At 39.8% G+C, this 72089-nt stretch overlaps 1 protein-coding gene across 1 annotated transcript; it reads left to right on the forward strand.

The window, feature by feature from the left end:
• Window positions 1–35021: 35021 nt before the first annotated feature.
• LOC308092681 (uncharacterized protein) lies at window positions 35022–41285 on the forward strand. Its single transcript, XM_080438749.1, has 5 exons — window positions 35022–35102; window positions 35629–35692; window positions 39592–40605; window positions 40894–41049; window positions 41137–41285. The coding sequence occupies exons 3-5, from the start codon at window positions 39604–39606 to the stop codon at window positions 41257–41259; spliced, it is 1281 nt and encodes a 426-aa protein (XP_080294875.1). The 5' UTR covers window positions 35022–35102; window positions 35629–35692; window positions 39592–39603; the 3' UTR covers window positions 41260–41285.
• Window positions 41286–72089: the final 30804 nt, after the last annotated feature.

The raw sequence follows: 72089 nt of genomic DNA on the forward strand, positions 1-72089 counted from the left end.
GAGACACCACGTTTACAGTGGTTAATACAAGTGTCACTTTTATAAAATTCTGAAGTAGGTCGAGGTAAAACCCAACTGTAGATAATAATGCAGTTATTGTTATTGATGGTTGTTACTTAAATAACAGCAACATTTTAGATTACATGCCGCAATTATTCAGCATTAAGCATTAATATCTTGCTGGAATACCCCCCCACAAACATGGACCAATTGGAATGAAGTATATAAACCGAAAATTGGAGGCAGACTAAACAAGCAAATCAATTTTGCGAATGCGGACAGATACTTATCTGTTGGTTTCAGTGGAAGTACTGTGATTTTTTTCTTTAGTAAAAGTAGCAAACAAGTTACAAGTAAGAGTACTGTAGTCAAAATGTTACTTAGTACAAAAGTATTGGCATCAAAATATGCTTTTTCTAAAAGTTTTTACAATTGTTCTTTCAAAAGTTGCAGATCTACAAGCTCAAAGTGAATCTTCAAAATAAAGCTTTCAAATAATTGTGGCGGAGTTAAAAGTACAATATTGCCAAACCGGCATGACACACGAGAGACCTGTCTATTCTGTGAGCTGCTATAACCTATAGACACATCACTTAATGACCAAAAGAAAATCTCAAGACAATTCGCCTTACTTACTCTTGAGTAGGATATCCAACAACGGCTGGGTAGAAGAAAGTAACAGCTTCTCAAAATGAAGTTTTGTAGTAATGATAACAGCTCATCCGTTCGATCAAGTCCTCAAGCCTCAATGTCTGAACTGAGGTTCATGATGTGCTTATACTGTAAGTGCTGCTCTCTCTTTCTCTTTGATTCAGTCATTTACAGTTCTTTGATATACAGCCTGATCAAAAACCTTTTCAGCTGATTCGGTCATTTACAGTTCTCTGACAATCAGCTTGATCAAAGGGTTCTCTCTCTCTCTCAATGCAAATCAATTCAATTCAATTCAAATGGGCTTTACTGGCATGAAAACTCTTATGTTTATATTGCCAAAGTAAAAGTGGAACAAAACAAAAAAGAAATAAAATAAAACGTAGGTACAATTAAATAGGAATAGAGAAATGCGTAAACAGAGCTGTGTTACATTGCAACTTATAGAAAGCTACCTTACAAAGCCATTTGTATATTTGCTGTAAAAAGCTATACATCCACACAGGAAAAGTTAGCTTAGGGAAAATATATTTGCCTCTGAGATGTTGTGGAGTAGAAGTAAAAGTATTGGAAATTGGAAATACTCAAGTAAAGTACAAAAATACCTCAAAATTGTACTTGAGTACATGTTACTTATTACACCACTGGTATTTAGACTCTCAGCGAAGAGATAAAAGCGGCAGACGTGAATGCACAGCACAGAATACACCCTCAGTGCCTCCGGCGTAAAAACAATTCAAAGCATAGGAGGAAAAAAAAATGTCTCGGTGGACACAAGCCGCGAATGGTTTACTGCATCCACTAAACTATTATGTGCTTTTCAAATTTCTCTGAAATGACCTTGCCTCGATCATGTTTCTTTTTTCTTATTTTTATGTTCTCCTTAAATGTGTCTGTTTTTAAATCTTTGTAGGTTACCTCTTATTGACATGAAGCCCTGCTCATATTGTGATGCTTTGGGGCCTGAAGTGGTATTTAAAAATGAAATAAAAAGAGAAACCTATTGACTTTTTAATGCAGGATTTGATTTGTTTTTTTTCTACACCAAATCTCTTCGCTGAAAATAGCCAATCTACGAGCTCACAACGCCACGCATTGTGACCTGAGGCTTGTACGCTATTTTTGCAGAATGTTTGCCTATTATATGACATGGGTACGGCAGGGTGGTTATTAAAGTCCCCAAATCCCCCCCAACTGCTCTCTGTGTGCCTTAATATGGGCATATTGAACTGTACAGGAAACGTCATAATTCATAAAGGCTTTTCTCTTCTCAAATGGTTTGTTCTGGTCAATCTCTATGCCCTATACCCTTTTTATAATTGTTTTACACATGTGTCATATCTTTACACCTGGACCAGCCTGATTTATGCAAATTGTAACAAAACAACCAAGATTTTCAACACCCTCTGCAATACAAATTAGGAGATGGAGTGACCTACACGGATGGGCAGACAGACAGACAGACAGACAGACAGACAGACTACAATAGTTTTGCATTGTTCAAGTTAAATGAGTAACTAGTATGAGCTGAGGACATTGCCATTCAGTGTGTGTGTGCGTGCGTCCATGGAAGGGGATACCATCGTTCCTTGCACACACACTGGTGATGATGACACAACATGTCTCTAGTAATTATTTGTTTAATGTAATTTATGTATGGCTGTTTTGTAAATTTCACTCCTATGTCGGTTTTTGTGTCATGAATCTCACACTGTATGCTTCCATCTGCTGGTCATGCGCCGTAACTACAACACACCTTTTATTTCTGCTCAGTTTAGTTTTTCTTGCATCCTGTTCATTTTATTTGTGAATATTATTTGTTGGCTGGCCCAACCCTCATGTTTCATGTTACATGTTTAATTATTGTTAACACTGTATTTCTCATTCCCTGTTTGTTTGTTTTTTGGCACATGTTGTTCCAACATTCCTAAAATACAAAGGAAACCTTTAAGCTGATGCACATTGGAGCATTTCCTTATTTGGGTCTGGGTTGTGATTAAAATTGGCATTTCAGGAGCAAAAATGTACCTAATACGGTGGTCAAATTGTGGCATACTGTAGACCACTGGTTCTCAATGTGACCCCAGTGGTCCGTGATGGGGTTCCAGGGGGTCCCCAGCTAAATGATTGATAGGTAAGAAACAAATGGACCCTTACAGGTCTGTAACTCAGGTCTGCAACTCTGAGAGTGCATCAATTTGATTACAAAACAATTATCATTTGGGTCAACCTTGAAATTGAAAAGGTTGATCACTGGCGTGGGTCAGTGGTTCTCAAAAGTGTTCATGTCAAGGACCCCCAAAATAATATGTATTTGGCCATACAAGACTTGTATTGTTATGATGTTTAAAAAAGATATTCAATGTTTTTTACATTTTGTCAAGATGTTTTCAACCCAGCAGATCTACAAGCTCATAATGCATCATGGTGCGACACGTTGTGAGCTTATAGATCTGCTATCTTAAAATGGAATGCTACATTAGACTGATTTATATGGGGAACCCGGGAACCCCCTCCAGGACCCACTGGGGGTCCCCGCCTAGTCTCGGGTAGCCAGACAACTATTCCACATTGATAACCACTGGCCTAGATGACTTCATAAGTCAGTCAAACTGTGTGAATCTCTTCACAGGAAGCCATGATGTTAGAAACATTTTCCTCACTGGAACTTGTGTGCCAGCCTCATGTGTTGTGGCTCACAAGCTGGGGTCATGACAAAGGGATCGGAGCTTCTCCTGGATTGAGGCTTTCAGATTTTTATTGCAATAATGTACCCTGTCTTTGCTGCTGATGGAATTTTACCATCTGCTTGATATCGTACGTCGATCAACGTGCTCAGGTTTCGGTACTATTACCCAGCACTGACCAGTTTTTTGCGTGGATGAAATATTCTGTCTCACCCTCTCTCTCTCTCTCTTTCTCTCCATCCATTCGAGTCTCTCCCACTCCCTCCCTCTCTTTCTCCCTTCTGCTGTTGGGGAAATGATATAGGAGCATCTAGGCCAGGACGAAAAGGATGGAAAACTGTTTATTTTCCCAGGCAGTCAGACTTTTGTACTCCAATCTCCCTAGTAGGTAGTAGGCCTATATGAACTTGGGGAGGTATGCATTCCTGTGCATTATAGGAGATGAACTCTATAGTTTTTATACTGTTTTTATTATTATTTTTACTGTTAGTTTTTTATGACATGAATTCTTCTAGTTTTTAGGATTTATTTACAGTATTTCTTTTGCACTGCTTATTTATTCTTTTACTATTTTTCTGCTGTGTTTAACCAGGAGAAACATGATCTCGTTTTTTTTCTGAAGTTGCTTGCAGGTGGAAAACAAATGACAAATAAAGCAATCTTGAATCTTAATTTAAGTGAGATCACTCATTATCCGATCATATCAGCTTGATTGTATTTGACAGCAAGTTATGGACCAATCATGTGAAAGACAGCACCCCCTCAAACTGGTGTGGTGATGATGCCAGCCAGAGACAACACCCTGGGGACCTGCTGCAATGACCTTGAACTTGAAGTTCAACTTTGATTGCAGTGTGGTTGCATGCCAGAGCTTTTATTATTTATTTATTTCTATTTATTATAGGAACAAAGGAGCAAACATTGTGAAAATAGGCAATCTACAAGCTCATGACGCCTCGCAGTGAGAGGCGTTGTGAGCTTGTAGATCGGCTATTTTCACAATATTTATCTGTGGAACCGAGTCAAACTAAATGTAATGCCTACAATTCCAAGTGCTTGTCAGGGTGGGGGGTCCCCAGTTCAAATAGGGTTATTTTGCAAATAGGGTTATTTTGGGGGGTCCCAGGAGGTCCCCATGGTTCAAATATGAATATTTTGAGGGGTCCCCGGGGGTCCCCAGTTCAAATATGATTATTTTGGGGGGGGGGGGTCGCGGCCTGAAAGGTTTGGGAACCCTTGCTGTAGTCTACATTAGATCATTTCACATTTCATCATTATATTATGGGGTCATTGGGGTGCACCCACTGTCCAGGTTCATTTACCTCCGCTCCTATAAGCCAATGTTCCAATGTCAGCTTATGTCTCTTATTCTCTCCACTCATGTGGTGAGGGTCCATGCAAAGATCTATTTACAAGTGGTATAAAGTAACTAAGTACATGTACTCAAGTACTGTACTTGCAGTAAGTAAAGTTTTGAGGTATTTTTACTTTACTGGAGTATTTCCAATTTTCAGTATTTTTTACTTCTACTCCACTACATCTCAGAGGCAATTGTACTTTTACTCCACTACAATTATTTGAAAACTTTAGTTACTAGTTACTTTGCAGATATAAATTATTATATTATGAAACACACATTTACCACTTTAGCCCTTTTTATGCATAGGCTATATACTGTAAATATAGCAATAAATAGCCAATGCAACGCGTTGTGAGCTTACAGATCTGCTATTTTCAAACATTTTAGTACTTTTACTTTTGGTACTTAAAGTACATTTTGATGCCAATACTTTTATACTTTTACTCAAGTAACATTTTGAACACAGGCCTTTTACTTGTAACAGAGTGTGATATTGTGGTATTGCTACTTTTACTTAAAGGGATATTTCACTTTCAAAAAAACTTTTGGTCATTTTATCATCTACTCAGGCCTTTGTGAGCCCCCCAGACAGTTTTTAAGTTGCTTGATGCAGTATTTAGATATTTGATATTCATTTTATCAGACACGCCCCCTTCCTATACAAACCCATTGTAACTTCAAACTACATTTTAACCATGTTAGATTCATCGAAAACACCCGTCCTTGGTTCTGGTGACTCACCCTGCCCTCCTAATGCGTGAGGGTGCCGTGGTTTTCCGATATTCTTTTCCTAAAAAAATATTACAAATAAATGAAAAAAGTAATTGAAAAAACACGGCCCCTTCGCGTATTAGGGGGGCGGTATGAGTCACCAGAACCAAGGACGGGTGTTTTTAATGAATCTAACATGGTTAAAATGGAGTTTGAAGTTACAATGGGTTTGTATAGGAAGGGGGCGTGTCTGATAAAATTAATATCAAATATCTAAATACTGAATCGAGCAACTTAAAAACTGTCTGTGGGGCTCACAAAGGCCTGAGTAGACGATAAAATTACAAAAAGTTTTTTTGAAAGTGAAATAACCCTTTAAGTAAAATATCTGAGTACTTTTTCCACCACTGCTACCAATCTCAAATGTGATCAATAGGCCTGCAACAATTTACTTGCTGAATTAAGTCACTGCCAATAATACTGTACGTGATAAATAAATGTAATTGTTTCATTCAAACACATTTCAAATTGTCATTATGATCTTACTCCATAGAATATGCGTTACCGGCGTTTGTTTTGCTCTTATTTTGAAAGGCACAGGTTTGTGCATAGTGCGCACATTCACGCGCGCGTCCTTTCGCGCACCTGCGACTAGATTGGCCGTATGTGTGTCACCTGACTACCTTTCATGAACGAATCACGACCTACTGTCTATAGGTTCTGTCTGTGTGTGGGTATTTACATTTACAGGTTAATAAGTCATAATAAGTAACAGTCATTGTTCAAAGCTCTGAAGACTGACTATTAACGACTCTGACCCAAATTGCGCCTAAACTCCGAGCCAAGATTATTGAAGAGTTTATTACAGCAAGAATTCGGCTACTGGGTGAGTATTGAGTGTGTGTGTGTGTGTGTGTGTGTGTGTGTGTGTGTGTGTGTGTGTGTGTGTGTGTGTGTGTGTGTGTGTGTGTGTGTGTGTGTGTGTGTGTGTGTGCGTGTGTGTGTGTGCGTGTGCGTGCGTGCGTGCGTGGTGAAAGCCCACATGGCTAATTTCATGCTGTTGAAATTGAGACAAAGACAAATGATATGGAAATATGGTAGCATGGAATACATTTTACAGCTAACAGTGTGACAACGATTTGTATTTATTTATTATTATCTTGTTAACATAAGAGTTGAATAGCTCTATGGTCTGATAGTATTCAAATCATTGCTATGACATAGCAATGATTTGATCCTACCATCTGATGTCTCCAGCTCTTTAGTAGATAGAAAATGGAAACCGCCAACGTTTGAATTGTCTCAGGTTCGTTATGTAGATCAGTTGTCAGTCTCAGTGGTCTATTGAGGAGTTAGACAGACAGTCTCTCCCAGGAGGTTTAGGGGTATTCACGTATTTTCTGGACATCTACTCTTTCTCCTATCAGACACTAAACCCTCTGATCCCATCATAGTGAGTGATGCTCCCTGAAGTCAGACTGTCTGAACACCAACCCACCACAAGAGAGCGCCAGCGAGTCATGTCACTGACAATGCATGTCTGAACCCAACCCACCACAAGAGGGCACCAGTGAGTGATGTTCCTGAATAGCCTAGGTATAAATTAGGGCTAAAGTGGTTCATCATTATACAAATTATTACATTATAAAACATACATTAACCGTTAATGTATGTTTTATAATGTAATAATTTATATCTGCAAAGTAACTAGTAACTAAAGAATGTGGTCTGACTAGTCTTGACTCTGAGGTGAAGGCTTATCATCTGTGGCTATTGTTCTTGAGGTGATAATTAATGGCCGCTGGCGAAGGAATTCACACATTAACTCAACGACCTGCCATTCACTTCATTGAACAGCAGGGCACTGAAGTGAGTAGGCCTACTTCATTAGTATTCAAATTGCGCGTCATAGCACAGCAAACAATCTTGAATGTCCAATACTGTTTGTCTTCAATGTCCAGTTACAATTCTGTAATAGATACAGGAATGCTCGCTGTTAACACTGCTATTATATCTGAAGCGTAATCAGCATTTATATATAACAATCCTTGCACTCTTCAGGTAATAATCCATGCTTTGCATTGAAAATGCATCTAAGGCTAAACGCAGCTCCAAGTGGTTGAGTTACAGGGTGATTAACATTAGATACAGTAGAAAATCAGTACAAAGCAATTGTACACAGTGTTACTGCGAAACTGGCCCTGACTGGGCCTGGCAGATGCTGTGCGGGCAGGGGCGGATTAACCCTTCGTGGTGCCCGGTGCTTGGACCCGGTTCGGTGCCCAGCGGCGCCGTTTTGTCAACGGGGGGGGGGGGTGGAGCGCGGTGCCCCCTGGGACCATTTTGTCAACGGGGGGGAGGGGTTCAATGTTGTAGCGCTCCACAGTTTTTCGCCGTTTTTCTTTTTTCTTCACGCCGTTTTGGTGCCCCCCCAGGTTGGTGCCCTGTGCTTCAGCACCTCAAGCCCGTTGGATAAGCCACCACTGTGTGCGGGCCACATACGTGTGTGGAGCGAGCGTGCACATTTTTTACATTAATTATTTATATACGCGCGCATGTGTGTGTGGGAGGGAGGGAATAGTTAGTATACCCTCCAAAAATAATCTAGAACACACCACTGATTTAAACCTATATGCATCGGCTAATTGAAAATAGCAGCTCAGTAGATCTGTTATTTTCAATAACTCTTGCAAATTGCAATAAAATGTGGAATATTTGGAATAATGTTGGAATAATGGAATAATCTCGCAAATGTGCGAGATTATTCTCGCAAATCTGTGAGTTATAAAGTCTGTGAGTTATATTTTTTTTCACCAAGATGACCCTAATACTCTGTCGTATAAAATTGTTAAATACACAAAATGTTTGGATGAAAAAACAAAAAACTAACTAATGATGGCAAACTTGGCATACATGTAATGCATGGATCTATTGTCTTCAGTGTTCTATTCTTTTGGAAGGAAAACATCAATGAGAGTAGCCTACAGTTGCACCGATACAGGTTTTTTTCAATTCCAATCCGATATATTCATTTGAAGATTTCCCGATAAGCGATAATTACATAATACAAAACATATTTTTTTGTTGTAGGTTAGGCTTCAAATGACAAAGTGCAGTCATATTATTAATATTGTTTGTTGTGTAATGTTACACAAGGTATGTAATACACACAGCACCTCTTATTAAATAGCAAATAATGTACAAATGCCTTACATTTACATTCAAGGAAGGGATGTTCGTGGTATTCATTGATTGATTGAATATTTTTATTAGGCAGAAATGTAAAAAACAAGTACAGTCAAAACACTTTGTCTAAAAGGTACGTCCAAAAAAGTACCTTTCTTCGCGGGACGATATCTAGGTACACCCCTAGTTCCTGGTATTCAATTCATAAACATATATAGTAGCACCAAACTGTTCAATATCATCACAAAATACAGAAAAAGCCAGAGTCGGAAAGAACAAATGGGGGTGGGGGGGGGGGGGGTGAGAGTCAAAGGGAAGGGGGGGGGTCGTCTGTCTAATGAGGAGTGGTACTACCTCTCCCTTTGGCCTCCGGAATTCTGAAGTCACACGTGAGTACTCATGGGGATGGGGACGAACCTGTTACTTGTATGGTTTGTGGTAAAGGCTTTGGTTCAACGTGGATTATGAATTGACCCATGATGACTCATATAGGGGGAAAGTATTTTTTCTTGCACAGTTTGTGGAAAAGGTTTTGTTCAGATTGGTTATCCGAAGACCCACATGAGGATTTATTCAGGAGAAAACCCATTTACTTGTACAGTTTGTGGTAAAGGATCACAAGCTGCGACGCATTGTGAGCTTGTAGATCTGCTATTTTCAGCACGCGACCAAGTGTAAGATCAGCCATTATGACACCATCAAGGCATCGCCAAAATACATTTTAGTCGACTAAATCAACTGTAGATTTAGCTACAGTTAACTTAGCTACTATAATCTTATGATATTTAGTCGACTAAAACTAGACTAACAGTAAAACATTTCAGATGACTAAAATATTACTAAAACTAAATAGCATTTGATTAAAAAGACTGACTAAAACTGAATAAAAATTTGCTGTCAAAATCAACACTAATTAGGATTCATACTGGGGGAAAACATTTACTTGCACAGTTTTTGGCAAAAAAAGACTTTAATGACGGAAAGTCTATGCCCTATAACCAGGTCCGCATGTCGTAGAGCTCCGGGCACATGGCCTCCATGGTGGGCGTGCGCTCTAAGCCCTTGGGCGTGCGCCACATGAGGGTCACACCACACAGGTCGATAATCGAGCCGTCCAGCAGTTCCTGAGGCTCATTGTCCACCTGGACGGAAACATGAGAAGATGAGATTAGTTTGTTGAGGTCTTTGTTGACATGAATTCGTATACACGATGAACAAAACAAAACAAAAGAGTCTGAGAGCGTATTTCCATTTTATGGTCCTTGGAGTTCTTGTGCAAATGTGTTTGGTGGAGGGGGGTAGCAAAGAGATACTGTACATAAAAGAATACAAATAAATGTATCAATAATGAATGCATTTATACAATTTCTACGAGACAACTAAAATGGCACAACACAAGTACATGGGTTACAACACAACTAATTGATGGTTAGGCCTAGCTGATATTAACCACATGAACCCTAGCGACCCTATTGTGGGCATGTCATAAGAGGCGAACATTCGATGAAAATAGGCCAAAGGATTTGGTGCACTGCAGCAGTGTTTAACACTTCAAATGGCCATAACTCAGTGACCATTGTGCTGACCAGCGCAATGTAGGGCTGGATTTGAAAATCAGAAAATCTAGTACTGTATATACAGTAGTCCTCACCCTCCGCCCCCGCTGTTCGAGCGTCTCCCGGAGGGTGTAGGTGTCGCCGCGCACCGAGATCTCCCTCCACACGGGGTCCTGAGTGGAGCCATGGAGCGGGTGCATCACCATCACGCCGTTGGTGGTCAGTCCGTCCATCTGTCCAAATTCCGTCTCCCATTTAACTGAATTTTCCTGCGGGGGGGGGGGGGGGGGGGGAGGCAGTGGTTTAAGATTGTTTACTTAAGTAAAAGCAGCAATACCACAAAATACTCTGTAGCAAGTAAAAGTCCTGTATTCAAAATGTTACTTGAGTTAGTATTGGCATCAAAATACCTGTATTTCTAAGTAAAAGGACCAAACTTTAAAATAAAAAAAAGTAGCAGATATATAACACATTGCATTGCGACGCGCTGTGATTGGCTATTTTCAAGGTATTCATTTTTAATGCATTTGTTCATAATGGATTAATCAATTAATCAAACAAGTAATGAATCCCTGTTTTTTTGTTGTTGTTTTTTTCATCTTTATTTACCCAGGGTAGGTATGCTGTAGGTATGCTTTTTCAGCAACGCGGCAAGACATTTCATTTCATTTGACATTTCATAACCTACGCCCAAGATGATGTTCTTGGAGGAGTCCAAGCAGCCGGCGTAGATACGTGCGGTGTAGGGCGGGCTCCTCTGGCAGACGATGCGACAGGCGAAGCGCGAGATTGTGTCCTGAACCGACTTGGGCACTGTGTCCCTCACCGTAAAGTCAATGTGACTCGCTGTGGAACGCCCGATCTGTTATAGACAAACACACAAGGGGTTTCACATTACTCACAGCTTGTTTACATACATTGTATTAACAACTTTATGTCATTATAGTTACTCATTATAGAAGGGTGGCGATAGCTGAATGGGTAGAGAGGCCTCCTGGGAAACAGAAGGTCCCAGGTTTGATTCTTAGCGAGACACCTAATCCCCCTTATATCCCCCAATCAATTCTTCAGCTTCAGTTTGTTTCTGTTTACTAAAGAGCTGGAGAGTCAGAACATGCATTTTCAGAGCAGAGCATGTTTATTTTAATGACCAATCAATCCATTGTGTTTCACCTTGGATCAGTGGTAACTAACGTAGTATACTTTAAGTTCAAATGTATTGGTATATTTATTGGTTAAATTATCAATACAATGTTAGTGTTTTGGCAATTATTTGGGGGCCCACTTGCAAAACATAATGTATGCATTATGGATCCTACAAACCTGAAACATGTCCGTATTTTTGTCAGGAATGTATGACACCACCACTTGACTGACTTGATGAATGACTGTTATTTGGTCCTGGTTGATAGCCTATGAAACACAGAGAAGTTCACTGTTAGAAACCTCCATTTCTGGATAAAGCACTCAACCTCAGTACTTGAGTCAAAGCATAGATACTCCAGGTCAAATATTACTTGCTCTGTCAAATTTGTACGTTGAAGTACTGGATTACTTGCTTTTAAAAATACTAATATTTGTTTGTGTCTGCTTTGAAAAAAATACATACAAAATTAAGTATTCAAAAGAAAAAAATACAAAATTTATTTTTTAATATCAAGGCATTGCTGTATTGAAATTTAGACATTTATATATATATTTTCCAGAAATATAAAAGTAAATACAAGTGAAAATAGTAGACCTACAAGCTCACAAGGTGTCACATCACGACACGTTGTGTGTAATTGATATAGGTCTGTAGTGGTGAATGTACAGTAGTTGTGGAGTGAATTGGAATCAAAAGATACTGGGGATTTAGCAGTGGATTGCAGAATGCAGACAGTGGCGGAAAGTAACCACTTACATTTATTCAAGTTCGATCTTTTCGATACTATTATAATAATCAAATTCGTAATCAGGAATAATCAAAATTCTTCAAAATAGGCAATCTACAAACAAGATATACAAGCCTCAACGAGCATGTGAGCTTTTTGAATATCTGAAGTTTAAAATAGGGCTTAATTTTTAATGATCAATAATTATTGTCCAATAACATTATGAATTGGCCATTCTGCATTTTGATACTATAAGTATTATTTTGATGCTTAAGTAAGTATTTTGACTGCAGGACTTTTACTTGTAACAAAGTATTTTTTACACTGTGGTATTGATACTTTTACTTAAATCTGATTGTACCTGCCAGCCCATTTGCATGCATGGTTTCACACCGTTGGCCTTGAGTCTCTGGCACAAAGCGTAGTGGCTTTTAGACCTCGTCTCGTCCCCGTTGTGCCTGTGAAGAGAAGATGACGCAGTGGTGGGAACACTGTGGTTAATAAAGCAAGCTTGCCACAAGCTTCATTTCTGGTCAGATCTTTAGAGCGGCAAGTAACGCATGGACAGTGCAGTAATATGGAGCTTCACTTTTTGTATAGAAATGCTTTACTCACGAGTTTATGCTATGTGTAACATTCTGTCTTTTACTTGTATTACATGTCACTCTGAACATTGAGAAATAAAAGAGTCCGATGATGACCCTTTGTGTTTGAACTGTGCGGCTATACGTCTGCCAACAGTTCCACAAGTCCCCCTCTGTTTATTTTCACTGACAACACTTCTTTGATATGATTCTGCACACTTTTAACCACTTAAACCCTTGTTAACCAGGGTCCCCCAGGGCTCTATATTAGGCCCACTAGTATTTCCATCCACACCAAATCTTTCCATCAAAAAAATACCTCATATACAAAGCTTTAGGCAGAATCACAAAGTGACAACGGAGATGCCATTTCTTGTATGTAAATTGAGGTAGATCTTTTTTTTGCACACAGGAGCTGGCAGTAAACACAAGCTGAGTTCACTGTTGTTTTACCCACCATGGTGGCTGGTAAACCAAACAAGTTCATTCTGATCCCTGCCTCTTGCCCTTGAACTAGCTATATGTCTCTACACTACACAATTCCTACTCAAACTACAATATTGTCACCGGTGTCGGGTGGCAACCTGATATGTCTGATACTCCAAAACCATTATTTTCCAGTAAATGTGAAAAATAACGTATAGTTATTATCTAGTCACAAGCTCTTGTCAATACACAGTCCCTTTCAAACGTTTTACAAAATAGCAAAAACAGCCGATCAACAAGCTCACAATGCCACATTGCGACACCTTGTGGGCTTGTAGATCAGCTATTTGTCTCTAGTTTTGTGCGACACTGACTTTTGTACAACAACGTAGGGCATTAATTTACACAAAAAAAATTATGCTGAAACAAGGATGATTTCTGCCTGACAGCAATGCATGTAAAACCAACGCCGTCAATGTAAAACATAATTACTGCATTTCTTCAATGAACTTGCTCTGTGTGTGTGTGTGTGTGTGTGTGTGTGTGTGTGTGTGTGTGTGTGTGTGTGTGTGTGTGTGTGTGTGTGTGTGTGTGTGTGTGTGTGTGTGTGTGTGTGTGTGTGTGTGTGTGTGTGTGTGTGTGTGTGTGCACCTGAGTAGTCTACCTTTGATCAAAGCAACACCCCAATTTTCACCTGCAATCAGCAGCATGATTGGAGTCAGTTCACTTTTAGTTTTTTTCTATTCAAAACTTTTTTTTGTGTGTGTTTTAGTTTTCTCTCTTTTCTATCCAATATGGCTGCTGTGCATAGAGCCTATTCAATGAATATTAATACATGAATATTTCTTACCACAGGACAATGAGCTCCCCATATTTGATTGGTCTTTTTGGTTCTGGGACATTGGTGATTCCTTCCATTTAGAGGGAGGGCGGTGCAGGGCTCTCCGATAGTGAAACACTCCTCTGTCACCTGCTTCAAAGTCTAGTGGTTGTTGCTGTCCTTTTATGCCCCACTTAACCTGCAGACATTACAAGAAAAACACATGTGAGGTTTCATTCCAAAATGAGACATTCTCCCCTTTTTCTTATTTCCACACAACAGTTCTAAGGTGTATTAAAGACATAGTTCAATGTTGAGAATGAGTGGTATACCCCTTTAAGCCCTGTGTATACTTCAGTTTACAGTGCATAGTGAAAATAGCCAATCAACGTTTCACATCACGACGCTTGTGAGCTTGTTAATCTAAATATCTTTGAACATGTTGGACATTTTTGAAATATTATGAAAATGTTTGAAAATGTCCCTCTCTACAATGACATGCCCAACATAGAGACACCACGTTTACAGTGGTTAATACAAGTGTCACTTTTATAAAATTCTGAAGTAGGTCGAGGTAAAACCCAACTGTAGATAATAATGCAGTTATTGTTATTGATGGTTGTTACTTAAATAACAGCAACATTTTAGATTACATGCCGCAATTATTCAGCATTAAGCATTAATATCTTGCTGGAATACCCCCCCACAAACATGGACCAATTGGAATGAAGTATATAAACCGAAAATTGGAGGCAGACTAAACAAGCAAATCAATTTTGCGAATGCGGACAGATACTTATCTGTTGGTTTCAGTGGAAGTACTGTGATTTTTTTCTTTAGTAAAAGTAGCAAACAAGTTACAAGTAAAAGTACTGTAGTCAAAATGTTACTTAGTACAAAAGTATTGGCATCAAAATATGCTTTTTCTAAAAGTTTTTACAATTGTTCTTTCAAAAGTTGCAGATCTACAAGCTCAAAGTGAATCTTCAAAATAAAGCTTTCAAATAATTGTGGCGGAGTTAAAAGTACAATATTGCCAAACCGGCATGACACACGAGAGACCTGTCTATTCTGTGAGCTGCTATAACCTATAGACACATCACTTAATGACCAAAAGAAAATCTCAAGACAATTCGCCTTACTTACTCTTGAGTAGGATATCCAACAACGGCTGGGTAGAAGAAAGTAACAGCTTCTCAAAATGAAGTTTTGTAGTAATGATAACAGCTCATCCGTTCGATCAAGTCCTCAAGCCTCAATGTCTGAACTGAGGTTCATGATGTGCTTATACTGTAAGTGCTGCTCTCTCTTTCTCTTTGATTCAGTCATTTACAGTTCTTTGATATACAGCCTGATCAAAAACCTTTTCAGCTGATTCGGTCATTTACAGTTCTCTGACAATCAGCTTGATCAAAGGGTTCTCTCTCTCTCTCAATGCAAATCAATTCAATTCAATTCAAATGGGCTTTACTGGCATGAAAACTCTTATGTTTATATTGCCAAAGTAAAAGTGGAACAAAACAAAAAAGAAATAAAATAAAACGTAGGTACAATTAAATAGGAATAGAGAAATGCGTAAACAGAGCTGTGTTACATTGCAACTTATAGAAAGCTACCTTACAAAGCCATTTGTATATTTGCTGTAAAAAAAAAAAAGCTATACATCCACACAGGAAAAGTTAGCTTAGGGAAAATATATTTGCCTCTGAGATGTTGTGGAGTAGAAGTAAAAGTATTGGAAATTGGAAATACTCAAGTAAAGTACAAAAATACCTCAAAATTGTACTTGAGTACATGTTACTTATTACACCACTGGTATTTAGACTCTCAGCGAAGAGATAAAAGCGGCAGACGTGAATGCACAGCACAGAATACACCCTCAGTGCCTCCGGCGTAAAAACAATTCAAAGCATAGGAGGAAAAAAAAATGTCTCGGTGGACACAAGCCGCGAATGGTTTACTGCATCCACTAAACTATTATGTGCTTTTCAAATTTCTCTGAAATGACCTTGCCTCGATCATGTTTCTTTTTTCTTATTTTTATGTTCTCCTTAAATGTGTCTGTTTTTAAATCTTTGTAGGTTACCTCTTATTGACATGAAGCCCTGCTCATATTGTGATGCTTTGGGGCCTGAAGTGGTATTTAAAAATGAAATAAAAAGAGAAACCTATTGACTTTTTAATGCAGGATTTGATTTGTTTTTTTTCTACACCAAATCTCTTCGCTGAAAATAGCCAATCTACGAGCTCACAACGCCACGCATTGTGACCTGAGGCTTGTACGCTATTTTTGCAGAATGTTTGCCTATTATATGACATGGGTACGGCAGGGTGGTTATTAAAGTCCCCAAATCCCCCCCAACTGCTCTCTGTGTGCCTTAATATGGGCATATTGAACTGTACAGGAAACGTCATAATTCATAAAGGCTTTTCTCTTCTCAAATGGTTTGTTCTGGTCAATCTCTATGCCCTATACCCTTTTTATAATTGTTTTACACATGTGTCATATCTTTACACCTGGACCAGCCTGATTTATGCAAATTGTAACAAAACAACCAAGATTTTCAACACCCTCTGCAATACAAATTAGGAGATGGAGTGACCTACACGGATGGGCAGACAGACAGACAGACAGACAGACAGACAGACAGACAGACAGACAGACTACAATAGTTTTGCATTGTTCAAGTTAAATGAGTAACTAGTATGAGCTGAGGACATTGCCATTCAGTGTGTGTGTGCGTGCGTCCATGGAAGGGGATACCATCGTTCCTTGCACACACACTGGTGATGATGACACAACATGTCTCTAGTAATTATTTGTTTAATGTAATTTATGTATGGCTGTTTTGTAAATTTCACTCCTATGTCGGTTTTTGTGTCATGAATCTCACACTGTATGCTTCCATCTGCTGGTCATGCGCCGTAACTACAACACACCTTTTATTTCTGCTCAGTTTAGTTTTTCTTGCATCCTGTTCATTTTATTTGTGAATATTATTTGTTGGCTGGCCCAACCCTCATGTTTCATGTTACATGTTTAATTATTGTTAACACTGTATTTCTCATTCCCTGTTTGTTTGTTTTTTGGCACATGTTGTTCCAACATTCCTAAAATACAAAGGAAACCTTTAAGCTGATGCACATTGGAGCATTTCCTTATTTGGGTCTGGGTTGTGATTAAAATTGGCATTTCAGGAGCAAAAATGTACCTAATACGGTGGTCAAATTGTGGCATACTGTAGACCACTGGTTCTCAATGTGACCCCAGTGGTCCGTGATGGGGTTCCAGGGGGTCCCCAGCTAAATGATTGATAGGTAAGAAACAAATGGACCCTTACAGGTCTGTAACTCAGGTCTGCAACTCTGAGAGTGCATCAATTTGATTACAAAACAATTATCATTTGGGTCAACCTTGAAATTGAAAAGGTTGATCACTGGCGTGGGTCAGTGGTTCTCAAAAGTGTTCATGTCAAGGACCCCCAAAATAATATGTATTTGGCCATACAAGACTTGTATTGTTATGATGTTTAAAAAAGATATTCAATGTTTTTTACATTTTGTCAAGATGTTTTCAACCCAGCAGATCTACAAGCTCATAATGCATCATGGTGCGACACGTTGTGAGCTTATAGATCTGCTATCTTAAAATGGAATGCTACATTAGACTGATTTATATGGGGAACCCGGGAACCCCCTCCAGGACCCACTGGGGGTCCCCGCCTAGTCTCGGGTAGCCAGACAACTATTCCACATTGATAACCACTGGCCTAGATGACTTCATAAGTCAGTCAAACTGTGTGAATCTCTTCACAGGAAGCCATGATGTTAGAAACATTTTCCTCACTGGAACTTGTGTGCCAGCCTCATGTGTTGTGGCTCACAAGCTGGGGTCATGACAAAGGGATCGGAGCTTCTCCTGGATTGAGGCTTTCAGATTTTTATTGCAATAATGTACCCTGTCTTTGCTGCTGATGGAATTTTACCATCTGCTTGATATCGTACGTCGATCAACGTGCTCAGGTTTCGGTACTATTACCCAGCACTGACCAGTTTTTTGCGTGGATGAAATATTCTGTCTCACCCTCTCTCTCTCTCTCTTTCTCTCCATCCATTCGAGTCTCTCCCACTCCCTCCCTCTCTTTCTCCCTTCTGCTGTTGGGGAAATGATATAGGAGCATCTAGGCCAGGACGAAAAGGATGGAAAACTGTTTATTTTCCCAGGCAGTCAGACTTTTGTACTCCAATCTCCCTAGTAGGTAGTAGGCCTATATGAACTTGGGGAGGTATGCATTCCTGTGCATTATAGGAGATGAACTCTATAGTTTTTATACTGTTTTTATTATTATTTTTACTGTTAGTTTTTTATGACATGAATTCTTCTAGTTTTTAGGATTTATTTACAGTATTTCTTTTGCACTGCTTATTTATTCTTTTACTATTTTTCTGCTGTGTTTAACCAGGAGAAACATGATCTCGTTTTTTTTCTGAAGTTGCTTGCAGGTGGAAAACAAATGACAAATAAAGCAATCTTGAATCTTAATTTAAGTGAGATCACTCATTATCCGATCATATCAGCTTGATTGTATTTGACAGCAAGTTATGGACCAATCATGTGAAAGACAGCACCCCCTCAAACTGGTGTGGTGATGATGCCAGCCAGAGACAACACCCTGGGGACCTGCTGCAATGACCTTGAACTTGAAGTTCAACTTTGATTGCAGTGTGGTTGCATGCCAGAGCTTTTATTATTTATTTATTTCTATTTATTATAGGAACAAAGGAGCAAACATTGTGAAAATAGGCAATCTACAAGCTCATGACGCCTCGCAGTGAGAGGCGTTGTGAGCTTGTAGATCGGCTATTTTCACAATATTTATCTGTGGAACCGAGTCAAACTAAATGTAATGCCTACAATTCCAAGTGCTTGTCAGGGTGGGGGGTCCCCAGTTCAAATAGGGTTATTTTGCAAATAGGGTTATTTTGGGGGGTCCCAGGAGGTCCCCATGGTTCAAATATGAATATTTTGAGGGGTCCCCGGGGGTCCCCAGTTCAAATATGATTATTTTGGGGGGGGGGGGTCGCGGCCTGAAAGGTTTGGGAACCCTTGCTGTAGTCTACATTAGATCATTTCACATTTCATCATTATATTATGGGGTCATTGGGGTGCACCCACTGTCCAGGTTCATTTACCTCCGCTCCTATAAGCCAATGTTCCAATGTCAGCTTATGTCTCTTATTCTCTCCACTCATGTGGTGAGGGTCCATGCAAAGATCTATTTACAAGTGGTATAAAGTAACTAAGTACATGTACTCAAGTACTGTACTTGCAGTAAGTAAAGTTTTTAGGTATTTTTACTTTACTGGAGTATTTCCAATTTTCAGTATTTTTTACTTCTACTCCACTACATCTCAGAGGCAATTGTACTTTTACTCCACTACAATTATTTGAAAACTTTAGTTACTAGTTACTTTGCAGATATAAATTATTATATTATGAAACACACATTTACCACTTTAGCCCTTTTTATGCATAGGCTATATACTGTAAATATAGCAATAAATAGCCAATGCAACGCGTTGTGAGCTTACAGATCTGCTATTTTCAATCATTTTAGTACTTTTACTTTTGGTACTTAAAGTACATTTTGATGCCAATACTTTTATACTTTTACTCAAGTAACATTTTGAACACAGGCCTTTTACTTGTAACAGAGTGTGATATTGTGGTATTGCTACTTTTACTTAAAGGGATATTTCACTTTCAAAAAAACTTTTGGTCATTTTATCATCTACTCAGGCCTTTGTGAGCCCCCCAGACAGTTTTTAAGTTGCTTGATGCAGTATTTAGATATTTGATATTCATTTTATCAGACACGCCCCCTTCCTATACAAACCCATTGTAACTTCAAACTACATTTTAACCATGTTAGATTCATCGAAAACACCCGTCCTTGGTTCTGGTGACTCACCCTGCCCTCCTAATGCGTGAGGGTGCCGTGGTTTTCCGATATTCTTTTCCTAAAAAAATATTACAAATAAATGAAAAAAGTAATTGAAAAAACACGGCCCCTTCGCGTATTAGGGGGGCGGTATGAGTCACCAGAACCAAGGACGGGTGTTTTTAATGAATCTAACATGGTTAAAATGGAGTTTGAAGTTACAATGGGTTTGTATAGGAAGGGGGCGTGTCTGATAAAATTAATATCAAATATCTAAATACTGAATCGAGCAACTTAAAAACTGTCTGTGGGGCTCACAAAGGCCTGAGTAGACGATAAAATTACAAAAAGTTTTTTTGAAAGTGAAATAACCCTTTAAGTAAAATATCTGAGTACTTTTTCCACCACTGCTACCAATCTCAAATGTGATCAATAGGCCTGCAACAATTTACTTGCTGAATTAAGTCACTGCCAATAATACTGTACGTGATAAATAAATGTAATTGTTTCATTCAAACACATTTCAAATTGTCATTATGATCTTACTCCATAGAATATGCGTTACCGGCGTTTGTTTTGCTCTTATTTTGAAAGGCACAGGTTTGTGCATAGTGCGCACATTCACGCGCGCGTCCTTTCGCGCACCTGCGACTAGATTGGCCGTATGTGTGTCACCTGACTACCTTTCATGAACGAATCACGACCTACTGTCTATAGGTTCTGTCTGTGTGTGGGTATTTACATTTACAGGTTAATAAGTCATAATAAGTAACAGTCATTGTTCAAAGCTCTGAAGACTGACTATTAACGACTCTGACCCAAATTGCGCCTAAACTCCGAGCCAAGATTATTGAAGAGTTTATTACAGCAAGAATTCGGCTACTGGGTGAGTATTGAGTGTGTGTGTGTGTGTGTGTGTGTGTGTGTGTGTGTGTGTGTGTGTGTGTGTGTGTGTGTGTGTGTGTGTGTGTGTGTGTGTGTGTGTGTGTGTGTGTGTGTGTGTGTGCGTGTGTGTGTGCGTGTGCGTGCGTGCGTGCGTGGTGAAAGCCCACATGGCTAATTTCATGCTGTTGAAATTGAGACAAAGACAAATGATATGGAAATATGGTAGCATGGAATACATTTTACAGCTAACAGTGTGACAACGATTTGTATTTATTTATTATTATCTTGTTAACATAAGAGTTGAATAGCTCTATGGTCTGATAGTATTCAAATCATTGCTATGACATAGCAATGATTTGATCCTACCATCTGATGTCTCCAGCTCTTTAGTAGATAGAAAATGGAAACCGCCAACGTTTGAATTGTCTCAGGTTCGTTATGTAGATCAGTTGTCAGTCTCAGTGGTCTATTGAGGAGTTAGACAGACAGTCTCTCCCAGGAGGTTTAGGGGTATTCACGTATTTTCTGGACATCTACTCTTTCTCCTATCAGACACTAAACCCTCTGATCCCATCATAGTGAGTGATGCTCCCTGAAGTCAGACTGTCTGAACACCAACCCACCACAAGAGAGCGCCAGCGAGTCATGTCACTGACAATGCATGTCTGAACCCAACCCACCACAAGAGGGCACCAGTGAGTGATGTTCCTGAATAGCCTAGGTATAAATTAGGGCTAAAGTGGTTCATCATTATACAAATTATTACATTATAAAACATACATTAACCGTTAATGTATGTTTTATAATGTAATAATTTATATCTGCAAAGTAACTAGTAACTAAAGAATGTGGTCTGACTAGTCTTGACTCTGAGGTGAAGGCTTATCATCTGTGGCTATTGTTCTTGAGGTGATAATTAATGGCCGCTGGCGAAGGAATTCACACATTAACTCAACGACCTGCCATTCACTTCATTGAACAGCAGGGCACTGAAGTGAGTAGGCCTACTTCATTAGTATTCAAATTGCGCGTCATAGCACAGCAAACAATCTTGAATGTCCAATACTGTTTGTCTTCAATGTCCAGTTACAATTCTGTAATAGATACAGGAATGCTCGCTGTTAACACTGCTATTATATCTGAAGCGTAATCAGCATTTATATATAACAATCCTTGCACTCTTCAGGTAATAATCCATGCTTTGCATTGAAAATGCATCTAAGGCTAAACGCAGCTCCAAGTGGTTGAGTTACAGGGTGATTAACATTAGATACAGTAGAAAATCAGTACAAAGCAATTGTACACAGTGTTACTGCGAAACTGGCCCTGACTGGGCCTGGCAGATGCTGTGCGGGCAGGGGCGGATTAACCCTTCGTGGTGCCCGGTGCTTGGACCCGGTTCGGTGCCCAGCGGCGCCGTTTTGTCAACGGGGGGGGGGGGGTGGAGCGCGGTGCCCCCTGGGACCATTTTGTCAACGGGGGGGAGGGGTTCAATGTTGTAGCGCTCCACAGTTTTTCGCCGTTTTTCTTTTTTCTTCACGCCGTTTTGGTGCCCCCCCAGGTTGGTGCCCTGTGCTTCAGCACCTCAAGCCCGTTGGATAAGCCACCACTGTGTGCGGGCCACATACGTGTGTGGAGCGAGCGTGCACATTTTTTACATTAATTATTTATATACGCGCGCATGTGTGTGTGGGAGGGAGGGAATAGTTAGTATACCCTCCAAAAATAATCTAGAACACACCACTGATTTAAACCTATATGCATCGGCTAATTGAAAATAGCAGCTCAGTAGATCTGTTATTTTCAATAACTCTTGCAAATTGCAATAAAATGTGGAATATTTGGAATAATGTTGGAATAATGGAATAATCTCGCAAATGTGCGAGATTATTCTCGCAAATCTGTGAGTTATAAAGTCTGTGAGTTATATTTTTTTTCACCAAGATGACCCTAATACTCTGTCGTATAAAATTGTTAAATACACAAAATGTTTGGATGAAAAAACAAAAAACTAACTAATGATGGCAAACTTGGCATACATGTAATGCATGGATCTATTGTCTTCAGTGTTCTATTCTTTTGGAAGGAAAACATCAATGAGAGTAGCCTACAGTTGCACCGATACAGGTTTTTTTCAATTCCAATCCGATATATTCATTTGAAGATTTCCCGATAAGCGATAATTACATAATACAAAACATATTTTTTTGTTGTAGGTTAGGCTTCAAATGACAAAGTGCAGTCATATTATTAATATTGTTTGTTGTGTAATGTTACACAAGGTATGTAATACACACAGCACCTCTTATTAAATAGCAAATAATGTACAAATGCCTTACATTTACATTCAAGGAAGGGATGTTCGTGGTATTCATTGATTGATTGAATATTTTTATTAGGCAGAAATGTAAAAAACAAGTACAGTCAAAACACTTTGTCTAAAAGGTACGTCCAAAAAAGTACCTTTCTTCGCGGGACGATATCTAGGTACACCCCTAGTTCCTGGTATTCAATTCATAAACATATATAATAGCACCAAACTGTTCAATATCATCACAAAATACAGAAAAAGCCAGAGTCGGAAAGAACAAATGGGGGTGGGGGGGGGGGGGGGTGAGAGTCAAAGGGAAGGGGGGGGGTCGTCTGTCTAATGAGGAGTGGTACTACCTCTCCCTTTGGCCTCCGGAATTCTGAAGTCACACGTGAGTACTCATGGGGATGGGGACGAACCTGTTACTTGTATGGTTTGTGGTAAAGGCTTTGGTTCAACGTGGATTATGAATTGACCCATGATGACTCATATAGGGGGAAAGTATTTTTTCTTGCACAGTTTGTGGAAAAGGTTTTGTTCAGATTGGTTATCCGAAGACCCACATGAGGATTTATTCAGGAGAAAACCCATTTACTTGTACAGTTTGTGGTAAAGGATCACAAGCTGCGACGCATTGTGAGCTTGTAGATCTGCTATTTTCAGCACGCGACCAAGTGTAAGATCAGCCATTATGACACCATCAAGGCATCGCCAAAATACATTTTAGTCGACTAAATCAACTGTAGATTTAGCTACAGTTAACTTAGCTACTATAATCTTATGATATTTAGTCGACTAAAACTAGACTAACAGTAAAACATTTCAGATGACTAAAATATTACTAAAACTAAATAGCATTTGATTAAAAAGACTGACTAAAACTGAATAAAAATTTGCTGTCAAAATCAACACTAATTAGGATTCATACTGGGGGAAAACATTTACTTGCACAGTTTTTGGCAAAAAAAGACTTTAATGACGGAAAGTCTATGCCCTATAACCAGGTCCGCATGTCGTAGAGCTCCGGGCACATGGCCTCCATGGTGGGCGTGCGCTCTAAGCCCTTGGGCGTGCGCCACATGAGGGTCACACCACACAGGTCGATAATCGAGCCGTCCAGCAGTTCCTGAGGCTCATTGTCCACCTGGACGGAAACATGAGAAGATGAGATTAGTTTGTTGAGGTCTTTGTTGACATGAATTCGTATACACGATGAACAAAACAAAACAAAAGAGTCTGAGAGCGTATTTCCATTTTATGGTCCTTGGAGTTCTTGTGCAAATGTGTTTGGTGGAGGGGGGTAGCAAAGAGATACTGTACATAAAAGAATACAAATAAATGTATCAATAATGAATGCATTTATACAATTTCTACGAGACAACTAAAATGGCACAACACAAGTACATGGGTTACAACACAACTAATTGATGGTTAGGCCTAGCTGATATTAACCACATGAACCCTAGCGACCCTATTGTGGGCATGTCATAAGAGGCGAACATTCGATGAAAATAGGCCAAAGGATTTGGTGCACTGCAGCAGTGTTTAACACTTCAAATGGCCATAACTCAGTGACCATTGTGCTGACCAGCGCAATGTAGGGCTGGATTTGAAAATCAGAAAATCTAGTACTGTATATACAGTAGTCCTCACCCTCCGCCCCCGCTGTTCGAGCGTCTCCCGGAGGGTGTAGGTGTCGCCGCGCACCGAGATCTCCCTCCACACGGGGTCCTGAGTGGAGCCATGGAGCGGGTGCATCACCATCACGCCGTTGGTGGTCAGTCCGTCCATCTGTCCAAATTCCGTCTCCCATTTAACTGAATTTTCCTGCGGGGGGTGGGGGGGGGGGGGGGGAGGCAGTGGTTTAAGATTGTTTACTTAAGTAAAAGCAGCAATACCACAAAATACTCTGTAGCAAGTAAAAGTCCTGTATTCAAAATGTTACTTGAGTTAGTATTGGCATCAAAATACCTGTATTTCTAAGTAAAAGGACCAAACTTTAAAATAAAAAAAAGTAGCAGATATATAACACATTGCATTGCGACGCGCTGTGATTGGCTATTTTCAAGGTATTCATTTTGAATGCATTTGTTCATAATGCATTAATCAATTAATCAAACAAGTAATGAATCCCTGTTTTTTTTGTTTTTGTTTTTTTCATCTTTATTTACCCAGGGTAGGTATGCTGTAGGTATGCTTTTTCAGCAACGCGGCAAGACATTTCATTTCATTTGACATTTCATAACCTACGCCCAAGATGATGTTCTTGGAGGAGTCCAAGCAGCCGGCGTAGATACGTGCGGTGTAAGGCGGGCTCCTCTGGCAGACGATGCGACAGGTGAAGCGCGAGATTGTGTCCTGAACCGACTTGGGCACTGTGTCCCTCACCGTAAAGTCACTCAATGTGGAACGCCCGATCTGTTATAGACAAACACACAAGGGGTTTCACATTACTCACAGCTTGTTTACATACATTGTATTAACAACTTTATGTCATTATAGTTACTCATTATAGAAGGGTGGCGATAGCTGAATGGGTAGAGAGGCCTCCTGGGAAACAGAAGGTCCCAGGTTTGATTCTTAGCGAGACACCTAATCCCCCTTATATCCCCCAATCAATTCTTCAGCTTCAGTTTGTTTCTGTTTACTAAAGAGCTGGAGAGTCAGAACATGCATTTTCAGAGCAGAGCATGTTTATTTTAATGACCAATCAATCCATTGTGTTTCACCTTGGATCAGTGGTAACTAACGTAGTATACTTTAAGTTCAAATGTATTGGTATATTTATTGGTTAAATTATCAATACAATGTTAGTGTTTTGGCAATTATTTGGGGGCCCACTTACAAAACATAATGTATGCATTATGGATCCTACAAACCGTAAACATGTCCGTATTTCTGTCAGGAATGTATGACACCACCACTTGACTGACTTGATGAATGACTGTTATTTGGTCCTGGTTGATAGCCTATGAAACACAGAGAAGTTCACTGTTAGAAACCTCCATTTCTGGATAAAGCACTCAACCTCAGTACTTGAGTCAAAGCATAGATACTCCAGGTCAAATATTACTTGCTCTGTCAAATTTGTACATTGAAGTACTGGATTACTTGCTTTTAAAAATACTAATATTTGTTTGTGTCTGCTTTGAAAAAAATACATACAAAATTAAGTATTCAAAAGAAAAAAATACAAAATTTATTTTTTAATATCAAGGCATTGCTGTATTGAAATTTAGACATTTATATATATATTTTCCAGAAATAAAAAAGTAAATACAAGTGAAAATAGTAGACCTACAAGCTCACAAGGTGTCACATCACGACACGTTGTGTGTAATTGATATAGGTCTGTAGTGGTGAATGTACAGTAGTTGTGGAGTGAATTGGAATCAAAAGATACTGGGGATTTAGCAGTGGATTGCAGAATGCAGACAGTGGCGGAAAGTAACCACTTACATTTATTCAAGTTCGATCTTTTCGATACTATTATAATAATCAAATTCGTAATCAGGAATAATCAAAATTCTTCAAAATAGGCAATCTACAAACAAGATCTACAAGCCTCAACGAGCATGTGAGCTTTTTGAATATCTGAAGTTTAAAATAGGGCTTAATTTTTAATGATCAATAATTATTGTCCAATAACATTATGAATTGGCCATTCTGCATTTTGATACTATAAGTATTATTTTGATGCTTAAGTAAGTATTTTGACTGCAGGACTTTTACTTGTAACAAAGTATTTTTTACACTGTGGTATTGATACTTTTACTTAAATCTGATTGTACCTGTGGACAGCACATTTGCATGCCTGGTTTCACACCGTTGGCCTTGAGTCTCTGGCACAAAGCGAAGTGGCTTTTAGACCTCGTCTCGTCCCCGTTGTGCCTGTGAAGAGAAGATGACACAGTGGTGGGAACACTGTGGTTAATAAAGCAAGCTTGCCACAAGCTTCATTTCTGGTCAGATCTTTAGAGCGGCAAGTAACGCATGGACAGTGCAGTCATATGGAGCTTCACTTTTTGTATAGAAATGCTTTACTCACGAGTTTATGCTATGTGTGACATTCTGTCTTTTACTTGTATTACATGTCACTCTGAACATTGAGAAATAAAAGAGTCCGATGATGACCCTTTGTGTTTGAACTGTGCGGCTATACGTCTGCCAACAGTTCCACAAGTCCCCCTCTGTTTATTTTCACTGACAACACTTCTTTGATATGATTCTGCACACTTTTAACCACTTAAACCCTTGTTAACCAGGGTCCCCCAGGGCTCTATATTAGGCCCACTAGTATTTCCATCCACACCAAATCTTTCCATAAAAAAAATACCTCATATACAAAGCTTTAGGCAGAATCACAAAGTGACAACGGAGATGCCATTTCTTGTATGTAAATTGAAGTAGATCTTTTTTTTGCACACAGGAGCTGGCAGTAAACACAAGCTGAGTTCACTGTTGTTTTACCCACCATGGTGGCTGGTAAACCAAACAAGTTCATTCTGATCCCTGCCTCTTGCCCTTGAACTAGCTATATGTCTCTACACAATTCCTACTCAAACTACAATATTGTCGCCGGTGTCGGGTGGCAACCTGATATGTCTGATACTCCAAAACCATTATTTTTCAGTAAATGTGAAAAAGTTATTATCTAGTCACAAGCTCTTGTCAATACACAGTCCCTTTCAAACGTTTTACAAAATAGCAAAAACAGCCGATCAACAAGCTCACAATGCCACATTGCGACACCTTGTGGGCTTGTAGATCAGCTATTTGTGTGTGTGTGTGTGTGTGTGTGTGTGTGTGTGTGTGTGTGTGTGTGTGTGTGTGTGTGTGTGTGTGTGTGTGTGTGTGTGTGTGTGTGTGTGTGTGTGTGTGTGTGTGTGTGTGTGTGTGTGTGTGCGCACCTGAGTAGTCTACCTTTGATCAAAGCAACACCCCAATTTTCACCTGCAATCAGCAGCATGATTGGAGTCAGTTCACTTTTAGTTTTATTCTACTCAACTTTTTTTTGGGTGTTTTAGTTTTCTCTCTTTTCTATCCAATATGGCTGCTGTGCATAGAGCCTATTCAATGAATATTAATACATGAATATTTCTTACCACAGGACAATGAGCTCCCCATATTTGATTGGTCTTTTTGGTTCTGGGACATTGGTGATTCCTTCCATTTAGAGGGAGGGCGGTGCAGGGCTCTCCGATAGTGAAACACTCCTCTGTCACCTGCTTCAAAGTCTAGTGGCTGTTGCTGTCCTTTTATGCCCCACTTAACCTGCAGACATTACAAGAAAAACACATGTGAGGTTTCATTCCAAAATGAGACATTCTCCCTTTTTTCTTATTTCCACACAACAGTTCTAAGGTGTATTAAAGACATAGTTCAATGTTGAGAATGAGTGGTATACCCCTTTAAGCCCTGTGTATACTTCAGTTTACAGTGCATAGTGAAAATAGCCAATCAACGTTTCACATCACGACGCTTGTGAGCTTGTTAATCTAAATATCTTTGAACATGTTGGACATTTTTGAAATATTATGAAAATGTTTGAAAATGTCCCTCTCTACAATGACATGCCCAACATAGAGACACCACGTTTACAGTGGTTAATACAAGTGTCACTTTTATAAAATTCTGAAGTAAGTCGAGGTAAAACCCAACTGTAGATAATAATGCAGTTATTGTTATTGATGGTTGTTACTTAAATAATAACAATATTTTAGATTACATACCGCAATTATTCAGCATTAAGCATTAATATCTTGCTGGAATTCCCCCCCACAAACATGGACCAATTGGAATGAAGTATATAAACCGAAAATTGGAGGCAGACTAAACAAGCAAATCAATTTTGCGAATGCGGACAGATACTTATCTGTTGGTTTCAGTGGAAGTACTGTGATTTTTTTCTTTAGTAAAAGTAGCAAACAAGTTACAAGTAAAAGTACTGTAGTCAAAATGTTACTTAGTACAAAAGTATTGGCATCAAAATATACTTTTTCTAAAAGTTTTTACAATTGTTCTTTCAAAAGTTGCAGATCTACAAGCTCAAAGTGAATCTTCAAAATAAAGCTTTCAAATAATTGTGGCGGAGTTAAAAGTACAATATTGCCAAACCGGCATGACACACGAGAGACCTGTCTATTCTGTGAGCTACTATAACCTGTAGACACATCACTTAATGACCAAAAGAAAATCTCAAGACAATTCGCCTTACTTACTCTTGAGTAGGATATCCAACAACGGCTGGGTAGAAGAAAGTAACAGCTTCTCAAAATGAAGTTTTGTAGTAATGATAACAGCTCATCCGTTCGATCAAGTCCTCAAGCCTCAATGTCTGAACTGAGGGTCATGATGTGCTATATTTATACTGTAAGTGCTGCTCTCTCTTTCTCTTTGATTCAGTCATTTACAGTTCTTTGATATACAGCCTGATCAAAAACCTTTTCAGCTGATTCAGTCATTTACAGTTCTCTGACAATCAGCTTGATCAAAGGGTTCTCTCTCTCTCAATGCAAATCAATTCAATTCAATTCAAATGGGCTTTACTGGCATGAAAACTCTTATGTTTATATTGCCAAAGTAAAAGTGGAACAAAACAAAAAAGAAATAAAATAAAACGTAGGTACAATTAAATAGGAATAGAGAAATGCGTAAACAGAGCTGTGTTACATTGCAACTTATAGAAAGCTACCTTACAAAGCCATTTGTATATTTGCTGTAAAAAAAAAAGCTATTTATATCTGCAAAGTAACTAGTAACTAAAGTTTTCAAATAATTGTAGTGGAGTAATGGAAGCTCTGGTAAACTGAACCAGAACATTTCATCATGTGATGCAATGCAAATGGACTTAGTCTTCTGCTATAGGCGATCTAAAGGCTGTCAAATTGTAGAGATCGGTGCCAAGCGTAGCCATAAAATTATTATTAATATTATTATTATGACACACTACTCACTTTTTTCAGCATGTTTCAACATTTCAGCACCATATCAACAAAGTAGCCTATAGGCCTAATTAATTAATGGCATTGCACCGACATTAATGCAAGAAGACATTTATTGATGATATCACAAAAGATAACGTGCTACAAGCACTAGCAGAACGCTTATAACATTGTAGATGTTTTTAATATAATTTAGCTAATAATATATTTTTGTCTATTTTACTTGTGGAGGATCCTTCTCGCTCCCTCTCTCTGTCTCTCTTGTTGACTGTCCTTTTCCGCCTCGTCCGAGGCGGCAGGTCCTGACTCCTGGGGTCTTGCTGAGGCTGGAAGATAGAAGCCCCATAGAGCGTCGCAGTTCCCGCCCACTTCCTGTTTTTTTTGGTGCCGGAAGAAAAAACTCAATGCATTTTTCCATTGACATTTCCAAAAATATTTATATCTATTAATTTAAGCCTCGAATCAAGCCATCACGAGATGACATGAATCATGACCATAAAACGTTTTTTTCTGTGATTTTTTTTAATTTTATATTTAATTATATGATATACTATATTTAATAAATACCCTTTGTTTTGCCGTTTTCAAAAAAATAATAATCACAGAATCAAACGTTTATGGTCATGATTCATGTCATGTCATGATGGCTTGATTCGAGGCTTAAATTAATAGATATAAATATTTTTGGAAATGTCAATGGAAAAATGCATTGAGTTTTTTCTTCCGGCACCAAAAAAAACAGGAAGTGGGCGGGAACTGCGACGCAATGAGAGACAGGTTGTCAGCCCAGGTTCTGTGTTGTTTTTATGCTGTCTCTGACTCAGAGACAGCATATCTGATACGCATCTGATACGCTGCACACTGAAAAAAGTGAAGTTGGTCAACCCTTCATGTTAATAGTTTTTTCTGCTTGATCTGACTTACTAAAATTACTTTTCTGTCAATCATTGTTGTAACCTAATATAGTCAGGTTTATTCAACGTAAATCTGTGTTCTTTTGGTTCAAAGTAATTTTATAACTTAACATCAGAGAGATTTTTTTGCGTCCCCTTGCGGTCACGTGATAATGACGTCATCAAATATTAGGTTTCATTTGTTTGTAATATCCGCCATCTTGATTTCTCGTGCGCACTTGCGTTGAGCCTGGACACTGCACCGCATTGAGGAGAAATATCTTCACAAACCACGGTAAGAAATGTGAAAATATGATCCAGTGTGTTATTAAAATCATTTTTATATGTTTAAAATGACCAACCGCTGTCTTTTAAGGTTGCGTTTGTTCGAAAATTACACATTGTGGACAATGCTAACGCTAGCCTATAAGTGCATTGGTGTGGCTAGCTAGCTTGAGAGCTACATAATTCCCGCGTGTAGCACGGTGCCTGTTGTAAACTTGTGAGTAAATGATTAGTTTTGTGAAAAATGAAACGCGAGTTGGGTCGTAACTTATGTGTTGCGATAGTTTTGTGTAGTTTTGATCAGTGCTTCGTTATAACTTTGAATGAACGGTAGCCATGGTTCACGCTGGTGGTTCACAAGCGTCATGGTGCTACTTGTTCCAGTACATCTACATAAACGTTCATATCTCAAATATAAAGTGCTGACCCCACGGCCACAGAGTTTATAAGTTAAAACGGGTGGGTCTAAGTACCCGTATCTTCCGTAATGTTCAATAAAAAGCATTTTAATCCGATTGGTGGCCATTTTCTCAATTTCCTTCATATGCTTTCAACTACGCGACCCTATCGGTTGGAAGATGTACTGCACCCTGATACATTATAACTCTATGAGAAAATGGCCGTCGATTGGATTAAAATGTTTTTTCTTGAACAATACGGAAGATACGGTTACTTATACCCGGGCGTTTTAACTTTTTACATCCGTGGCCGTGGGGTAAACACTTTATATTTGAAATCTGAACATTTATGTAGATGTACGGGTTGTAAATGTAGAAATCTCAAAAACCAGGAACAAGTTGCGCCATGACTGTCATCAGTCATGTTTCAGGGCTAAATACTGCGCTCGGCCAGATTACATTTCCGGTCTATTAACGTCGTCGGAAACGGAACGTGTACACGCATGTATGTGTGTGTGCTGTGTGGAAATGGCCGGATACAGTTCTTGAGTAGGCGGGCTCTAGACCGGATGGCATGCATTAAAAGTTTAATAGACGCCAGGCTATTTTTACACCAACACTTGCTTGCGTTGCAACGTGCGTTATTGCTCGAACTTCTACTTGTTGTTGGTTGAGCTATGAGCTTGTAAATCGGCTCTTTTAGCCCTATATAAGTTATATTATGACAAATGCATGGTATTTATGGATTAATCTGAATGTCCTAATTGCTTACCCCACGGCTGTAACAAGTTAAAACGTTATACAATGTGAAACTGTCACACCGTGTGTGCTTGTAGATGGCTATTTTTCATCCAACTTTTTTTTTTAATTGTAGATCTACAGTGCGTTTTGAGCATATATATGCTTGTAGATCAGCTGTTTGTAATGAAGTAGTCTGTAGGGCTTAAAGTGTTAAACTTCTGATTTTGGTTGTGACAAATACATGAATGCTGCTTTAGATTTGTTTAATCTCATCATAATTTGGTATAATTGATTACATTTGGTTCCCCTGAGTTGGAAATGACACCTTTTCTCTCTGCAGACACACTGGGCCTGCAGACACTCTGGGCCCCTAGACACTCTGATGACAGATACTGTGACTGCTGCTGTGTTGTGATTCTGGTAAGTAATTTGAATCTTATAGAACTTAAATCAAGTCTAGTTTTTTTTTTAAATGGCAGATGTACAGTGTGATGCGTTGTGAGCTGGTAGATGCTTGTAATACAGCTATTTTCACCATTTGTCATGGTAAAGTCTAGGTTTTAAAGCAGGGGTCTTATGTTTTTCAAGCCACGTAATATCATATTCTATAATGCAGGGGTCTTCAACAGGAGGTCTGGGACCCCTAGGGGGTCCTTAGAGTTGCTTCAGGGGGTCCGCCAAATCTTTGTGTAATATTTGTTTTACCGTAACCACTTGAACTTTAGCATTCCTTTTTCTGAGGAGAACTTTAGCCAAAAGTAGCAGATCTACAAGCTCACAACACCTCGCGCTGCGAGGCGTTGTGAGCTTGTAGATCGGCTATTTTTGGCAAAGAGGTATAGGTGTAGAGGGGAAAAAAGAGCAGACCAAGTAAACAAAAAAAGTTTGTACATCTGCTATTTTTGAATAGCCAAAGAAATCTAAAATGACTCCTTTTCTCTCTGCAGACACACTGGGCCTGCAGACACTCTGGGCCCCTAGACACTCTGATGACAGATACTGTGACTGCTGCTGTGTTGTGATTCTGGTAAGTAATTTGAATCTTATAGAACTTAAATCAAGTCTAGTTTTTTTTTTAAATGGCAGATGTACAGTGTGATGCGTTGTGAGCTGGTAGATGCTTGTAATACAGCTATTTTCACCATTTGTCATGGTAAAGTCTAGGTTTTAAAGCAGGGGTCTTATGTTTTTCAAGCCACGTAATATCATATTCTATAATGCAGGGGTCTTCAACAGGAGGTCTGGGACCCCTAGGGGGTCCTTAGAGTTGCTTCAGGGGGTCCGCCAAATCTTTGTGTAATATTTGTTTTACCGTAACCACTTGAACTTTAGCATTCCTTTTTCTGAGGAGAACTTTAGCCAAAAGTAGCAGATCTACAAGCTCACAACACCTCGCGCTGCGAGGCGTTGTGAGCTTGTAGATCGGCTATTTTTGGCAAAGAGGTATAGGTGTAGAGGGGAAAAAAGAGCAGACCAAGTAAACAAAAAAAGTTTGTACATCTGCTATTTTTGAATAGCCAAAGAAATCTAAAATGACTCCTTTTCTCTCTGCAGACACACTGGGCCTGCAGACACTCTGGGCCCCTAGACACTCTGATGACAGATACTGTGACTGCTGCTGTGTTGTGATTCTGGTAAGTAATTTGAATCTTATAGAACTTAAATCAAGTCTAGTTTTTTTTTAAATGGCAGATGTACAGTGTGATGCGTTGTGAGCTGGTAGATGCTTGTAATACAGCTATTTTCACCATTTGTCATGGTAAAGTCTAGGTTTTAAAGCAGGGGTCTTATGTTTTTCAAGCCACGTAATATCATATTCTATAATGCAGGGGTCTTCAACAGGAGGTCTGGGACCCCTAGGGGGTCCTTAGAGTTGCTTCAGGGGGTCCGCCAAATCTTTGTGTAATATTTGTTTTACCGTAACCACTTGAACTTTAGCATTCCTTTTTCTGAGGAGAACTTTAGCCAAAAGTAGCAGATCTACAAGCTCACAACACCTCGCGCTGCGAGGCGTTGTGAGCTTGTAGATCGGCTATTTTTGGCAAAGAGGTATAGGTGTAGAGGGGAAAAAAGAGCAGACCAAGTAAACAAAAAAAGTTTGTACATCTGCTATTTTTGAATAGCCAAAGAAATCTAAAATGACTCCTTTTCTCTCTGCAGACACACTGGGCCTGCAGACACTCTGGGCCCCTAGACACTCTGATGACAGATACTGTGACTGCTGCTGTGTTGTGATTCTGGTAAGTAATTTGAATCTTATAGAACTTAAATCAAGTCTAGTTTTTTTTTTAAATGGCAGATGTACAGTGTGATGCGTTGTGAGCTGGTAGATGCTTGTAATACAGCTATTTTCACCATTTGTCATGGTAAAGTCTAGGTTTTAAAGCAGGGGTCTTATGTTTTTCAAGCCACGTAATATCATATTCTATAATGCAGGGGTCTTCAACAGGAGGTCTGGGACCCCTAGGGGGTCCTTAGAGTTGCTTCAGGGGGTCCGCCAAATCTTTGTGTAATATTTGTTTTACCGTAACCACTTGAACTTTAGCATTCCTTTTTCTGAGGAGAACTTTAGCCAAAAGTAGCAGATCTACAAGCTCACAACACCTCGCGCTGCGAGGCGTTGTGAGCTTGTAGATCGGCTATTTTTGGCAAAGAGGTATAGGTGTAGAGGGGGAAAAAAGAGCAGACCAAGTAAACAAAAAAAGTTTGTACATCTGCTATTTTTGAATAGCCAAAGAAATCTAAAATGACTCCTTTTCTCTCTGCAGACACACTGGGCCTGCAGACACTCTGGGCCCCTAGACACTCTGATGACAGATACTGTGACTGCTGCTGTGTTGTGATTCTGGTAAGTAATTTGAATCTTATAGAACTTAAATCAAGTCTAGTTTTTTTTTTAAATGGCAGATGTACAGTGTGATGCGTTGTGAGCTGGTAGATGCTTGTAATACAGCTATTTTCACCATTTGTCATGGTAAAGTCTAGGTTTTAAAGCAGGGGTCTTATGTTTTTCAAGCCACGTAATATCATATTCTATAATGCAGGGGTCTTCAACAGGAGGTCTGGGACCCCTAGGGGGTCCTTAGAGTTGCTTCAGGGGGTCCGCCAAATCTTTGTGTAATATTTGTTTTACCGTAACCACTTGAACTTTAGCATTCCTTTTTCTGAGGAGAACTTTAGCCAAAAGTAGCAGATCTACAAGCTCACAACACCTCGCGCTGCGAGGCGTTGTGAGCTTGTAGATCGGCTATTTTTGGCAAAGAGGTATAGGTGTAGAGGGAAAAAAGAGCAGACCAAGTAAACAAAAAAAGTTTGTACATCTGCTATTTTTGAATAGCCAAAGAAATCTAAAATGACTCCTTTTCTCTCTGCAGACACTCTGGGCCTGCAGACACTCTGCTCTACAGATACTGTGACTGCTGCTGTGTTGTGATTTTGGTAAGTAATTTGAATCTTATCAATCTTATTTTCACCATTTCTCATGGTGAAGTCTAGGTTTTAAAGCAGGGGTCTTTGTTTTTCAAGCCAAGGTAATATCATAATATATAACGTGTTTCAGATTAAACCGTATGGGAAGGTGCTGGATTGAGATACATTTTATGAGCAAGTAAAGAATCCATACACTTGGATCCATGCAGATCTCATTTTAGTGCTGCAAGCATTAAAGGGATAGTTCACCCCCAAAAATACTTTTTTAATATCGATTAGTCACCCCATGGAAACTTGAATTCAATTCCATGGATTTTGTTTTTGTCACATTCCTAAGCCAATAATTTGATGACTGGCAATGGTTTCTGTAGGAGACACAAAGAGTCTTCTTTGTGTCTCCTGCCTACCTACTTCAACAGTTGCAAAATATTCGGTTGAAGGTCAGCTGGTATAGTAGAGTTGTTTTGATATTTATTTGGTTATTTCAGTATCATCACTTAACTGTCCATGTTGGTTACTTTGTCCCCCCCCACCCCACCCTCTTTTTCAGTAAGTTAACTAATGTGGAAATGCAAAGACTGTGATATTACAAAATCAAGAAGGTCAGAGCTTCTCAAGCATTACAGAATTGATCACGGACATTTTGGACGTCGTCATCCCTACCCATGCACATATTTAACCTGCCCTTGTTCGTTTAAGACCTGGAATGCCCTTAAGAGTCATTTGTCAAGGAGCCACCCTCAACTTGCCACTGAAAAGGCTGAACTGACAACTTTTACATGCCTTTTGTGTGCATACAAACAAAGCACAACTTTGAAAGACTATTTGCACCACATTGGACAGCATCTGCAAAAATTTGAAACAGTTGAATGTATTTTTCAAGGATGCCCATATAAGACAAATATTTATGGAGCCTTCAGGACTCATAAGTCCCGAAAACACAAGGAATCTTCTATAAATGATTTAAAGCCTGGCATTGCTCAGAGTTTAAGGCCAGACCCTAGTCATCCCTCTCAAGATTCAATTGTTAGCAATGAATTGCAGGAGAATATTTCAGACGATGAGTCAAATGCCTCTGCCCATGAAACGCAAAATGTTGAAGATGTGTCCCGTTCTATAGAGCGTAAATTTGCCTCAGTTTTATTGAAATTGGAGAATGTTTTTCTGGTCTCTGGTGTGGCTGTTAATGACCTCTTGCAGGAGCTACAGTATTTGTTAACTACGGTTTCAGTCCCTGTTGCCTATCAAAAAATAACCCTGCTATTGCAGAAACATAATTGCCAGGTTGATGCAGCTATTGTGCAGGAATTGGCTTCTGTTCTCTGCGAGTCACATCCCATTCCAACAGCAATTGGAGGTCTCCTCTCCACTGTGTGGAAACGGAAGGCATATTACAAAACTAATTTTGGTGTTGTAGAACCCATAGAGTATGTGCTTGACCGTAAAGAGAAACGATCATTTCAGTATGTTCCCATACTTAAATCTTTGCAGCAGATTCTTAATTGCGACTCAATACTTGACAAAGCAATCAATTTGAAATCAAATTACATAGCAGGTGATCAACTAAAATACACAAGCTTTTTTGATTCTCTCAATTGCCAACAGAATGCAATATTTTCTGAGACTGCCATTTCATTGATCTTGTATATTGATGATTTTGAAATATGTAATCCTATTGGCACATCAAGGAAGAAACACAAAGTATGTGGAGTTTATTGGACTTTAGGTAATTTACCTCCAGGCTCCAACTCATCCCTGTCTGCCATAAATTTATGTGCCTTGATTAATAGCAAGGATGTTAAGGATTATCGTTATGAAAAAGTGTTGGAGCCTTTGTTAGATGACCTTGTCACCTTGGAGAAGCATGGTGTTTTCATCTCAAAACTGGGAAGGACGATAAAGGGCACTGTTCAATGTATTGTTGCAGACAACCTTGGTGCACATGGCATTGCAGGATTTGTGGAGGGTTTCACAGGAACCTATCCGTGCAGATTTTGTACAGGAATGAAGGCAGAATTTCAGACTACAGAAGTGTCATCAGGAACATTCTGTCGGAGAACAGAAGCAATTCATGGTGCTCATCTTGAGGCTATCAGACAAAATAATTTGGAAACTCATTATGGTGTGAGAGATGTTTGTGTAATATCAGATAAGCTGTCTTACTTCAATGTTACAACTGGTTTCCCCCCTGATGTTATGCACGACCTCTTTGAGGGAATTGTACCTAGAGAGATAGCATTGTGCTTGACTGTGTTAATATCTAAAAAATATTTGAAATTGGTCGACTTGAATGAGGCAATTCAAAACTTTCCTTTCAAATGGAATGACAAAACAAATAGTCCCCACACAGTACCCCTCACATTTTCCAAAAGGAAAACAATAGGAGGTAATGCCCATGAAAACTGGAGCCTGCTGAGGTTTTTACCTCTTTTGATTGGAAACAGAGTGCCTGTCAGTGAACCTGCCTGGGGAATTCTAAATGACTTGAAAGACATTGTAGACCTTGTCGTCGCACCTGTTCACACCCAAGAATCTATAGCTTATCTGCAGTTTAAGATATCTGAACATAGGGTAAGGTACCAAGAGGTTTTCCCTCACATCAAACTTTTGCCCAAACACCACTATTTGGAGCATTATCCTGAGCTAATAGAGCAGTTTGGTCCCCTGGTTGCTCTATGGACAATGAGATTCGAGGCGAAACATAGCTTCTTCAAAAGGGTTGTGCGGCACACAAACTGTGCTCCTATCATTGGCACAGAGGCATCAGTTTCATATGGCACATGAATTGCACTTGTGCAGTTTCCTAACACGCACTCTGGAAGTTAAAAATGTTTCCACTCTTTCAATTGATCTTCTGAAGGAAGAAATAGCACATGCTGTGAGGCAGAAGAACCTAAATGTGGATATTTTGTGTATGGCCAAAGATGTAACCTATGAAGGCCTCAACTACAGGGATGGCATGATTATTGCAATTGGGGAGTTTTCTGGTATGCCAGAGTTTGGTGAAATAATTCAGATGATTGTTCTCCAAGAGAAACCAGTATTTATTATCAGAAAGCTTGATGCTTGGTACACTGAACATTTCAGAGCCTTTATCCTGACCACAGCCTGTACTAGGGCTATTGAACTGGTTGAACACCAGAATCTTAAAGACCCATACCCACTGGCTTGCTACACTGTTGGAGGGATTCGCATGGTGGTTCCAAAGCGATACATACATGTTTAAGGTTATTATTACTATTACATATTGTGATCAAAGTTTCATGGCTTGGATACCAATTTTATCCAATCAGGAGAGAGAATCCCATAAAGATAATTTAACTTCAGTTGTATAGTTTCATGTCCAATTTCGCTTTTTTATCCTGAGTTCTTTCTCTTGATTGGATAAAGTTGGTATTCCAGCCTGAATGTTTTCTTTTTTACCGAGCTGGAAAGAGAGGGAGACCCCTGTTACTGAACAAACACATTATTGCATTGAATACTATCACAGTAGCTATTTAACACTTATTTTAAAGTGTGTATATATATATCATTTTATTTTTTTGATATTAATCATTGTTATGAGTGTATATCAATAACAATGGTCTCCATCCAGCTCTTAAATAACCAGAGAATACATTTTCAGGTGGGTTAGGGTTACAAATGTCATCTAATCATGAGCGCACCACAAAGCTCATTTATCAACTTGTGTTCCAGTTTGAAATGTGTTTCACTGCTAATTTCACTTGTTTATCATGTGTCCTGTATTAGTTATTTTCCTGATTGGGTAAATTGTTATCTTGACTTGAGAACGTATTTTCTGTTTACTGGAGAGATGAGGAGACCCCTGTTACTGAACAAACACTCAATGTATGAATGAATAGTTATCCGTAATATTACTAATTGTATTCACTTTTTCTCCAACTCAGAATCTGTTGACCATGGCCCAAAACAAGACTGCAAAGCTGCTGGTTCAATTGAGTGATGAGGATAGAAGGAAGTTGATTCTGCCAGACGGGATTCCAGAAACAATGGAGGAGCTTCTTGTTAATGTCAGGGACACTTGTGGAATAAGAGGGAACTTCAGGCTTCAATACCAGGACAAAGAATTTGGTGTATTTTTAACTTTGACAAATACTGGAGACCTTGAGAATCTTGGTACTATAAAAGTAATCTCATTGCCTGATGAAGGTGCAGCCCCAACGACTGAATTGGCCCAGTGTCATAATGAACGTTTGTCCACTTGTTCTACTGAGACTGACGATACGATACTCCTTTCCTCGCCTGACTCCGTTTCCTCAAGAACTGAACAATGGCCAAGAGTATTTCCCATTCCAGTCTTTTCTTATGATACTGAACTGCAGTTGGAGAGAGGGAATGCAGCTTACCTGGCAGATGGTACAAGGTTCATTGTCACTACAAAGATGAAACAAGACATTCTTCAGAAGATATGTGACACCGTCTACAAGTATAAATCTTACACCGTCAAAGAAGACTTAGCTGAAGTTGCACAGGCACTGGTCAACAAGCACCCCTGCTTGAAAGAGCCGGGGTCATTCAACGGTGCCTATGGGTGGAGAGTGAGAATATCAGATAAGGTGAATAACTTCCGCACCCTTCTGAAGGGGCTTGGATGCCCAGAGTTTGCTGTCAATTCCATGAAGAACAAGGCTCCAGGTGATGCCTATCCAGCAAAGAATATCAAACGTCCTAAACGTGGTGAGGCCAACCATATGCCATCCTTTCCAGTTGGTGAGACGGCAGAGCAACTTGAAATGGAGCGCCAGGCACTTCTGAAGGAGGTGAAGAAAAGGAACAATGACAGGATCATCAGAGGAAAAATGGCCAAGACGTTTGCCCTACGGAGACAAGAAATAGTGGATAAACAGCCCAGGGTGGAAGTGCTGCAGGAGCGATGGCCAGCACTATTTGGAGAAGAGGAGGTACTGGCTGACTTATTGTAACTTATGTATATCTGTGTCATGTGTGTGGTGTGCTCTGGTTTTGCTGTGACACTACTTGTCTCAGAAGAACTGCCTGCTGCTGTCTTTCAATCCATCACCCGCTCCTGTTTCCCTTGCTCTCGACATCCCTGCCTACTCCTCTCTCCCACCCGTGTCCCTCTGTCATCCCTCTCTCCCTAGCTGTCTCTACCTCACCACCTGCATTTCTCTCCTACCCCTACCTGCCTGCCTTCATATATCTAATATGAAATCTGTTGTATATTTCAGGTAGGTGCAGAATTCCAGCGCATCACCACAGTCCCGCTCCAAGCAAGATTTATGGCATCTCTGGATAAACAGAGCGGTGATCTGCTTCAGATTATCCGGAGCAAAGGAGGAGCTATCCGTGAAAAAACAAAGGATACACTTCAAGTTATGGATCAGGTATGCATGTGGATAATTTGATTTCATTAGGTCGGTAATGTTAAGTTGTATTTAAAGGTATTAAATGTTTTCAAACATCTGTTCTAGAGTATGGAAATAAACGTCCGAAGAGAGTGTCTCCTCAAGTGCCTCATCATGTACCTGGGTGAAGATGTGAGCTGCCTGATCAAAGAGTTCCTGGTAAGGCAATTAAGTACTGCCATCTTTTAACCCAGTTTAGACCGGTTAGATTGTCACTTTAATTGCTATGCTATCTATCTGAAAGAACAGGTGAGTCTGTCAGTCTAGTCTATCTATCTGAGAGAACAGGTGAGTCTGTCAGTCTTGTCCGTCTATCTGAGAGAACAGGTGAGTCTGTCAGTCTTGTCCGTCTATCTGAGAGAACAGGTGAGTCTGTCAGTCTTGTCCGTCTATCTGAGAGAACAGGTGAGTCTGTCAGTCTTGTCCGTCTATCTGAGAGAACAGGTGAGTCTGTCAGTCTTGTCTGTCTATCTGAGAGAACAGGTGAGTCTGTCAGTCTTGTCTATATATCTGAGAGAACAGGTGAGTCTGTCAGTCTTGTCTGTCTATCTGAGAGAACAGGTGAGTCTGTCAGTCTTGTCTATATATCTGAGAGAACAGGTGAGTCTGTCAGTCTTGTCTGTCTATCTGAGAGAACAGGTGAGTCTGTCAGTCTTGTCTGTCTATCTGAGAGAACAGGTGAGTCTGTCAGTCTTGTCCGTCTATCTGAGAGAACAGGTGAGTCTGTCAGACTTGTCCGTCTATCTGAGAGAACAGGTGAGTCTGTCAGTCTTGTCCGTCTATCTGAAAGAACAGGTGAGTCTGTCAGTCTTGTCTGTCTATCTGAGAGAACAGGTGAGTCTGTCAGTCTTGTCTGTCTATCTGAGAGAACAGGTGAGTCTGTCAGTCTTGTCCGTCTATCTGAAAGAACAGGTGAGTCTGTCAGTCTTGTCTGTCTATCTGAGAGAACAGGTGAGTCTGTCAGTCTTGTCTATCTGAGAGAACAGGTGAGTCTGTCAGTCTTGTCCGTCTATCTGAGAGAACAGGTGAGTCTGTCAGTCTTGTCCGTCTATCTGAGAGAACAGGTGAGTCTGTCAGTCTTGTCCGTCTATCTGAGAGAACAGGTGAGTCTGTCAGTCTTGTCCGTCTATCTGAGAGAACAGGTGAGTCTGTCAGTCTTGTCTATATATCTGAGAGAACAGGTGAGTCTGTCAGTCTTGTCTGTCTATCTGAGAGAACAGGTGAGTCTGTCAGTCTTGTCTGTCTATCTGAGAGAACAGGTGAGTCTGTCAGTCTTGTCTGTCTATCTGAGAGAACAGGTGAGTCTGTCAGTCTTGTCCGTCTATCTGAAAGAACAGGTGAGTCTGTCAGTCTTGTCTGTCTATCTGAGAGAACAGGTGAGTCTGGCAGTCTTGTCTGTCTATCTGAGAGAACAGGTGAGTCTGTCAGTCTTGTCCGTCTATCTGAAAGAACAGGTGAGTCTGTCAGTCTTGTCTGTCTATCTGAGAGAACAGGTGAGTCTGTCAGTCTTGTCCGTCTATCTGAAAGAACAGGTGCGTCTCAGTCTTGTCTATCTAACTGAAAAATGCTAATGTTCTCTCTTTCTCCCTCCTTGTCTGTCTGTCTTCAGGTTGTCCAGAAAGATGAGGCTGAGACGGAGCTTGCGAACACCACCATGGGGGTGTTTGTCCTGCGTGAAAATCAAGGTCCTCTCAGCGAACCGGTGGAAATTGGCATCATTATTGATGGTGTTGAGGTACTCAGTGGCCTGTCCTCAGTTGCTTCTGCCTGTGCCATGCTGTTTGGCCTTATCTATGCCCTGGACTTAAAGTATCCGGAAGGGCTCAAGTTTAGTTTTGAGGCCTTTCAGAAAATCATCATGGACATAGAGCGCAAAAAGATGTCAAAAAGGGTACAGAACCTTGCAGCAAAGCTGCAAGATCTTGTGTAAACTCTTTACTTGGAGCAAGGTTAAGTGTGAGCCTTATAAATCACATCTTTACTTGGAGAAAGGTTAATTGTGAGCCTTACAAATCACACATTCTGTTTTAAGACATTGTCCCTAAATTTTGTTTTATTTGTAAAAGAATTGTATGGATAGAGATGAAGCATTTGAGCCAACCGGTAAAACCTCAGCCAAAATGTGACAGATTTTATGTTCTTTAGATTTTAACAGAGCCTCATGGACATGGAGCGCAGAAAGATGTCAAAAAGGGTACAGATCCTTGCAGCAAAGCTGCAAGATCTTGTGTAAACTCTTTACTTGGAGCAAGGTTAAGTGTGAGCCTTATAAATCACATCTTTACTTGGAGAAAGGTTAATTGTGAGCCTTACAAATCACACATTCTGTTTAAGACATTGTCCCTAAATTTTGTTTTATTTGTAAAAGAATTGTATGGATAGAGATGAAGCATTTGAGCCAACCGGTAAAACCTCAGCCAAAATGTGACAGATTTTATGTTCTTTAGATTTTAACAGAGCCTCATGGACATGGAGCGCAGAAAGATGTCAAAAAGGGTACAGATCCTTGCAGCAAAGCTGCAAGATCTTGTGTAAACTCTTTACTTGGAGCAAGGTTAAGTGTGAGCCTTATAAATCACATCTTTACTTGGAGAAAGGTTAATTGTGAGCCTTACAAATCACACATTCTGTTTAAGACATTGTCCCTAAATTTTGTTTTATTTGTAAAAGAATTGTATGGATAGAGATGAAGCATTTGAGCCAACCGGTAAAACCTCAGCCAAAATGGGACAGATTTTATGTTCTTTAGATTTTAACAGAGCCTCATGGACATGGAGCGCAAAAAGATGTCAAAAAGGGTACAGATCTGCAAAGCTGCAAGATCTTGTGTAAACTCTTTACTTGGAGAAAGGTTAATGTGAGCCTTAGAAATCACATCTTTACTTGGAGAAAGGTTAATGTGAGCCTTAGAAATCACATCTTTACTTGGAGAAAGGTTGATTGTGAGCCTTAGAAATCACATCTTTACTTGGAGAAAGGTTAATGTGAGCCTTAGAAATCACACATTCTGTTTAAAACATTGTCCCTATTTTTTTTTATTTATTTGTAAAAGAATTGTATGGATAGAGATGGAGCATTTGAGCCAACCTGTAAAACCTCAGCCAAAATGGGACAGATTTTATGTTCTTTAGATTTTATTCTATGTTCAATGTTCAATTCATGGTGCTCATCTTGAGGCTATCAGACAAAATAAGTTGGAAACTCATTATGGTGTGAGAGATGTTTGTGTAATATCAGATAAGCTGTCTTACTTCAATGTTACAACTGGTTTCCCCCCTGATGTTATGCACGACCTCTTTGAGGGAATTGTACCTAGAGAGATAGCATTGTGCTTGACTGTGTTAATATCTAAAAAATATTTGAAATTGGTCGACTTGAATGAGGCAATTCAAAACTTTCCTTTCAAATTGAATGACAAAACAAATAGTCCCCACACAGTACCCCTCACATTTTCCAAAAGGAAAACAATAGGAGGTAATGCCCATGAAAACTGGAGCCTGCTGAGGTTTTTACCTCTTTTGATTGGAAACAGAGTGCAGACTGATAGGATTACTGACTGACTGATTGTGAGACAGACTGGGTTAGTCTAATATAGCCTTAAGGCTCTGCTATTTTTAAGGAAGAGGTAACATTCCATTGGCAGCTAGCAAATTGCCAAAGATGTGTTCAAAATGGTCCGGCAGTCATGTTGTCAGGCAATTTGTGAAGGTGTAAAATACCTTGCCTGGACCTCATGACAATTTTGAATGTTTTCCTTGAAATGTGTTTTATCACTGATATTGTATGTTAAATTTGTTAAAATAGGTCTGATTTTACAGATTTGTACTCAGGAAGACGCCATAATAAATGTTGAATATAAATTTGTGTCTCTTCGTAATTTCAAGTGTATTTTTAAACTTGGAGTAAAGTAATTAGTTTACTTGTAACAGGTTGAAACAAACGCATTAGGTTTTGTTAAAGAGAAAAAATTACTTTGTTTTATACATAATTTTGCTTTGTAGTTACTTAAAATATAAGCTTAAATAAAAGTGAAAATACAGGTTCATTCAAAGAGAATTTATGGTTTGGTTCAAATTAAAAATATTCATTGGTTGGAAGGAGTTTCTTAACTTACGGTAACTTAAAATATAAGCTTAAATAAAAGTGAAAATACAGGTTCATTCAAAGAGAATTTATGGTTTGGTTCAAATTAAAAATATTCATTGGTTGGAAGGAGTTTCTTAACTTACGGTAACTTAAGATATAAGCTTAAACCAAAGTGAAAAAACTAATGTAAAAAGAATACATTGCTTTAATTAAAAAAATTGATTTAATTATAATAAAAAATATTCATTGGTTGTAATAACTTATTTAATTTAAACTAATTGAATATATTAGCTTTGGAGAAGGGTAATTTTCAAGTTGAGAAAAAGTAAAATAATTACTTGTAACAAGTTGAAGCAATTTTTTTACTTTGATCCAAAGCCTCAATTTTTACAGTGCACGCAGGAGGAGGGGCTGGGCTGGGGGGGGGGGGGCAGCAAGAATGTGGTCTTACTAGTCTTGACTCTGAGGTGAAGGCTTATCATCTGTGGCTATTGTTCTTGAGGTGATAATTAATGGCCGCTGGCGAAGGAATTCACACGTTAACTCAACGACCTGCCATTCACTTCATTGAACAGCAGGGCACTGAAGTGAGTAGGCCTACTTCATTAGTATTCAAATTGCGCGTCATAGCAAGCACAGCAAACAATCTTGAATGTCCAATACTGTTTGTCTTCAATGTCCAGTTAATACAATTCTGTAATAGATACAGGAATGCTCGCTGTTAACACTGCTATTATATCTGAAGCGTAATCAGCATTTATATATAACAATCCTAGCACTCTTCCATGGTAATAATCCATGCTTTGCATTGAAAATGCATCTAAGGCTAAACGCAGCTCGAAGTGGTTGAGTTACAGGGTGATTAACATTAGATACAGTAGAAAATCAGTACAAAGCAATTTTACCCAGTGTTACTGCGAAACTGGCCCTGACTGGGCCTGGCAGATGCTGTGCGGGCAGGGGCGGATTAACCCTTCGTGGTGCCCGGTGCTTGGGCCCGGTTCGGTGCCCAGCGGCGCCGTTTTGTCAACGGGGGGGGTGGAGCGCGGTGCCCCCTGGGACCATTTTGTCAACGGGGGGGGGGGGGAGGGGTTCAATGTTGTAGCGCTCCGCCGTTTTTCGCCGTTTTTCGTTTTTCTTCACGCCGTTTGGTGCCCCCCCCAGGTTGGTGCCCTGTGCTTCAGCACCTCAAGCCCGTTGGATAAGCCACCACTGTGTGCGGGCCACATACGTGTGTGGAGCGAGCGTGCACATTTTTTACATTAATTATTTATATACGCGCGCATGTGTGTGTGGGAGGGAGGGAATAGTTAGTATACCCTCCAAAAATAATCTAGAACACACCACTGATTTAAACCTATATGCATCGGCTAATTGAAAATAGCAGCTCAGTAGGCTATATCTGTTATTTTCAATAACTCTTGCAAATTGCAATAAAATGTGGAATATTTGGAATAATGTTGGAATAATGAAATAATCTCGCAAATGTGCGAGATTATTCTCGCAAATCTGTGAGTTATAAAGTCTGTGAGTATATTATATTTTTTTTCACCAAGATGACCCTAATACTCCGTCGTGTAAAATTGTTAAATACACAAAATGTCTGGATGAAAAAACTAAAAACTAACTAATGATGGCAAACTTGGCATACATGTAATGCATGGATTGTCTTCAGTGTTCTATTCTTTTGGAAGGAAAACATCAATGAGAGTAGCCTACAGTTGCACCGATACAGGTTTTTTTCAATTCCAATCCGATATATTCATTTGAAGATTTCCCGATAACCGATAATTACATAATACAAAACATATTTTTTTGTTGTAGGTTAGGCTTCAAATGACAAAGTGCAGTCATATCATTAATATTGTTTGTTGTGTAATGTTACACAAGGTATGTAATACACACAGCACCACTTATTAAATAGCAAATAATGTACAAATGCCTTACATTTACATTCAAAGAAGGGATGTTCGTGGTATTCATTGATTGATTGAATTTTTTTATTAGGCAAAAATGTAAAAAACAAGTACAGTCAAAACACTTTGTCTAAAAAGTTCGTCCATTAGGTTCGTTATTATTGAAAAAAAAAAAAAAAGTAAAAAAAAAAAAAAAAAAAAAAAGCCAAAACGATACATATTATCACGAAAACGTATCGCGATATATCGCGGGACGATATCTAGGTACACCCCTAGTTCCTGGTATTCAATTCATAAACATATATAGTAGCACCAAACAGTTCAATATCATCACAAAATACAGAAAAAGACAGAGTCGGAAAGAACAAATGGGGGTGGGGGGGGGGGGTGAGAGTCACTCAAAGGGAAGGGGGGGGGTCGTCTGTCTAATGAGGAGTGGTACAAGGGAAGGGGGGGGGTCGTCTGTCTAATGAGGAGTGGTACTACCTCTCCCTTTGGCCTCCTGAATTCTGAAGTCACACGTGAGTACTCATGGGGATGGGGACGAACCTGTTACTTGTATGGTTTGTGGTAAAGGCTTTGGTTCAACGTGGATTATGAATTGACCCATGATGACTCATATAGGGGGAAAGTATTTTTTCTTGCACAGTTTGTGGAAAAGGTTTTGTTCAGATTGGTTATCTGAAGACCCACATGAGGATTTATTCAGGAGAAAACCCATTTACTTGTACAGTTTGTGGTAAAGGATCACAAGCTGCGACGCATTGTGAGCTTGTAGATCTGCTATTTTCAGCACGCGACCAAGTGTAAGATCAGCCATTATGACACCATCAAGGCATCGCCAAAATACATTTTAGTCGACTAAATCAACTGTAGATTTAGCTACAGTTAACTTAGCTACTATAATCTTATGATATTTAGTCGACTAAAACTAGACTAACAGTAAAACATTTCAGATGACTAAAATATTACTAAAACTAAATAGCATTTGATTAAAAAGACTGACTAAAACTGAATACAAATTTGCTGTCAAAATCAACACTAATTAGGATTCATACTGGGGGAAAACATTTACTTGCACAGTTTTTGGCAAAAAAAGACTTTAATGACGGAAAGTCTATGCCCTATAACCAGGGCCGCATGTCGTAGAGCTCCGGGCACACAGCCTCCATGGTGGGCGTGCGCTCTAAGCCCTTGGGCGTGCGCCACATGAGGGTCACACCACACAAGTCGATCATCGAGCCGTCCAGCAGTTCCTGAGGCTCATTGTCCACCTGGACGGAAACATGAGAAGATGAGATTAGTTTGAGGTCTTTGTTGACAAGAATTCGTATACACGATGAACAAAACAAAACAAAAGAGACTGAGAGCGTATTTCCATTTTATGGTCCTTGGAGTTCTTGTGCAAATGTGTTTGGTGGAGGGGGGTAGCAAAGAGATACTGTACATAAAAGAATACAAATAAATGTATCAATAATGAATGCATTTATACAATTTCTACGAGACAACTAAAATGGCACAACACAAGTACATGGGTTACAACACAACTAATTGATGGTTAGGCCTAGCTGATATTAACCACATGAACCCTAGCGACCCTATTGTGGGCATGTCATAAGAGGCGAACATTCGATGAAAATAGGCCAAAGGATTTGGTGCACTGCAGCAGTGTTTGACACTTCAAATGGCCATAACTCAGTGACCATTGTGCTGACCAGCGCAATGTAGGGCTGGATTTGAAAATCAGAAAATCTAGTACTGTATATACAGTGGTCCTCACCCTCCGCCCCCGCTGTTCGAGCCTCTCCCGGAGGGTGTAGGTGTCGCCGCGCACCGAGATCTCCCTCCACACGGGGTCCTGAGTGGAGCCGTGGAGCGGGTGCATCACCATCACGCCGTTGGTGGTCAGTCCGTCCATCTGTCCAAATTCCGTCTCCCATTTAACTGAATTTTCCTGCAGGGGGTGGGGGGGGGGGGTAGGCAGTGGTTTAAGATTGTTTACTTAAGTAAAAGCAGCAATACCACAAAATACTAAGTAAAAGTAAAAGTCCTGTATTCAAAATGTTACTTGAGTTAGTATTGGCATCAAAATACCTGTATTTCTAAGTAAAAGGACCAAACTTTAAAATAAAAAAAAGTAGCAGATCTATAACACATTGCATTGCGACGCGCTGTGATTGGCTATTTTCAAGGTATTAATTTTGAATGCATTTGTTCATAATGGATTAATCAATTAATCAAACAAGTAATGAATCCCTGTTTTTTTTTTTTTTTTTTTTCATCTTTATTTACCCAGGGTAGGTATGCTTTTTCAGCAACGCGGACACAATTGTGTAAGACATTTCATTTCATTTGACATTTCATAACCTACGCCCAAGATGATGTTCTTGGAGGAGTCCAAGCAGCCGGCGTAGATACGTGCGGTGTAGGGCGGGCTCCTCTGGCAGACGATGCGACAGGCGAAGCGCGAGATTGTGTCCTGAACCAACTTGGGCACTGTGTCCCTCACCGTAAAGTCACTCAATGTGGAACGCCCGATCTGTTATAGACAAACACACAAGGGGTTTCACATTACTCACAGCTTGTTTACATACATTGTATTAACAACTTTATGTCATTATAGTTACTCATTATAGAAGGGTGGCGATAGCTGAATGGGTAGAGAGGCCTCCTGGGAAACAGAAGGTCCCAGGTTTGATTCTTAGCGAGACACCTAATCCCCCTTATATCCCCCAATCAATTCTTCAGCTTCAGTTTGTTTCTGTTTACTAAAGAGCTGGAGAGTCAGAACATGCATTTTCAGAGCAGAGCATGTTTATTTTAATGACCAATCAATCCATTGTGTTTCACCTTGGATCAGTGGTAACTAACGTAGTATACTTTAAGTTCAAATGTATTGGTATATTTATTGGTTAAATTATCAATACAATGTTAGTGTTTTGGCAATTATTTGGGGGCCCACTTACAAAACATAATGTATGCATTATGGATCCTACAAACCGTAAACATGTCCGTATTTCTGTCAGGAATGTATGACACCACCACTTGACTGACTTGATGAATGACTGTTATTTGGTCCTGGTTGATAGCCTATGAAACACAGAGAAGTTCACTGTTAGAAACCTCCATTTCTGGATAAAGCACTCAACCTCAGTACTTGAGTCAAAGCATAGATACTCCAGGTCAAATATTACTTGCTCTGTCAAATTTGTACATTGAAGTACTGGATTACTTGCTTTTAAAAATACTAATATTTGTTTGTGTCTGCTTTGAAAAAAATACATACAAAATTAAGTATTCAAAAGAAAAAAATACAAAATTTATTTTTTAATATCAAGGCATTGCTGTATTGAAATTTAGACATTTATATATATATTTTCCAGAAATAAAAAAGTAAATACAAGTGAAAATAGTAGACCTACAAGCTCACAAGGTGTCACATCACGACACGTTGTGTGTAATTGATATAGGTCTGTAGTGGTGAATGTACAGTAGTTGTGGAGTGAATTGGAATCAAAAGATACTGGGGATTTAGCAGTGGATTGCAGAATGCAGACAGTGGCGGAAAGTAACCACTTACATTTATTCAAGTTCGATCTTTTCGATACTATTATAATAATCAAATTCGTAATCAGGAATAATCAAAATTCTTCAAAATAGGCAATCTACAAACAAGATCTACAAGCCTCAACGAGCATGTGAGCTTTTTGAATATCTGAAGTTTAAAATAGGGCTTAATTTTTAATGATCAATAATTATTGTCCAATAACATTATGAATTGGCCATTCTGCATTTTGATACTATAAGTATTATTTTGATGCTTAAGTAAGTATTTTGACTGCAGGACTTTTACTTGTAACAAAGTATTTTTTACACTGTGGTATTGATACTTTTACTTAAATCTGATTGTACCTGTGGACAGCACATTTGCATGCCTGGTTTCACACCGTTGGCCTTGAGTCTCTGGCACAAAGCGAAGTGGCTTTTAGACCTCGTCTCGTCCCCGTTGTGCCTGTGAAGAGAAGATGACACAGTGGTGGGAACACTGTGGTTAATAAAGCAAGCTTGCCACAAGCTTCATTTCTGGTCAGATCTTTAGAGCGGCAAGTAACGCATGGACAGTGCAGTCATATGGAGCTTCACTTTTTGTATAGAAATGCTTTACTCACGAGTTTATGCTATGTGTGACATTCTGTCTTTTACTTGTATTACATGTCACTCTGAACATTGAGAAATAAAAGAGTCCGATGATGACCCTTTGTGTTTGAACTGTGCGGCTATACGTCTGCCAACAGTTCCACAAGTCCCCCTCTGTTTATTTTCACTGACAACACTTCTTTGATATGATTCTGCACACTTTTAACCACTTAAACCCTTGTTAACCAGGGTCCCCCAGGGCTCTATATTAGGCCCACTAGTATTTCCATCCACACCAAATCTTTCCATAAAAAAAATACCTCATATACAAAGCTTTAGGCAGAATCACAAAGTGACAACGGAGATGCCATTTCTTGTATGTAAATTGAAGTAGATCTTTTTTTTGCACACAGGAGCTGGCAGTAAACACAAGCTGAGTTCACTGTTGTTTTACCCACCATGGTGGCTGGTAAACCAAACAAGTTCATTCTGATCCCTGCCTCTTGCCCTTGAACTAGCTATATGTCTCTACACAATTCCTACTCAAACTACAATATTGTCGCCGGTGTCGGGTGGCAACCTGATATGTCTGATACTCCAAAACCATTATTTTTCAGTAAATGTGAAAAAGTTATTATCTAGTCACAAGCTCTTGTCAATACACAGTCCCTTTCAAACGTTTTACAAAATAGCAAAAACAGCCGATCAACAAGCTCACAATGCCACATTGCGACACCTTGTGGGCTTGTAGATCAGCTATTTGTGTGTGTGTGTGTGTGTGTGTGTGTGTGTGTGTGTGTGTGTGTGTGTGTGTGTGTGTGTGTGTGTGTGTGTGTGTGTGTGTGTGTGTGTGTGTGTGTGTGTGTGCGCACCTGAGTAGTCTACCTTTGATCAAAGCAACACCCCAATTTTCACCTGCAATCAGCAGCATGATTGGAGTCAGTTCACTTTTAGTTTTATTCTACTCAACTTTTTTTTGGGTGTTTTAGTTTTCTCTCTTTTCTATCCAATATGGCTGCTGTGCATAGAGCCTATTCAATGAATATTAATACATGAATATTTCTTACCACAGGACAATGAGCTCCCCATATTTGATTGGTCTTTTTGGTTCTGGGACATTGGTGATTCCTTCCATTTAGAGGGAGGGCGGTGCAGGGCTCTCCGATAGTGAAACACTCCTCTGTCACCTGCTTCAAAGTCTAGTGGCTGTTGCTGTCCTTTTATGCCCCACTTAACCTGCAGACATTACAAGAAAAACACATGTGAGGTTTCATTCCAAAATGAGACATTCTCCCTTTTTTCTTATTTCCACACAACAGTTCTAAGGTGTATTAAAGACATAGTTCAATGTTGAGAATGAGTGGTATACCCCTTTAAGCCCTGTGTATACTTCAGTTTACAGTGCATAGTGAAAATAGCCAATCAACGTTTCACATCACGACGCTTGTGAGCTTGTTAATCTAAATATCTTTGAACATGTTGGACATTTTTGAAATATTATGAAAATGTTTGAAAATGTCCCTCTCTACAATGACATGCCCAACATAGAGACACCACGTTTACAGTGGTTAATACAAGTGTCACTTTTATAAAATTCTGAAGTAGGTCGAGGTAAAACCCAACTGTAGATAATAATGCAGTTATTGTTATTGATGGTTGTTACTTAAATAATAACAATATTTTAGATTACATACCGCAATTATTCAGCATTAAGCATTAATATCTTGCTGGAATTCCCCCCCACAAACATGGACCAATTGGAATGAAGTATATAAACCGAAAATTGGAGGCAGACTAAACAAGCAAATCAATTTTGCGAATGCGGACAGATACTTATCTGTTGGTTTCAGTGGAAGTACTGTGATTTTTTTCTTTAGTAAAAGTAGCAAACAAGTTACAAGTAAAAGTACTGTAGTCAAAATGTTACTTAGTACAAAAGTATTGGCATCAAAATATACTTTTTCTAAAAGTTTTTACAATTGTTCTTTCAAAAGTTGCAGATCTACAAGCTCAAAGTGAATCTTCAAAATAAAGCTTTCAAATAATTGTGGCGGAGTTAAAAGTACAATATTGCCAAACCGGCATGACACACGAGAGACCTGTCTATTCTGTGAGCTACTATAACCTGTAGACACATCACTTAATGACCAAAAGAAAATCTCAAGACAATTCGCCTTACTTACTCTTGAGTAGGATATCCAACAACGGCTGGGTAGAAGAAAGTAACAGCTTCTCAAAATGAAGTTTTGTAGTAATGATAACAGCTCATCCGTTCGATCAAGTCCTCAAGCCTCAATGTCTGAACTGAGGGTCATGATGTGCTATATTTATACTGTAAGTGCTGCTCTCTCTTTCTCTTTGATTCAGTCATTTACAGTTCTTTGATATACAGCCTGATCAAAAACCTTTTCAGCTGATTCAGTCATTTACAGTTCTCTGACAATCAGCTTGATCAAAGGGTTCTCTCTCTCTCAATGCAAATCAATTCAATTCAATTCAAATGGGCTTTACTGGCATGAAAACTCTTATGTTTATATTGCCAAAGTAAAAGTGGAACAAAACAAAAAAGAAATAAAATAAAACGTAGGTACAATTAAATAGGAATAGAGAAATGCGTAAACAGAGCTGTGTTACATTGCAACTTATAGAAAGCTACCTTACAAAGCCATTTGTATATTTGCTGTAAAAAAAAAAGCTATTTATATCTGCAAAGTAACTAGTAACTAAAGTTTTCAAATAATTGTAGTGGAGTAATGGAAGCTCTGGTAAACTGAACCAGAACATTTCATCATGTGATGCAATGCAAATGGACTTAGTCTTCTGCTATAGGCGATCTAAAGGCTGTCAAATTGTAGAGATCGGTGCCAAGCGTAGCCATAAAATTATTATTAATATTATTATTATGACACACTACTCACTTTTTTCAGCATGTTTCAACATTTCAGCACCATATCAACAAAGTAGCCTATAGGCCTAATTAATTAATGGCATTGCACCGACATTAATGCAAGAAGACATTTATTGATGATATCACAAAAGATAACGTGCTACAAGCACTAGCAGAACGCTTATAACATTGTAGATGTTTTTAATATAATTTAGCTAATAATATATTTTTGTCTATTTTACTTGTGGAGGATCCTTCTCGCTCCCTCTCTCTGTCTCTCTTGTTGACTGTCCTTTTCCGCCTCGTCCGAGGCGGCAGGTCCTGACTCCTGGGGTCTTGCTGAGGCTGGAAGATAGAAGCCCCATAGAGCGTCGCAGTTCCCGCCCACTTCCTGTTTTTTTTGGTGCCGGAAGAAAAAACTCAATGCATTTTTCCATTGACATTTCCAAAAATATTTATATCTATTAATTTAAGCCTCGAATCAAGCCATCACGAGATGACATGAATCATGACCATAAAACGTTTTTTTCTGTGATTTTTTTTAATTTTATATTTAATTATATGATATACTATATTTAATAAATACCCTTTGTTTTGCCGTTTTCAAAAAAATAATAATCACAGAATCAAACGTTTATGGTCATGATTCATGTCATGTCATGATGGCTTGATTCGAGGCTTAAATTAATAGATATAAATATTTTTGGAAATGTCAATGGAAAAATGCATTGAGTTTTTTCTTCCGGCACCAAAAAAAACAGGAAGTGGGCGGGAACTGCGACGCAATGAGAGACAGGTTGTCAGCCCAGGTTCTGTGTTGTTTTTATGCTGTCTCTGACTCAGAGACAGCATATCTGATACGCATCTGATACGCTGCACGCAGGAGGAGGGGCTGGGCTGGGGGGGGGGGGCAGCAAGAATGTGGTCTTACTAGTCTTGACTCTGAGGTGAAGGCTTATCATCTGTGGCTATTGTTCTTGAGGTGATAATTAATGGCCGCTGGCGAAGGAATTCACACGTTAACTCAACGACCTGCCATTCACTTCATTGAACAGCAGGGCACTGAAGTGAGTAGGCCTACTTCATTAGTATTCAAATTGCGCGTCATAGCAAGCACAGCAAACAATCTTGAATGTCCAATACTGTTTGTCTTCAATGTCCAGTTAATACAATTCTGTAATAGATACAGGAATGCTCGCTGTTAACACTGCTATTATATCTGAAGCGTAATCAGCATTTATATATAACAATCCTAGCACTCTTCCATGGTAATAATCCATGCTTTGCATTGAAAATGCATCTAAGGCTAAACGCAGCTCGAAGTGGTTGAGTTACAGGGTGATTAACATTAGATACAGTAGAAAATCAGTACAAAGCAATTTTACCCAGTGTTACTGCGAAACTGGCCCTGACTGGGCCTGGCAGATGCTGTGCGGGCAGGGGCGGATTAACCCTTCGTGGTGCCCGGTGCTTGGGCCCGGTTCGGTGCCCAGCGGCGCCGTTTTGTCAACGGGGGGGGTGGAGCGCGGTGCCCCCTGGGACCATTTTGTCAACGGGGGGGGGGGGGGAGGGGTTCAATGTTGTAGCGCTCCGCCGTTTTTCGCCGTTTTTCGTTTTTCTTCACGCCGTTTGGTGCCCCCCCCAGGTTGGTGCCCTGTGCTTCAGCACCTCAAGCCCGTTGGATAAGCCACCACTGTGTGCGGGCCACATACGTGTGTGGAGCGAGCGTGCACATTTTTTACATTAATTATTTATATACGCGCGCATGTGTGTGTGGGAGGGAGGGAATAGTTAGTATACCCTCCAAAAATAATCTAGAACACACCACTGATTTAAACCTATATGCATCGGCTAATTGAAAATAGCAGCTCAGTAGGCTATATCTGTTATTTTCAATAACTCTTGCAAATTGCAATAAAATGTGGAATATTTGGAATAATGTTGGAATAATGAAATAATCTCGCAAATGTGCGAGATTATTCTCGCAAATCTGTGAGTTATAAAGTCTGTGAGTATATTATATATTTTTTCACCAAGATGACCCTAATACTCCGTCGTGTAAAATTGTTAAATACACAAAATGTCTGGATGAAAAAACTAAAAACTAACTAATGATGGCAAACTTGGCATACATGTAATGCATGGATTGTCTTCAGTGTTCTATTCTTTTGGAAGGAAAACATCAATGAGAGTAGCCTACAGTTGCACCGATACAGGTTTTTTTCAATTCCAATCCGATATATTCATTTGAAGATTTCCCGATAACCGATAATTACATAATACAAAACATATTTTTTTGTTGTAGGTTAGGCTTCAAATGACAAAGTGCAGTCATATCATTAATATTGTTTGTTGTGTAATGTTACACAAGGTATGTAATACACACAGCACCACTTATTAAATAGCAAATAATGTACAAATGCCTTACATTTACATTCAAAGAAGGGATGTTCGTGGTATTCATTGATTGATTGAATTTTTTTATTAGGCAAAAATGTAAAAAACAAGTACAGTCAAAACACTTTGTCTAAAAAGTTCGTCCATTAGGTTCGTTATTATTGAAAAAAAAAAAAAAAGTAAAAAAAAAAAAAAGCCAAAACGATACATATTATCACGAAAACGTATCGCGATATATCGCGGGACGATATCTAGGTACACCCCTAGTTCCTGGTATTCAATTCATAAACATATATAGTAGCACCAAACAGTTCAATATCATCACAAAATACAGAAAAAGACAGAGTCGGAAAGAACAAATGGGGGTGGGGGGGGGGGGTGAGAGTCACTCAAAGGGAAGGGGGGGGGTCGTCTGTCTAATGAGGAGTGGTACAAGGGAAGGGGGGGGGTCGTCTGTCTAATGAGGAGTGGTACTACCTCTCCCTTTGGCCTCCTGAATTCTGAAGTCACACGTGAGTACTCATGGGGATGGGGACGAACCTGTTACTTGTATGGTTTGTGGTAAAGGCTTTGGTTCAACGTGGATTATGAATTGACCCATGATGACTCATATAGGGGGAAAGTATTTTTTCTTGCACAGTTTGTGGAAAAGGTTTTGTTCAGATTGGTTATCTGAAGACCCACATGAGGATTTATTCAGGAGAAAACCCATTTACTTGTACAGTTTGTGGTAAAGGATCACAAGCTGCGACGCATTGTGAGCTTGTAGATCTGCTATTTTCAGCACGCGACCAAGTGTAAGATCAGCCATTATGACACCATCAAGGCATCGCCAAAATACATTTTAGTCGACTAAATCAACTGTAGATTTAGCTACAGTTAACTTAGCTACTATAATCTTATGATATTTAGTCGACTAAAACTAGACTAACAGTAAAACATTTCAGATGACTAAAATATTACTAAAACTAAATAGCATTTGATTAAAAAGACTGACTAAAACTGAATACAAATTTGCTGTCAAAATCAACACTAATTAGGATTCATACTGGGGGAAAACATTTACTTGCACAGTTTTTGGCAAAAAAAGACTTTAATGACGGAAAGTCTATGCCCTATAACCAGGGCCGCATGTCGTAGAGCTCCGGGCACACAGCCTCCATGGTGGGCGTGCGCTCTAAGCCCTTGGGCGTGCGCCACATGAGGGTCACACCACACAAGTCGATCATCGAGCCGTCCAGCAGTTCCTGAGGCTCATTGTCCACCTGGACGGAAACATGAGAAGATGAGATTAGTTTGAGGTCTTTGTTGACAAGAATTCGTATACACGATGAACAAAACAAAACAAAAGAGACTGAGAGCGTATTTCCATTTTATGGTCCTTGGAGTTCTTGTGCAAATGTGTTTGGTGGAGGGGGGTAGCAAAGAGATACTGTACATAAAAGAATACAAATAAATGTATCAATAATGAATGCATTTATACAATTTCTACGAGACAACTAAAATGGCACAACACAAGTACATGGGTTACAACACAACTAATTGATGGTTAGGCCTAGCTGATATTAACCACATGAACCCTAGCGACCCTATTGTGGGCATGTCATAAGAGGCGAACATTCGATGAAAATAGGCCAAAGGATTTGGTGCACTGCAGCAGTGTTTGACACTTCAAATGGCCATAACTCAGTGACCATTGTGCTGACCAGCGCAATGTAGGGCTGGATTTGAAAATCAGAAAATCTAGTACTGTATATACAGTGGTCCTCACCCTCCGCCCCCGCTGTTCGAGCCTCTCCCGGAGGGTGTAGGTGTCGCCGCGCACCGAGATCTCCCTCCATACGGGGTCCTGAGTGGAGCCGTGGAGCGGGTGCATCACCATCACGCCGTTGGTGGTCAGTCCGTCCATCTGTCCAAATTCCGTCTCCCATTTAACTGAATTTTCCTGCAGGGGGTGGGGGGGGGGGGGTAGGCAGTGGTTTAAGATTGTTTACTTAAGTAAAAGCAGCAATACCACAAAATACTAAGTAAAAGTAAAAGTCCTGTATTCAAAATGTTACTTGAGTTAGTATTGGCATCAAAATACCTGTATTTCTAAGTAAAAGGACCAAACTTTAAAATAAAAAAAGTAGCAGATCTATAACACATTGCATTGCGACGCGCTGTGATTGGCTATTTTCAAGGTATTCATTTTGAATGCATTTGTTCATAATGGATTAATCAATTAATCAAACAAGTAATGAATCCCTGTTTTTAGTTTTCTTTATTTTTTTCATCTTTATTTACCCAGGGTAGGTATGCTGTAGGTATGCTTTTTCAGCAACGCGGACACAATTGTGTAAGACATTTCATTTCATTTGACATTTCATAACCTACGCCCAAGATGATGTTCTTGGAGGAGTCCAAGCAGCCGGCGTAGATACGTGCGGTGTAGGGCGGGCTCCTCTGGCAGACGATGCGACAGGCGAAGCGCGAGATTGTGTCCTGAACCGACTTGGGCACTGTGTCCCTCACCGTAAAGTCACTCAATGTGGAACGCCCGATCTGTTATAGACAAACACACAAGGGGTTTCACATTACTCACAGCTTGTTTACATACATTGTATTAACAACTTTATGTCATTATAGTTACTCATTATAGAAGGGTGGCGATAGCTGAATGGGTAGAGAGGCCTCCTGGGAAACAGAAGGTCCCAGGTTTGATTCTTAGCGAGACACCTAATCCCCCTTATATCCCCCAATCAATTCTTCAGCTTCAGTTTGTTTCTGTTTACTAAAGAGCTGGAGAGTCAGAACATGCATTTTCAGAGCAGAGCATGTTTATTTTAATGACCAATCAATCCATTGTGTTTCACCTTGGATCAGTGGTAACTAACGTAGTATACTTTAAGTTCAAATGTATTGGTATATTTATTGGTTAAATTATCAATACAATGTTAGTGTTTTGGCAATTATTTGGGGGCCCACTTACAAAACATAATGTATGCATTATGGATCCTACAAACCGTAAACATGTCCGTATTTCTGTCAGGAATGTATGACACCACCACTTGACTGACTTGATGAATGACTGTTATTTGGTCCTGGTTGATAGCCTATGAAACACAGAGAAGTTCACTGTTAGAAACCTCCATTTCTGGATAAAGCACTCAACCTCAGTACTTGAGTCAAAGCATAGATACTCCAGGTCAAATATTACTTGCTCTGTCAAATTTGTACGTTGAAGTACTGGATTACTTGCTTTTAAAAATACTAATATTTGTTTGTGTCTGCTTTGAAAAAAATACATACAAAATTAAGTATTCAAAAGAAAAAAATACAAAAAATATTTTTTAATATCAAGGCATTGCTGTATTGAAATTTAGACATTTATATATATATTTTCCAGAAATATAAAAGTAAATACAAGTGAAAATAGTAGACCTACAAGCTCACAAGGTGTCACATCACGACACGTTGTGTGTAATTGATATAGGTCTGAAGTGGTGAACTACTGGTGTACAGTAGTTGTGGAGTGAATTGGAATCAAAAGATACTGGGGATTTAGCAGTGGATTGCAGAATGCAGACAGTGGCGGAAAGTAACCACTTACATTTATTCAAGTTCGATCTTTTCGATACTATTATAATAATCAAATTCGTAATCAGGAATAATCAAAATTCTTCAAAATAGGCAATCTACAAACAAGATCTACAAGCCTCAACGAGCATGTGAGCTTTTTGAATATCTGAAGTTTAAAATAGGGCTTAATTTTTAATGATCAATAATTATTGTCCAATAACATTATGAATTGGCCATTCTGCATTTTGATACTATAAGTATTATTTTGATGCTTAAGTAAGTATTTTGACTGCAGGACTTTTACTTGTAACAAAGTATTTTTTACACTGTGGTATTGATACTTTTACTTAAATCTGATTGTACCTGTGGACAGCACATTTGCATGCCTGGTTTCACACCGTTGGCCTTGAGTCTCTGGCACAAAGCGAAGTGGCTTTTAGACCTCGTCTCGTCCCCGTTGTGCCTGTGAAGAGAAGATGACACAGTGGTGGGAACACTGTGGTTAATAAAGCAAGCTTGCCACAAGCTTCATTTCTGGTCAGATCTTTAGAGCGGCAAGTAACGCATGGACAGTGCAGTCATATGGAGCTTCACTTTTTGTATAGAAATGCTTTACTCACGAGTTTATGCTATGTGTGACATTCTGTCTTTTACTTGTATTACATGTCACTCTGAACATTGAGAAATAAAAGAGTCCGATGATGACCCTTTGTGTTTGAACTGTGCGGCTAAACGTCTGCCAACAGTTCCACAAGTCCCCCTCTGTTTATTTTCACTGACAACACTTCTTTGATATGATTCTGCACACTTTTAACCACTTAAACCCTTGTTAACCAGGGTCCCCCAGGGCTCTATATTAGGCCCACTAGTATTTCCATCCACACCAAATCTTTCCATCAAAAAAATACCTCATATACAAAGCTTTAGGCAGAATCACAAAGTGACAACGGAGATGCCATTTCTTGTATGTAAATTGAAGTAGATCTTTTTTTTGCACACAGGAGCTGGCAGTAAACACAAGCTGAGTTCACTGTTGTTTTACCCACCATGGTGGCTGGTAAACCAAAAGTTCATTCTGATCCCTGCCTCTTGCCCTTGAACTAGCTATATGTCTCTACACAATTCCTACTCAAACTACAATATTGTCGCCGGTGTCGGGTGGCAACCTGATATGTCTGATACTCCAAAACCATTATTTTTCAGTAAATGTGAAAAAGTTATTATCTAGTCACAAGCTCTTGTCAATACACAGTCCCTTTCAAACGTTTTACAAAATAGCAAAAACAGCCGATCAACAAGCTCACAATGCCACATTGCGACACCTTGTGGGCTTGTAGATCAGCTATTTGTCTCTAGTTTTGTGCGACACTGACTTTTGTACAACAACGTAGGGCATTAATTTACAAAAAAAAAAAGTATGCTGAAACAAGGATGATTTCTGCCTGACAGCAATGCATGTAAAACCAACGCCGTCAATGTAAAACATAATTACTGCATTTCTTCAATGAACTTGGTGTGTGTGTGTGTGTGTGTGTGTGTGTGTGTGTGTGTGTGTGTGTGTGTGTGTGTGTGTGTGTGTGTGTGTGTGTGTGTGTGTGTGTTGTGTGTGTGTGTGTGTGTTTGTGTGCGCACCTGAGTAGTCTACCTTTGATCAAAGCAACACCCCAATTTTCACCTGCAATCAGCAGCATGATTGGAGTCAGTTCACTTTTAGTTTTATTCTACTCAACTTTTTTTTGGGTGTTTTAGTTTTCTCTCTTTTCTATCCAATATGGCTGCTGTGCATAGAGCCTATTCAATGAATATTAATACATGAATATTTCTTACCACAGGACAATGAGCTCCCCATATTTGATTGGTCTTTTTGGTTCTGGGACATTGGTGATTCCTTCCATTTAGAGGGAGGGCGGTGCAGGGCTCTCCGATAGTGAAACACTCCTCTGTCACCTGCTTCAAAGTCTAGTGGCTGTTGCTGTCCTTTTATGCCCCACTTAACCTGCAGACATTACAAGAAAAACACATGTGAGGTTTCATTCCAAAATGAGACATTCTCCCTTTTTTCTTATTTCCACACAACAGTTCTAAGGTGTATTAAAGACATAGTTCAATGTTGAGAATGAGTGGTATACCCCTTTAAGCCCTGTGTATACTTCAGTTTACAGTGCATAGTGAAAATAGCCAATCAACGTTTCACATCACGACGCTTGTGAGCTTGTTAATCTAAATATCTTTGAACATGTTGGACATTTTTGAAATATTATGAAAATGTTTGAAAATGTCCCTCTCTACAATGACATGCCCAACATAGAGACACCACGTTTACAGTGGTTAATACAAGTGTCACTTTTATAAAATTCTGAAGTAGGTCGAGGTAAAACCCAACTGTAGATAATAATGCAGTTATTGTTATTGATGGTTGTTACTTAAATAATAACAATATTTTAGATTACATACCGCAATTATTCAGCATTAAGCATTAATATCTTGCTGGAATTCCCCCCCACAAACATGGACCAATTGGAATGAAGTATATAAACCGAAAATTGGAGGCAGACTAAACAAGCAAATCAATTTTGCGAATGCGGACAGATACTTATCTGTTGGTTTCAGTGGAAGTACTGTGATTTTTTTCTTTAGTAAAAGTAGCAAACAAGTTACAAGTAAAAGTACTGTAGTCAAAATGTTACTTAGTACAAAAGTATTGGCATCAAAATATACTTTTTCTAAAAGTTTTTACAATTGTTCTTTCAAAAGTTGCAGATCTACAAGCTCAAAGTGAATCTTCAAAATAAAGCTTTCAAATAATTGTGGCGGAGTTAAAAGTACAATATTGCCAAACCGGCATGACACACGAGAGACCTGTCTATTCTGTGAGCTACTTTAACCTGTAGACACATCACTTAATGACCAAAAGAAAATCTCAAGACAATTCGCCTTACTTACTCTTGAGTAGGATATCCAACAACGGCTGGGTAGAAGAAAGTAACAGCTTCTCAAAATGAAGTTTTGTAGTAATGATAACAGCTCATCCGTTCGATCAAGTCCTCAAGCCTCAATGTCTGAACTGAGGGTCATGATGTGCTATATTTATACTGTAAGTGCTGCTCTCTCTTTCTCTTTGATTCAGTCATTTACAGTTCTTTGATATACAGCCTGATCAAAAACCTTTTCAGCTGATTCAGTCATTTACAGTTCTCTGACAATCAGCTTGATCAAAGGGTTCTCTCTCTCTCAATGCAAATCAATTCAATTCAATTCAAATGGGCTTTACTGGCATGAAAACTCTTATGTTTATATTGCCAAAGTAAAAGTGGAACAAAACAAAAAAGAAATAAAATAAAACGTAGGTACAATTAAATAGGAATAGAGAAATGCGTAAACAGAGCTGTGTTACATTGCAACTTATAGAAAGCTACCTTACAAAGCCATTTGTATATTTGCTGTAAAAAAAAAAGCTATACATCCACACAGGAAAAGTTAGCTTAGGGAAAACATTTGAAACAAATGGCATACACTTCACTTTTCACAATGTATATAACGGTAGTTGCTCTGTTTGTATTACATATTTCTCTATATCAGTGGTGTAAAGTAACTAAGTACATTTACTCAAGTACTGTACTTCAGTACAATTTTTAGGTACTTTTACTTTACTGGAGTATTTCCAATTGTCTATACTTTTACTTCTACTCCACTACATCTCAGAGGCAAATATTGTACTTTTACTCCACTACGATTATTTGAAAACTTTAGTTACTTGTCAATCTGGGATCCCAAGTCAAATAAAAAGGAAAAACAGCACCCCCAGCGTTTTTCACTTTTGCATCAGTTGAATCTGTTCTTGAGATTAGTTACTAGTTACTTTGCCGATATAAATTATTACATTATAAAACATACATTAACCACTTTAGCACTATTCTATACCTATAGGCTATTTGAAAATAGCAGATCTACAGTGCGACGTGTTGTGAGCTTGTATATCAGCCATTTTCAAACATTTATGTTCATTTTGATACCAATACTTGTGTACTTTTACTCAAGTAAATTTTGAATTACGGACTTTTACTTGTAACAGAGTACTTTACATTGCAGTATTGATACTTTTACTTAAGTAAAACATGTGATTACTTTTTCCACCACTGCATATTTTTATATATCGAGATCACTCGGTGCAGACATACATGCAGCGATACAAATGTACAGTATTCCATTACACACCCTTCTCCTGTCACAACAGCTCACACAACTTGATGCTGTGTTTGCACATCGTTGTACATTACCCAGCAGATATGGCATTTTTTTGTGTCATTAATCATGTTTTCAAACTCTCCTTGGGTTATTGTAATCTGTGGAAAGAATGTGTCTCTGATGTCTTGGTACACTGTGGGCAGGTGGTTAGGAAGTGTAGATCACCTATCACCTACCTATGGGGTGTGTGTGTGTGTGTGTGTGTGTGTGTGTGTGTGTGTGTGTGTGTGTGTGTGTGTGTGTGTGTGTGTGTGTGTGTGTGTGTGTGTGTGTGTGTGTGTGTGTGTGTGTGTGTGTGTGTAACCTTCCTCTCTTCAATGAGCAATTTCTAAAAGAGACTTGTGAACTAAAATGTGAGCTTGAAGAGGGGATGTGCAATGAGCATACAGCATACTACCAACATCATACGCTGAATCATAATATAACAATACAGGAGGTTCAGGATGCTAGACAGAGCCAGATTAAACAAGGCAGTCGGTGTGGAGGAACTCCCCAACTTTCACTCTCTATGTCAAACTTGTTTCAATACTGGCATCACACCCTCTGTGTGGGACAAATCAATTATCGTACCCATTCCAAAATCTCCAAAAGCCGACCCTAGAGTCCCTCTAAATTATAGAGGCATCAGCTTGCTCAGTACAGTTTATAAGCTGTATTCTAGTGTTTTAAATAAGAGCATTAGTGATTATCTGGAGTTCAATAATGTGTTGGTGGATGAACAGAACGTTTTTTTTAGAAAAAACAGGGCTTGTATTGATCATATTAAGGCATGGCAAGAGAGTGTGTTTTACACGCCGTCCGTCCGTCCGTCCGTCCATCCGTCCTTCTGTTTGTGAGCAGCTGATCTCAGGCACCGTTGGCCCGGTCACTGCAAAACTGTGCACACACACTCCCTGGATGCCAATTCATTCACCACAATCCAGCTCTTGCCGTCCGCGCGCGCGTGCACGCACGCGAAAGTTTCACGGGACCGCGCCCGCTCGCCTCACCGCCCCTCAACTTCTCGGCGCGTCCCAAATAATCGCCCGCCTCTCATTGAAAATGAATTACATAGGCGCGTTGGCCGCTTGCCGTGTGAAAGGACCTTAAAGTAATACTAGGTAACGTTTTCAACAAAACTAAAGTTAAATTGTATATCTTTTGTGAGTGGCAAAAGTTTCACAACACCCACTCCATGAATTTCACCCCCGGAAGCCTTTTATTTATATATTTTCTATTGAACGTGTACGGGGGGGACTTTCCCGGGAAAATGACGTTCCTGGCCAACGTCATGACGTCGTGGCCGACGTCCTCAGGAACTACCGCAACGGTTTCCTGTTTGGCCAGGAACTACCGCGCTATTAACAAAAAGGAACCTCACGCTGATTTTAAGATAATGTAGGATTGGAAGATCGAAAAAGAACAAAAAAAGAAAGCACAGCTCATGGTAACTAATGCTCCACTGGCTAAGAGAAACGATCCGTAGATAGTATTAAACAATTAAAAGATCGCTTTTTGAAACGCTTCCGGCTTCCGGTGAAAACGAATGGAATTCTGGGTAATCGAGGACTAGGGAAATTGTATGCAGTGACGGTAGTGACCAGCAGAGGTTGCTAAAAATCGTTATTTGTGATTCTGCATTGTACAACTTTAAGATTGGCTTCCAAAGTTTGCAGGAAATGCCTCAAATCATGAACGCAGCAATTTCAGTGACATTTTGCATGCATATTCCCACTAGGCCGAGGAAGAAATGCCACCCTTTTCACATTGGCCTGTGATAGCGCCACCAGCAGGTCTAATTTAGCAAAACCCATTTTGTGAACAAACTGCCTCAAATCATGAATGCAGTGTCCGATTGCCATGAAAGGCCTAAGAATAAATGCCACCCTTTTCATATTGGCCTATAATAGCGCCACCAGGAGGCTACAATAACCTACCTGAGCTGGCGGAGACCTGTGCTCCGAGGAGCACTTTTTCTAGTTTCATCTGCAGTAAGACACAATTTTATACAGTATTGCCCCAACGCTGGAAGTGGCCACTGCAAATTTGCAGACTGCCTTCAATAGGTTTCAATGGGCTCTAATTAACCTTAAGCTTGTTTTAAACTCCAACAAAACAAAATGCATGGTATTTACTAGGTCTCCAAATATAAATCCCTTTACTGGTATTTACACTCTTAAAGGCGAACAAATTGAGCTGGTCACATCTTATAAATACCTATGGCATTATGGCTAGATGCCAAACTCTCATTTAAGGTTCATGTGGAGAACCTAATCAACAAATTAAGAGGTCCTGTTTTTCTTTTACCAGCAGAAAGACTATTGTTCAATCTGTAATAATGTTTGTATTTGATTATGGGGATACACTGTATATGCATGCTTCACTCTCCACACTGAAGCCTCTGGATGCAGTCTACCACAGTGCTTTGCGTTTTATTACTGGGGATGATTATCTCACCCATCACTGTATTTTATATGATAAAGTGGGTTGGCCATCTCTCGCAGTTCGTAGAGACCAACATTGTATTTTATTTATTTATAAGGCCTGGTGTGGTAAACTTCCTTTATACCTAACCTCGCTTTTGGAACCAAAGGTTACTGGTCACTCAACACGTTCACAAACACACATTAGATATACCAGTCCACGTAAGAGCGGTGAACATGGAAAAACTGCATTCATGTATTATGCTCCACACAAATGGAACAAACTTCAGGACTCTCTGAAACTGGTGCGATTGGTGTCAATAGAGACATTCAGGGTGCTTCTTGAGGACACACTACATAGTGACTGCACCTGTTTCATGTAACACTGTTTATTTGCATCTGATTTTTAAATCTCTGTGTTGTTATCCATGTCCTCACTGTATTGTCTGATTCACCGCCTTTTGCGATTATTTTAATGTCGTTTTATGCTTCTGCTTTTCTTTTTTGCTTTATTGTCAAAGTTGTGACATTGTAATGTGATTCAAATGTTTGTTATCAGGGCGTCATTGAAAAAGAGAGCTTGCTCTCAATGGGTTTCCCTGAATAAATAAAGGAAAAAGAAAGAAAGAAAGAAAGAAAGAGAAGGATAAAGGCACATTTGCTTGTTTTGTTTATTTTTAAAAAGCCTTTGATTGGATCGAGACCTGTTGGAATACAAGTTGCTTTGTTTGCTCTGTATGTAAATGGTTTAGCTCAGGAAATCAAGCAGGCCAATTTTATGCATATCAGTTGAAGGTGTTCTTTTTCGTGTCATTGTAAAGGAGTGATTTGTATGTTTTATCTTTCCTGAGAAGTTGTATTAGCGAAGACATGGAGATGGTCACTTATGTCATTTATTAGTAGTCCAGATGTTATTTGACTTTCTAATGCGTTTGTGTATATTATTATGTTGTCAATCAATGTTGCTGTGTCTATTGTTATTTTGCTGGGTTTTGTAATAAGAGGGAATAGATTATTAGTAAACATGGTGTCAATGAAATTGTTAGTTTTATTGTTTCCGTGGTGATTAAGAAGGTCAATATTGTAGTCGCCACGTTTTTTGTGTTGCCAAACATACTGTCAAGCTTGGAGTTGAAAATGTCAAGGCAGGATCCAGGCGTTCTATATATATAAAACTATGTTTTTGGAGTTTTCTACAAAAAATTCAACTGGATGAGCAGCTCTGTCTTGTGTTTTCGGTCTACGAAGCGTAGGATGATGGCTGGTTTATTCTTATGATCCTTTCGGGGAAGAGTGTGGCACGCCGAGATGTTGTTTGGGTCTGACCTGCATTTCGAGGGTTTGTTAGTCCTCGATCGGAGCGTCTTCTCCGTTGTATAGGCTTTCATCCTGGTCTCGTCCCCGTTGTGCCTGTGAAGAGAAGATGACACAGTGGTGGGAACACTGTGGTTAATAAAGCAAGCTTGCCACAAGCTTCATTTCTGATCAGATCTTTAGAACGGCAAGTAACGCATGGACAGTGCAGTAATATGGAGCTTCACTTTTTATAGAAATGCTTTACTCACAAGTTTATGCTATGTGTAACATTCTATATTTTACTTGTATTACATGTCACTCTGAACATTGAGAAATAAAAGAGTCAGAAATGATAACCCTTTGTGTTTGAACTGTGCGGCTATACCAAGCCCCCAGAACCCAGTGTTTGAATTGAAGCGAATTGGACATGCTGGGCATTCATAGGTACTGCAACTTAAAACGGATGGGGCCACTGTCCAATGAACGACCTTGCGCACAAGCTTGCGCACGGGGGCCACGCACCTCTGTGACGTAAAACGCGTCACTTCTGTGACGCAGAACGTGTCACAGTGGCCCCAAATAGGATACGCCCATCACACTTTCCACCCCGGAAGAAGGGGTGATTTCGCCTCATGCACTGGGTGAGCGACTCAATGCAAGTGGATGGGAGGCGATATCCGGTGCCCTCTCTATTATTTTTAACTCTCAGCAGCAGGTTTGAACCCTATTTTTAACTCTATGTTTGAACCTCACCCAGAAAACCAGACAACACACACACGCAAGGCTTAAGGGATATTTCACTTTCAAACATGTGTGGGGTCATTTTAACATCTACTGTAGCATTTTTGTTTCACCCCAGACAGTTTTTAATTTGCTTGATTCAGTATTTAGACATTTGATATTCATTTTATCAGACACGCCCCCTTCCCATACAAACCCCTTGTAACTTCAAACTTCATTTTACCCGTGATGGATTCATTGAGAACACCCGTCCTTGGTTCTGGGGACTGATATTGTCCTTCTAATATATATTTATATCTATCTAAAAAATATATAATTTTCTAAAAATATATAATTAAAAAAATGCAAAAGTAACGGCCCACTCACATATTAGTAGGCCAATATCAGTCCCCAGAACCAAGGATGTGTGTTTCCAATGAATCTAACATGGTTAAAATGGAGTTTGGAGTTTGTATAGGAAGGGGGCGTGTCTGATAAAATGAATATCACGAATATAAATACTGAATCAAGCAACTTCAAAACTGTCTGGGGTGAAACACAAATGCCAGAGTAGACGTTAAAATGACTCCAAACATGTTTGAAAGTGAATTATCCCTGGATAATTCTGGTCTTTAAACTAATACTAAAACATGAAGGCACTCAGATGCCATGAGTCTTGTTACCACTGGGTGAAAAAGTGTCATGTGAGATGATGTGTGGTAGTCCCTTCGGCATTGACCTTGAAACTGAAAGGGGAAAGTGAAAGGGTCCTTCCCTGAGGGAGGAGAAATAGCTTTTACAGCTTCACCCGGCAGATGGCTGCTCAGATGACTTTGATGAGCCCACAGGTCGGGGTGGGGGTGGGTGTGGGTGTGTGGGTCGCGGGTTTAAGTGCTTTGCACGGGGACACTTCAGCACCTAGATGGGTGACCTCGACCTGAAAGCCTGACCGTGTGTTGACAACATACCAGACTGACCTTCATGGGTCAAGACTCAAGACACAAAGGTGGAACTATTTGTTCAACTGGACAAAGTAATCTCTCTCTCTCTCTCTCTCTCTCTCTCTCTCTCTCTCTCTCTCTCTCTCTCTCTGTGTAGTCTGATCTCCTCGCTCTCTAAGCTCATTATATGGTGTTTAACTCACAGAGGATCACTAAGCTAAACCATGCGAGTTCAGAGCTACTGATGATCAGTAATATTATGTATCTGCAGTGTCTATATCTTCAATCTCAAGCACCATCTCACATACAGATAAGATTATACTGACAAGACCATTGTATCTATATTTATGATTGATCATACCAATTCTGCTACATCTAAGCCTTTCATTCAAGGCAGTTTTGTAAGCCCTATGCATTGTTCGTGGTACGACGAATAATCGTTGAGCACGTAGATCAGCCATATTTTTTAAGTAATATGTTTAAAACATTGTTTTTGTTATTAACCCCCCCCCCCCCTCCAAAAAAAACCGACAACACGAGTTTCTTCCTTGAAGACCCGCCTGTACCAATTCTGCTACATCTAAGCCTTTCATTCAAGGCAGTTTTGTAAGCCCTATGCATTGTTCGTGGTACGACGAATAATCGTTGAGCACGTAGATCAGCCATATTTTTTAAGTAATATGTTTAAAACATTGTTTTTGTTATTAACCCCCCCCCCCCCCCTCCAAAAAAAACCGACAACACGAGTTTCTTCCTTGAAGACCCGCCTGGCAGGAAGTGTCCCGTCCCACCAAGGCCACTTCCAGCCCAGTCCCTATACTACTCCTTGTGGGGTCTGTCATCGTCATCCCCCCCCCCCTCCCCCACCAACCACCCTGCATTAATCCTGTCTGCGCGTTGTCCCGGCTCAGCCCGGCCCAGCACCGAACACACACACACACACACACACACACACACACACACACACTGTGTATTACTGTACTTGTGAGGACATCAACATTTTAGGGTGCCGATTTTATGAATGGCATTTTTACAAGTGTTCCTGCTACTTTTCGCTGCGTGACTGAGTATAAATGGCGCGTAACTGAGTATAAATCAGGCACAACTCTAACCCTAACCCCCTAAAACTGACCTCTAAATGTCTAACCCTAACCCCAACCTGAATTGTACATTTTCAACCATAAAACAGCCATTTACTATTTGGGAGGACTAGGAAAATGACATTCTGCTATACTTGTGAGGACATTTGTCTCTCACAAGTATAGTGATGAAAGTACACACACACACACACACACACACACACACACACACACACACGCACACGCACACGCACAAATGCTCACTGCAGGAGTTAATCTGGATCATGATGGTAATTACGGCCCCAGTGTCCTGTCTGTGTGGGGGATGGGGGGGGGGGGGTGATGATGGGGGGATCAGAGGAGAAGAAGGAGAGGAGGATGAAGAGGAAGGAGAGAGGAGGATTTGTCAAGGGGGGTAGAGGGGAAGGGGAGCTTGAGAAAGCTGGTGGTGTGTGATTGTTTAGTGAGGGAGGAGCCTCGCTCGCTCTGCCAGACAGCTCACTGACCTTGGAGGAGAGAGAGAGAGAGAGAGAGAGAGAGAGAGACACAGGGAGGGAGGGAGAGGGAAAAAGAGGTAGGAAGAGAGAGAGACAGGGAGGGCAAGATAGAGACAGGGAGAGGGAAAATGAGAGAGAGAGGGAGGGAGGGCAAGACAGAGGGAGAGAGAGACAGACAGACAGACAGGGAGAGGGAGAGGTAGGTAGAGAGAGGGAGGGAGGGCAAGAGAAAGAGACAGGGAGAGGGAAAAAGAGGTAGGAAGAGAGAGAGACAGGGAGGGCAAGATAGAGACAGGGAGAGGGAAAATGAGAGAGAGAGGGAGGGAGGGCAAGACAGAGGGAGAGAGAGACAGACAGACAGACAGGGAGAGGGAGAGGTAGGTAGAGAGAGGGAGGGAGGGCAAGAGAAAGAGACAGGGAGAGGGAAAGAGAGAGGAAGAGGTAGGGAGGGAGGGAGAGAGAGAGAGAGAGCATTAGCACACTGAGAGAGTTCCAGTACTGCAGATCTTAGTATTGCGCTCTACTCTGCGGTCGGGCCGGTCGGTGTGTGGAGAGTCAGAACCGACAGGAGAAGTGAGTCACATGATCCTTCATCCGTTCAGACAAGGATACAGGGAGGAAAGGAAACAAGGACACAGGGACAGGAAAGGAAACGAGGGCTACAGGGAGGAAAGGAGAGATCTAGCTGTTCTGTTGAATGAGGCCACAAATATAGCTGTGTGAGTGAGTACACCTCTGCTCTGTCTCTCAATGTGCTACAGTATTAGTGTTGTTTTGTTATTATGTCACTGGGTGTGTGTGTGGGTTTGGGTGAACGTGTGTGTGTGTGTGTGTGTGTGTGTGTGTGTGTGAGTG

The sequence above is a fragment of the Gymnoscopelus braueri genome (genome assembly GCF_963280865.1).
Source record: "Gymnoscopelus braueri genome assembly, chromosome: 9".
Classification (NCBI taxonomy): Eukaryota; Metazoa; Chordata; class Actinopteri; order Myctophiformes; family Myctophidae; genus Gymnoscopelus; species Gymnoscopelus braueri.

Excerpts from the sequence above, each read along its gene's own strand:
- LOC308092681 (XM_080438749.1), top strand. The coding sequence starts at position 39,604 with ATGGCCCAAAACAAGACTGCAAAGCTGCTGGTTCAATTGAGTGATGAG. Across the intron at positions 40,606-40,893 it reads CACTATTTGGAGAAGAGGAG|GTAGGTGCAGAATTCCAGCG; the intron begins GTACTGGCTGAC and ends TGTATATTTCAG. Across the intron at positions 41,050-41,136 it reads CACTTCAAGTTATGGATCAG|AGTATGGAAATAAACGTCCG; the intron begins GTATGCATGTGG and ends CATCTGTTCTAG.